Source organism: Glycine max, chromosome 13, assembly GCF_000004515.6.
Source record: "Glycine max cultivar Williams 82 chromosome 13, Glycine_max_v4.0, whole genome shotgun sequence".
Lineage (NCBI taxonomy): Eukaryota > Viridiplantae > Streptophyta > Magnoliopsida > Fabales > Fabaceae > Glycine > Glycine max.
This window is the reverse complement of record NC_038249.2, coordinates 15650874-15722517: the sequence shown is the minus strand read 5'-3', so window position 1 is coordinate 15722517 and position 71644 is coordinate 15650874. Positions and strand designations below refer to the sequence as shown.

Here is a 71644-nt window from a genome sequence, read left to right as displayed (position 1 = left end):
TAAACTAATATAATATGATCACAAAAAAAAACTAATATAATGTAAAAATATATATATCAAATATGTTCAGGAGATAATAAACTGATAAAGGAAAATAACAATGAAATTATGAAAGATTGAATGAATGATAAAAGAAAAAAGATTGAATGAAAAAAAAAAGTATCGAAGTTAACGGAGAAAAATAAAGTAACAACGAAATATCATTCGGAAGATTGACTTGTCCTTTTATTCCTAAAAACAGTACAATTCGTTTATGCTGTTTGGTGTAGGGAAGAAAATAAAGGGATAGGAAAGATTTTAAAATTTCATTTAAAGAAAAATAAAATCAAAGTAAATTTAGTTTCTGTTTTTAATTTTTTTAATTAAATAAAAATATAATTATTTATATATTTTTATTTTCTTTTCTCACGTGTATACATACCATTGAAAATGAAGAATACCACAGAACTTGCTAGGCATCATTTTCTTTTTTCTTTTTTCGGAATTGAGGCATCATTTATTTAATTTTATTGAAGAAAAAAAAGATAAAAGAAAAACATTGAAATTTAGTTGGAAAAAAATTGGAAATTATTTATTAAAATATTTTTTATATTCGGTTTTTAATAAAAATATTAGCTAAAATATACTAATAATATAAAACATTTATACACTACTATTTAATTATAAAATTCTGATAATAAGATTATTATCTTTTAAGATTAATTATTAACATTTGTATACTATAACTCAAAAAGTAATCATGATTTCTGACTGATAAATACCAGTAGTATAAAAATTTCCACACTTTATAACATCTAAACTTAATTTCTCATATAAACATAATTTCTAATTGATTGATTAATAATATAAAAATATATTTTTAATCTCTACATTTTTTGTCAATATGATCAAGGTTTTTATATTAATAAATTTACTTCTTCCATTCTTAATTATAATATATTTTTAATTAATTCATATTACTTAAGAAAAATAGATAATTATATCAAATTTATCAATTATTTATATATCATTCTAAAATTATCTTTTTTATTTACTTAATTGTTTCCCATTAATAGTTAAAGAAAGAATAATTAAATAAGGATAGATAAGAAAAAAAATAATTAATACATATAAAATTAAAATAAAAATAATCTTTTAAAAAATAACAAACAATTTTTTTAAAAGAATCTAATAATTAAAGAACGAGATAGTAATTTTCAAACTTCAGAAAATATTTGAAATTAATAATATCTATGTAAAATCCATGGTACATTTGAAAGTCAGAAAATATTAAATCCTAATATTTTTTAAGACTTTTAAGATCATTACGAAATTATAAAAACAAAAATAATTTTTCCCTGGAATAACTTATACAGATAATAAATAAAAAATGCATCCATGTGGTTTTTCTCCTCAGATACTAGTATTTAATTTATAAATGAAAATGGTGGAAGCGCCTGCAACGTTTACCAAATTCCAAGAAGAAGAACACGTGGCTACAGTGGCCCATGTCGGAAACTGTCTGCACGACACTTTTCAATTTTTGCACACGCTTTCATCTTTTCTTTATTTTTCATATTTTTTCCCAAACATTTTGACCACAATTTTGTTCTTGATATTGAACCACGTCTTGTACTTATTCAATAATTGAAGAAATTTAAGATAGTTGTGAAACTTAATCTAGATGATAAATATAAATGATTAATGATGGAAAAATAATAATAAGATTAATTTTGTAATATTGTTATTTTTTTATTGATTTTTCTTGATATATATAAAATAATTTAAAATGGAAAAATAATATTTATTAGGTAAAAAATATATAATTTAGGTTCACTTATTCGTATTTTTAATTATTATCAAGTTCTTAAATTGTAGAACAAACGCACGTCAATATATTTCTAAAATTTGTAATATATTTAAAAGACTATTTATTGTTTAAAAAATATTTAAATTTATACTAGAAAATTATCATATGGTATATGGAAATTTTTAAAATTAAATTAAATTTCTTTGGAGAGTGGAATTTTCAACCTTTTAATTCTCTTAATATAACTTTTTAATATTATTTTTATTTAAATATATATTTCACACGTTTTTTTATACAATTGGATACAAAATTAGTGTCTTAGTCATATTTAATTATCATCCATCTGTTATTATCTATGTATTTAATTTTTTATAATTATCTATTATTTTCATTTTATTCTCTTATTTTTTAAATAGAATTTTAATATTTTAAACAAAAATATTAATAATTGAAAAAAATCTCGCATTACAATTAAAATTATTCATTAGAATGATAAAGTGCAATTTATATATGTAAAACTATTTATCTATTATATATTTAAGTTAAAATAAAATGTATATATTAAAAATAATCATTACAAATTTTAATTATATAAAAACAAACGTATTTGGTATTACTAATTGAGTTGAATGATTATACACTTTAGATATATTCATGAAAGAGTAACATAATCATAGATTGATCCTTAAAAATGAAAATTTTAAATTTAATTTCTTAATAGATAAAAAGTGTGAAAGATTAATTTTATTATTAAATTTATAAAATTATTTTTTTATTAAGTTATAATAATTAAAATTAAATTAATAATAAATTATATTTTTAAGAATCAATTTAATATTAAATTATAAAATTTATATATTAATTTATTATTAAATTATGTATCAGATCAATTTATTACATCTTAAAACTAAATTTAAATTTTTTATTTTTCCTATATGAATTATCACTAGCAAGCAAAAATATAGAAAGAAAAGGAGAAAGGTAAGGTGTTATTATTTCCATCTTGGCTCTTCCACGTGTCAGTCTAGCCACCGTCAGATCGAATCCGGAGCGGGCCCCATGCTGTCGCATTTTTTTTTTGGTGAATCATGACGAAAACACGAAATGACCCTCCACCAGCTCAACGAACGAACGATGCTGCTGCTGCTTTGGTAATTGCATTTGCTGGTGAGGTGACTCATCTCTCTCTCTCTCTCATCTCTCCCTCTCTCTCATCTCTCCCTTCCAAAAAAAAGCACCAATTTTTTCGAACGCCAACGCGAATCACGAAGAGGGTCACCGAGAAAATGGGTGTTTGTGGGTCGAGGCCCAAAGTGAACGAGGACCTCTCAGCGAAGAAGAAGAACAACCACCACCGAAGAAGAAGAAGGAGAATCCTCAGAAGACGCGTCTCTTCTAGAAAGATCGAAGCTAACAACGTTTCTCACTGTAATTCAGCTCTTCAAGCTTCTAATCGCGCTTCTGGTGCTTGCTTCTGCTTCTTTTCGCTCTCTCTTTTTGTTTGTTTGTTTGTTCAAATTTAATAATTTGTTGTGGTTTATTTTATTTTATTTTTAAAAAAAGATGGACACCAGTCAGCATAGTTTAATGAATGCTTTTTTTTTTTTTAATTGTTTGCATGTACATGTACTTAGGCTGAGTTGAAATTTGTTAAATTTTTTATAAAATTATTTTGATGAATGTTTGATTGACATGGCAGTGAAGAACCTTATTTTGTTTCCTGGTTTCAGATGCTGCTTGGTTTGATTCTACTTCGGCATTGGATTCTGAGTGTGATGACGAATTTTACAGTGTCTATGATGGTATGTCAGTGTTTCCCCCATCACCCCCTAAATTTGGTGTATCCGAGGTTTTAATAGATAGTCCGCGACCACAATTTTGGCTGCAATGTCGAGGTTTTTGGGGGTGTCAGGGATCACATCGCTGCAAATTTGGCGGCAGTGTCAATTTTTTGAGGTGTCTGCCATCGCAGCACGACCACATCGGCTGCATTTGTTTGCGCTTTCCCACAGTATCAAGGAATGCAACAAAACCACGACCACAACTGCAATTTAAAACCTTCAGATTAAGTTGGGGGTGGCGGGTCATAATCCTTGAAATTAGGGGAAATTGCAGACAAATGTGGATGCAATTGCAGTTGTGTTGTGGTTGGAGACTCTGAAAACCTTAATGTTGCAGCTGAAATCGTGATCACGGGTGTGGTCGTCTTTAAATCCTTGATCGAATTGTCAGCTATTTATTTTATTTAGTTTTCTTGTCAGCATGGTTACATATTTTTTACATGAATGTTTGGTAGATGGGATGTCTTTGAATGAGTATGAAATTGGGTCAAGGCCAAACGATTCATCTCCTAAAGGAGTTGATTCTGTGTTTGTTGATCACCAACAACAGAAACAAAGAGTGCACCCTTATAATTATTTTCGTAGCAATTCTTCTTTGAAGGTTGCCAAGAATCAAGGCAAACCAAAAGATTCTACATTGAAATCAGATGGCTCTAGAGTTGAGTTAGACTCTGTTTCGACAGGAGAAGTGTCTACAGGTCAAGCAGATGAAATTGGAGAGTACAGAAAGCTGTCCCTGGACCATTGTGGGATTCTGCCAAATACCTGTTTGCCTTGCCTCACTTCCAATGCACTTGCTGTTGAAAAAAGAAGGCCAATGAGTCCTGATACACCTAGTTCGCGGAGAAAGTCGCTTTCTAAACTCTCCTTCAAATGGAGAGAAGGGTCTTCAGATATGACTTTACGTGAGTGTTCTACATATTTTTTCATCTGTGAGAATTGCTGTGTTTCGGTTCTTTGGTACTTTCCAGTTTTGTGCAATTGGATTAATTAGGGTCTGTTTGTTTGAGAAAATGTTTTCTTCTTTCATTTCGTTTGTTCACAAGTTATTACAAAAATGTCTTTTTATTTACACTTTGTTTTGTTTACGAACAAATCTTTGAAAACAGAAAACAAAGTGAAAATGAGGTGGCATTTTTGTAATTATTTATGAAAACAGAAATTGTTTTCTTTAAATCAGATAGACTCTTAAAACAACTGTGAAGCAGTGAAAGTGATGATACCATGTTTGCTTATGAGGTCGAGCTTCTTTTTTTCTCCTGCCATGCTTACAGCAAAGTAAACATGAAGGAATATATGAAAAACATTAGTTATTTCTTTTATTTGCTCTTCCTGTCGAGTTTTCTGTATCATGCACTTTCCTGTTTTTAGATGTTTGCTGCCAGTTCTTTTATTGCTTTTCTCGTTACTAATTAATGGATTCTCCTTTATTGCAGTTTCCCCTAAGGCATTTAAACAAAAACATTTGGCAGGTTCATCGATTCCATTTTGTCCAATAGAGAAGCAAACCCCTGGTTCTTGGTCACAAATTGAGCCAAGTTCCTTCAGAGTCAGAGGCAAAAACTACTTTAGGTAGGCACCAAGTTCGTATTTTGTACTAAACATTCTTTCGATGATTGAACCTGTTGTTAGGGATGTCCCTCATATAGAAGTCATTCATTATGTTAACAATCAAGCACTGTTCCATTTTTGATAATTCCATAATTCATTTGTTGCATGGTTGTCAGGGATAAGAAGAAAGATTTTGCTCCGGGCAGTGCTGCTTTTTATCCTCTTGGTGCTGACCTCTTTTTGTCTTCTCGAAAAATTGATCATATTGCTCGCTTTATACAAATTCCTTCAATAAACGTACCTGGGGACGTCCCTTCTATTCTTATTGTAAATATTCAGGTAGCTGCATATTTCCTTTTCAAGATTGAACTTGAACTGAGAGTTTTTCATCCTTATTGGTGCAAAATTTATGTTAGAAACCCAAAGTGCAGGGTTTCTTCCTATTGTGTAATTGTATAGGAATTTTACCATCATTTCATGTCATGCACTGAATAATGTCTGTGGGTACATCCATCACAATGTGGACTTTCCCCTCAAATATTGTATTATTGTAAGTTTGTAACATTTATGCTCTTTAAAATGCAGATACCATTGTATCCTGCCACTATCTTCCAAAGTGAAAATGATGGTGAAGGAATGAATGTGGTTTTGTACTTTAAATTATCTGAAAAATACTCTAAAGACCTTCCAGACCAATTCCGGGAAAGCATTAGTGTAAGGGGTTATACTCTTTATCCTTTTTTACTATCATTGTGCTTCTTGTTACAGAAGATGTTTCCTATGTAACAGTATGTCTATAGTTTTTACTCACTTTCTTAACTAGTGTGCCTGTTCTTTTATTCCTTGACAGAAATTGATCAATGACGAAGTGGAGAGAGTTAAAGGCTTCCCTCTAGATACAATTGCACCCTTTAGGGAGAGATTAAAAATTTTAGGCAGAGTGGCAAATTTGGAGAATTTATCTTTAAGCACAACTGAAAAGAAGCTTATGAATGCTTACAACGAAAAGCCAGTTCTCTCACGTCCTCAGCATGAATTTTTCTTGGTATATTGCGTATTCTAGTTACAGATTTAATATCCTTCAATAAATTCTCTGGGGACCATTTAATCTTGCATTGAAGCGGTCATCTAAAGTTTCTGTTTCAGTGGATCATTATTGGGAATCATATCAATAAATTTATTTGTCTTTTTAATTCATGCTGCTGTAGCATTTTAGAAGCTCATTTAGACATCTAGTTTTATTTTCATTATTTTGATCTTTCTCTCACCATTTGCCTTCACTTTCGCATGCAAATTTGTGAACTTATTAATGTACATATGTTACTCTATCTCTAGTGAGCTTGAGTTATTTTGAAAAATATTTTATGCTGTCAAAAGATTCCTAATCTGATGTTATTTCTTTCACAGGGAGAAAACTACCTTGAGATAGATTTGGATGTACACAGATTTAGCTATATTGCAAGAAAGGGATTTGAAGGCTTCATTGAAAGACTGAAGCTATGTAACCTGGATTTTGGTCTGACAATTCAGGTAATTTTCTTACCATTTTATTGGCAACATGAACTTCCTTCTGTATTAAACTAATGTTAAGCTTACTCCATGTGTATTTTGAGTTTAATTTCTATATACTACTAGTAAAAATTTTTTACAAATCATCGTTGGTATGACTTGTTGGTATGACTTTTAAGATGGATATTAAGTCAATAAACATCAATTACCCTTTCACTGCCTGTGCATATATATATATATATTTTTTTTACTCAAACAATGTAGTTTACTATGGAAGATTCACAAGTCTTGGTATATGATATACTTTCAATTGTCTTCATGATATAGGGAAACAAGGCCGAAGACTTGCCAGAGCATTTATTATGTGCAATACGGTTGAATAAACTTGACTACAGCAACTTCAACCAGTTTGGCTTTTAAGTCTAAGCTTCAACATAAAGAGTTTTAACCATAATATGTCTCATAATGATTACAAGTGTGACACTCATAGGTTGCTTTGAAATGACATTCGGTAGCTAACCGCAATGTATCTTTGAATTTCTTGATTCATTGATCTAAAATTTGTACAATGTACAGTAATGAGAATAATCAAATTGGAAATTATCAATGTCTAATTTATCTTTCTCAAAGATACATGCAGTCCCTGAAGCCTCGTTATCACTTATAAATTAAGGTCATTGCTTATTTTACTTCCAAAGTTGCATGACCACATGAATATCATGACAAAAAATCACTAATTTTGTACTTGATTTATTACTTTCTCTCCTGAGTGGCTCTTAAAAGTAAAAAAGAACAAAAGAATACTTACCTTAAATATTAAAAAATTCTTCAATTTGATCCTTGACTGAAATAAGAAGTTTACGGATATTCAATACTTGAATATACTTACATAATTTTATTATTTTAAGATTAGTTAAGAGAGTAATAATTCGAAAATGAACTTGTTTACTTCTTTAACATTGATAAATATTCCTCATAAAAGCTTAAAGGATGCGCTTAATTTCAACTTTGGAGGATGTAACAGTTTGTCAAGTAGATTATGAGTGCAATTATAGCATTTGAATTTCTCTCTTGTAATCAAACACGAGATGCCAAAGGTCAATTAGTGGTTTCAACTTTTCAGCAATACAAAGGGACACCTATCAATTTCCTAATCATAGAAATGTAAATCAAAATTATGTGATTGCATATAAGCATCCTAATCATGGAACGATTTTAAGAAATAAGGAAAGCACACTTATAAATCTAGTATGAGGTGTTTCTCTCAGATAGCTCAATTTAAGCAATGAGAAATGTAACAACAGTATTAGTGTATTACATTATAGCATGGTCTATTCTAGTCGGTTTCCCTTACCTTCTCTCCCATTTGGTGAGATTCCTGGCCTTTTATAACCAAATATCGGCAAAACAGGTTCGACCATTTAGGTCAATCAATTCAATTCAATTAAAAAAAAAAAACCTTTTTTATTTTTACATATTGAATTGTGTGTGAACTAACCAACTTACGTTAGGCCGAGAAATTGTTATAGGAATGAGATGAGATGATCCTTTTTATTTTATTTTAATGATCCTTTTTATTTTGTTTGAATTCCCTAACTTCAGCTTCCCAAAAAGTCAATTCTCATTATTCTCCGATCCTTATTCTCATTCACATTTTCACCTCTCTCATCCATTCACTTTTTATTTTTTATTTAGACAACATCATTTCCCAACCCATCATTAAATACTTAAAGAATGAATTGACTTTAGCAATCTAAAATGGCTAGAGTGTCTAGTCCATTCTGGTGGGTTGATGGCAAACCAGGTGGGTCAAGCTCCATTTGTTTTACTCTAGACTACATGTAATATGAGAGTCCCTTTTGAGCCAAAATCGTCCACAACACGGTGAGACCAATTCTTTCGGTGGCAATTTTTTTGTTTTTCCATACATAAGGGAAATCAAATATGTACTACTTTGGTATCATTGTTCAGACGCTACCTCTAATCTCAATAGTTAACCTTTCCTTGAGCCCAATTAAAAACTTGCGATAAATAATTTTTACATTATTCATAATACAAGAACTGAATAATTGGTTTTTGTCTTTATTCATTGTATTTATTTATCGTTTTATTCACTTCTCACGCTCCATTTTCTTTTTACTTTGGCATCATCCATATTTTATGATGAATATTGTTAATAACACATGTTTTTTTTTATTAGTTAATAAGATTTAACACAATTAATAGATAAATACTAGTAGTATACATGAAAAAGGCTTTGCTAAACAGGGTGTACCTACTTTAATGTTTTAACTTCTAAGGGAGATCCTTGCAGCATGGAGGAAGAAAAAAAATCTTTTATTTTTAGGTGAATTTCATGTCATGCTAAATGTTCGACTCTCTTTTGAATAGAGCCACCTAAAATTCATCAATTATAATAAATAGCAACAAAAATAACTTTTTTATTGTCTATATTTTTTATTCTCATTCCTTTACTCCTTTCATCTTTAATTATAAGAATCTTTTTACAAATTTGTTTATTCCTTTTTATAAGATTATTTTTTAATTTATAGATGCATTAATTATTATTTTTCCTCCATACTCTTACTTAATTATTCTTTTTCCAAACATTTATGAGAAACAATTAAGTGGATACAAAGATAAGAAAAAATAATTTTGTAATGATAATATAAATAATTGATAAATTTAGTGTGATTAATTAAACTAATTATTTTTCTTAAGGAATGTAAATTAGTTGAAAGATTCTTATAATTAGAGATGGAGGAAATATTATTATCTCATATATTGATGCTTGAATTTTATGAACGGCTTAAAACCATTTGCAAATTCCACATTATTTTTTTTCTTATTTTCTTTGTTGTTATTGAACATTCGTTATAGCTAAAAACATGAGCATATAACAACAATAAGATCATTGGAGAACATGAAATGTACTAAGAATAACAAAGAAATGTTCATTGAAAATAGAACGGAGACCATATTTGCATAACATGAAAACCCAATAATATGACACAAAAAAGACCCTAATTTGTTGTATAGGAAATAATAAGTCTAATCAATCTCGACTTGCTGGAGAACTCATACATCGCCCAAAAATGGAAGAGAAAAAACCTCTATGTACCTTGTTATGAATTTTAGATGAAGATGATGAACGTGTGGCACGTTTACTATTATCATGCAACCTTCTTCCCATTATGGTTTCTTCCAAGTGTGACACATTTTCCTCCTTAATGCTTTTGTTCTTCCCCAAAGATGTAGCAATACTAGCACTGCCATTGGCTTTTGGCTCCACAAATTGTATCTGATCTTGCCATATTCGACCAGAAGATCCTTGTCTTCGAAATGAAAATGATGATCTCGGCAATGTGTTCATGTGTTCTTTTTCTTTGTTTCTCTTGTGATCGGCTGATTAATTATGAAACACCCCTTCTCTCAATTAATTAAGGACTTTTAACTGATCACATAATTGATTTTTAGTTAGTTAGAGAGAGAACATTAGGCAAGTGGTGAATAATGCATTTATATATGTTTGGTTATAAGGATTATATAAGGATTCTATGTTTAGGTCTTATCCGTACAATTTTTGACTGATTCATTCGGGTCAGTTGCTATATTTGGAAGCTAATTAACAAGTGTTCTTATCTACTTTTGGTGATGCTACATTTTAGGGATTAGACGATAATTGAACGACTGATATCTCTTGCTCATTTTTAGATCTTGTTATATTCATTTTTGGGTCAAGGATTACTAGTATCCAAATAATACTGCATTGGGGATTCGACTAATCTAAGTTGATCTGGTTAGGATAATTAATTAATTACCGTTGGGGAAGTTTTTCCTTCAAAATTTTACCAGTATTGCATTCCTAACTCTCAAAGACAGACCCACGAGTTTTTCTTTTTACTCCTAAAAATCAAAAACATGTATCAAATATTTATAACAATTCACTTATTTTATTCAATCATTGAATTAAATCCTCTTAATAGACTTGAAACTTCTGATTAAGTTAAAATAATAAATAATATCTTGTCAACTAATTTACATGCTTAGTGGTATATCTCATCTATTTTTCATAATTAACTAAACAATCTAACATAAATAAAAAAATAAACTTGAACATACTTTATAACATTTTGATAAATAAATAAAAACTTTATTTTTTTATTGATCCACATAAGAAAAACATTTCACACAAATATTTATTCACATTAAGAATTTCCTATTATATAGGAGGTCCTAAAGCTACTAAGAGAGCCAAAAGAAGATAAGCTAAGTATGTCGTTTATGAAATGAAAGCGTTAGAAAGAACTAATCTTAATCATATAACTACATATTTACTCAAGATTTAGTATATGTTGAGCAACATATTATTTTAAAAAATAAACATTTTATTTTTCCAAAAATTCTCTCTCAAAAAACAAAAAAAAATGCATTAAAAAGGAGGAACAAGGAGGCTAAATCATTTAAAAAGGCATTGTAAAAAAAGCTAAATCATAATAAAATCAGAAACTAGAGAAACATAATGAATGGTCTAACTTTTTGCCACATCCTAGTGACTGAGTCTAATGTGAAAGTCTAGTACTTAATTATCCTACTAATCACCAATAAGCAGAAAACAAAACGATACAACTAAGCACTTAGTAGTCAAAAGAAGCATCCAAAAGCTGAGGGAATGCTGCTCTTATCTCACTATCCCTGTCCAAAATACCATCCACAAATGAATGAGCTTCACACTGCTTGTTAATTTGATATTCCATGCTAGCACCACAAGCAACAGCACCAGAACCAGAACCAGAACCCTCACTTGCAGCTCCTTGCATGTCATGGCCATTGCTTTTGGTATTGTCGGAAAGTTCAGCTTCACTTTGCATTAGACCTGAGGGGGGATTCAATGACCAATTAAATGAGTCACTGTGAAGAAACTCACTCCAATCAAAGGAGGAACAAGGAGGGGAAATTTGAGCCTGAGGAGTTTGGCAAGAGTAGGACTGTGGTGATCCTAATTGTGTGAGATTAGAGGAAGACGAGGATGAGGTTGAGGATGCAGCTTCACTTAACACTTGTGGTTGAACATTTTCTGAGTTGATGATGACTTGGTAAGGAATGTGGTGTTCCCAAGAGTGAACTTGACCCTCTTGTGTGTGCTCCACCATTGACTTGTTGGAATCTGATGGTTCAGTTTTTGTTGGTGGCATGTTGCTCATCATCAAGTCCTTGTTGATAAAAGCCATTTGGTTAGTGGTGTTTGGGAGGCCACTAATGCTTCCTAAGTCAGAGAGGACTTGTGAGACCGGCTTATGTGTCACTGGATCGATTCCCATCTTCATAAGCTTCTTCCTTAGCTTTGTGTTCCAATAGTTCTTGACATCATTGTCTGTTCTCCCAGGTAGTCTTTTTGCAATTAAGGACCATCTATGTTAAAAAAAAATGTTTGTCATAGATGTCACAAATAAGGTGATTAGCTTTTTATCTTTAAAAAAAATGTTAAAAGGAGGCTAAGAAAAAAAAGGCTGTTACATAGTTGGCACATTTTTTATGCATGTCAAAGTTTATGGTTAGTTCATTCTCTCAATAAACCAAGACAGCTCAGTTTGTATTTTCCTCATGCAACATAAACCAACAAATGCATAAGGTTCTGTCATGCTAATTTTGCTTACACTGTGAGACTAATGGCTATATCAGAAAACAGAATTTAGTTAATTGCACCCCTATACTGTGATGAGATATGGCTTGGAATTAATTGTATGCACTTTAGAAATTAGATCCCCTTTCCAAAATAAGACTTATAGGTGAATGGAATATGCACTTAAAATACAAAAAAAGATGCAAGATAAGCCCTTATAGAGAAGATAAATTACACTCAAAGATCTAAATTTTACTAAACTTTAAAAGCCAATCTGATTATGCAGTTTTAATGTGTCACCTTTCATATTGGTTTCATACGTTGCACTGAGGCTACACAAGAATCTTTCCAAATATAAAGAGTAGAACATACCTGCTTCCTATGGCTCCATGAAGGTTAATAATTAGATCTTCTTCTTGGGGAGTAAAACCATCATGCTTGAGGTCAGGCCTTAGGTAGTTGGTCCATCTTAGCCTGCAGCTTTTACCACACCTGTTAAGCCCTGCAAACAAGTTCAAGAAAAGAGATTAAAGTTGCACCATATGAAATTTTATGTCTCATAATTCCTATTTTTACATTTTTTGAAGGAAGAGGTTGAAAGAAACCTGCTTTCTTTGGAACCAATGTCCAATTTCCAGTTCCATGATTGGCTACATAGGCAAGTATTTTAGCATCTTCCTCAGGAGTCCAAAGACCCCTTTTCACATTGGATTTGTCACAACAAGGAGGCCTTCCCATTTTTGAAATGAGAGAAGAAATAAGACAAAGAAGAAGAAGAAATGCAAGAGAAGGACTGAGTGAATTATGTAATGGTGATGCAATATGCATGGAAGGGTTACTTTAAAGTGGTGAGAGGGGCTAATGTTTAAGATATGAAGAGGCAAGAAAAGCATGCAAATATTGGCTCCAATTAACAACAATTGCATGATTATATTCATCTTTCTGTAAACAAAATACAAAACCAAAACCATTTGTATGACATCAGAAACATAATGCAAGTGCCTCCCCATTCCTTCTCTCTCTCATATGCTTCCTCCACCCAAAAGCAATCTATTTCAGGTACAATTTGAATGACCTATTTGGTTAAAACTGAATAGGTTAACTGATTTTGATAATGCAATCGAAAATACTTTCATATTATGTAGCAGCCTCTCAATAAGAGTACAATATGCCTTTGCATAAAACAAAAATAATAAAGAAAATGTCCATCTAGACCCTTGTCACAACTCACAAGATAGATTCAAAATGATAGAGCCTATGTAAGCATTCTATCAGTAATTTATGAAAAATGAATTCTAGTACGTCACCATTTTCTTACTTTATTTCTCTTTATGGCAAAGAAAAGCTCAAGGAATCGAAGTTGTCCTGTGCAACTTAAGGTGGTGCTTGCATCAACCCATTTATTATAATACTATCAATTTGAATTATTTTTATGCAAATATCTAATAAGAATTTAATTTATCATTTAGACAAATGAATAGTCACTCTTTATTACATATTATATTTACATTTTCTTTTCTATTATTTACTAATTTATTATCTTATCTATTATTTATATTTTATAGTAGATGAAATGTAAATACAAATTAATGTTTTAAATCTATTCAATTATGAAAATATAATTGCAAACTTATAAAAAGTTTAGAAATCAGTCACAGATAGATCAAACACCAATACCCTTTATTATTACTAATAAGATCTAGCTCAATTAATTACATATGTATATAAACTATTGTAAACCTTCTAGTACTCATCTTTTATTAATACGGATAAGAAAATATTTATTATTTGATCATACATTTATTCATTTGCCTGCACGTAGCTGAGTAAAATTCTTTTACTTAGAATGGTACTTGTGAATTGTGATTTTCTTGATTCATAACTCTCAAAAGTCAATTCTTTTCATGTTTCGTCATTTCAGATTTAAAGAGAGAAAAAGTTAACTATTCAGACTTAATCTTTTTTTTAAAAAAAATATTCAGTCATAATTTTTTTATTTTTTTAAAAAGTTTTATCCCGTAGAGTCTTTGTCCGGTATGTATTAATTGGCAAGGTTACTAACACCATTTTGTCTATGCATTTTAATCCTACTAACAACTTTTGCTTACATCACTTAGTCAAATTTGATTCCTCTAAAATAATCATTGATTTTTTTGTTAAAAATTTATGATAAAATCATATTTAACAAAATCTAAATTAGTTATTATCTCAATTATTGATTTTCTAATTGCATTTTATCCTCAAAATTGCATTTCCACGGTGAGCTAAATCCCTCCACTTTCTCAAATAAGATGGGCAACAAATTTTGAACTTCATAAAAATCCCTTTAGGGGGATTAAAATTATGTACGCTTTAGAACGGCACAACTGGTCAATTGTTACTGTCCGCCACAATATTCTACGTATATTATTAAGTTGAGACTAAAATTAACGATCCTAACTTTTTTAAATTATATAATAAAACGTATCTATAGGTCTATAACTTCATTCAACCCAACAATATTTTTTGCAAGGTTCATTTGTTTTGTCCCTAATGATTCACCCATGGCAAGTGAAACAGCAAACCGAAAATCCTTTTAAAATCAACTGTTCTATAGCTTATAGGTACACCCCAAGAATCGGAAAAGAAAAGTCATGAATACCAGAAAGAGTAAAAGCAGAAGGGAGTGTAAGTGTGCCTTGAGGAGCTTATTTCCAATTTACTTATAAAAACACTTGTATAAATATTTGAAAAAACTAATTAAAAATAGTTTATAATCAATTCAAAACTTGTTTTTAATTTTTGCCTACAATAACTTACATAAAAATAACATAATTATATCTCTTCTTTGATTTTTAAGCACTTATTCATAAATGCTTACATGATAAACAGTTTTTTAATAAATTTTTGCAAGATAAACAGTAATTTTAATAACAGATGAATCAAGTTGTTGTTTACTCAAACACAACCCGTATCCAAAATACATGAAAAGTGATAGCAAGCAATCCAAACACCCTCTTGACAGAACACATCCGGTTCTTATCTTTGGCCATTGTAAAATCCTTGTGCTTTTTCAAAAAAACAGTATTTAAAAATAAATAAAAAACAGCTTTGCAATGTACTGGCAGAGTTCCATATTGAAGTTCAACAAAAATGAATGTTATATACAATATATTTGACGACGTATTATGACTCTACATGCATTTCAGAGCAAAGAAAGGGTAATAGACGCCCTAAGAAGAGCAAACATTGCAACTCTTCATACAGCTTCCTTTTACTCCTTCACCACCAACCATATAAAGTGGATTCTTCTCACATTCACCTACTTTAGCCCACCTAGGGCAATTCTCATTCTCATCAACACAGTCTCCACTATCCACTTGCTTGATTGGTTTTTGAAAGTCACTGACGTGAATCCACTTGGTTGCAGACCACTTCTCTCCCTCAATGACTGGACAGCTTCCATGCAAGCTCTTATTATCTGTACTTGCATCCAGATGGAGACTGAAGAACAACAAGGCATCACCCTTCCGAGGTTTTACTAAAATGGCAGAAACAGAAAGGGTTAGAATTTAGATCCTTGGTCATAAAACAAGAGAGGAATGCAGGTGGTTACATTGCATAAGTAGGCGAGAGACTAAAATAATAGTAAAGATACGTTTGGTTCATTTAGTACCAGAAGACCATTGAATTCTTAGTGTGTTATAACTTATTATAGGATCAATAATCACATAGCAAAATTTTTGGCAAGAGAAAGACGTCTCTAGTCTCAACAAAGCATAACCAATATGATTTTAACCAATTTAGTAAATACCAAATGAAGCAAATAAGAAAAAAAAACTAAGTTAAAATAATTGGTGAAATATTCATTTGCCCTGCCTATTTCAATTTTGACTGAGAAAGGACCCAATTGAGTTTTAATATATGTTGAAATTATAAGGCTTAGGTAGAGAAAATAAAATATACTAAAACTACTAATCCAACGAGTCATGAGGGTTTGGGGAGTATACTATGGGGGGGAGGGGGGGGAGGGAGGAAGGGGAGCTAGTTACTGGTCTGGAAGAGAGAGTCAACGGGTAGAGCCGGAGAGGAGTGGTGAAACTTTCGGGACAAATTTCTGCCTGGGAATAGAGAGCACCTTTCTACCATTTTTGTCCATTTTATTGCTTGTATTTTTCCTCTAAGAATAAAGAGGAACTCACTAGTAGTAGTGAGTGAGCCTTCCTCCATATATCCATACATAAAGAAGCATTACAGCAGTCATGGGTGTTCAACAAATGGCCTTGTGATCATCTTAGGGTTTCAAATGTTTTCAGAAGTAAACCAACCCAACTCACTTTTATTCATTTTAGTTTTGAGAAGTAATTTTAAGTTATGCTTGAGTTTTGAGAACAATTTTCAAAAACAGAAAAACACAAAATCCGACCAAACAGAGTTACAGACCCCTAGCTGTTAAAAAAAAGAATAAATTATAAAATTTGACTTAAATTAATACCTAATGCATAACATAATAATATTTTCGTATTGATATAATTTGTTGGAAACATATATTGTCAAACATCATTTAATCTTATCTATGCTCAATGTCGGAATTTTATACAATTTGTCCAAATTTAAGAAGTCATGGATTGGCTTACTCAAATATTTAGCCAAGTTAAACATTAGCATCTCCAGATGTTTTTGTAACATCATCTTACCAAGAAGGAGAAAGCGAAATTTTGCACACAAGATATTATGCACTAGAGACTTGAAGGGATGTTTCTTTGATATAGTTCAAAATAACAATAATCTAATGTCAATATATTAAAGACTGCTAATAGTTTGTAAGAGCATACTATATATACCTGCATATCCTTTGTGAGCACATTCAGACCAGCTCTCATCTTTTGGCTGCAACAACTTTGCCTGAAAAGGCAAAACAAATTAATCATGATTTTATTTTTCTTTTTTTCTTTTTGATTGAGGGGAGAGAGCTAGGGTTTACTTTAAGAGGAAGCATCAGAGAATCAAAGCCATGAGAAAATCTTTACCTTGGCATTGGGAAAAATTGTTTCCCCGCCCTTCTCAACATCAGACAAATACATCAATACAGTGGCAATCCGATGGCCACCCATAACTTGATTAGCTTTGTCATGGAAGTAATCAAAATGTGGTTCGTACTTCTGACCATTCTCATAGTGCAATATTTGCATCGACTCACCATTCTCTGATGCAATAGAGACACATTTAAATTGAAGCAAAGAAAACCAAATACTGAAATGGATCAAATAACGATATCATCTACTAACCTATAGGAAGGAATGTCCATGCAGCAATTCTGGCTTCAATACCAGCAACTATTTCATCCTTAAAGATTAAATATAGAAGAAAGAGGAAATCAATAACTAAAAGCAAGTGTCACAAAGCTTTCTTAGTAAAAAAAAAAATCAGCTCATGACAGTGTGGTTACTTTGTCATAAGAAATTCTAATGAAAGTTTGCCTAATTTTCCCAAAAGTCAGTAGTAGATGATTCTGAGAGAAGCAATCTAGATATAAATGCTACATTTAAAAATATATGAGCCATCTCAACCCCTGACCCAAATCACTGGCTAGTTTTTCTTTCAAGCAACTCTTGGGCTCTGCACACTTTGCTTTGTAGTCTTTTCTTTTTATCTCTCTGTTTGTTCCCTCTGAATCTCAATCTCATGATTTGTGCTCAATAACTTCAAAGGAAATATTTGGACAAGAGAAAGAATTATTTACTCTTTTCTATATAATGCCCTGACAAAGTAAACCATTAGCCTTTTGATAACAGTGCACTGTGGTACTGACAGTGTCTGCCCTCCATACATGCACACATTTGAATGCAAGATTCAATCCTTGCCACAACAACAATGAATCTCATTAACTATTGAGCAGATATAACCAGGTTTTCATTGCCTAATGGCGCCATTATGGTTTTATAATAAATTTTGGATAGTGAAGGTCCGGTAGAATAGCACCAATTGAGGCAGTGAACACCTAACAGCCATAGGTGTCAGATAAATAACTGAGTGTTTTGTTTTATTTTTGGATGAAGAAACATATTGGAGCAAGTGAAAGAATCCATAAATTGAGGAAAACATATATTCAGTAACTATAAAATTAAAGCGAGAATAAAGGAGAAATCTACGAAGTGGTCGATTTCATTTCTAGCATTGAAATGCAATTTACTCATCACTCTATTAGCAAGAGCAAGAGAGAGCAAAACAGGCCTTGGATCCAAGAACAAGCTGCTTCAGCTTAAATTGGCTGAAGGAAGGCCCCTTGAGACTAATGTAGTACCTTCCTAGATTCTAAAAGTTTCAGCAAAGAAAATTAAACAACAAGGCTGATGATACCTTATTCCTGAACATTTTTCCAAGTTTCTCTCCAAAAATTGCAAAGCAAAGACATGAAGAACTATCCTGAACTCAAGGATTCTTTGACAGCTTCAGAATGTGTAGGACAAAACAATATATGAACAGTCCTTATTTACCTATTAACTTTTGATTTGATGCATCTTCACTTTATTGCTAATTATAATTCAATCCACATTTTGCATACATTTCCATTCAACTTACTCAAGTCACTCGTCTATCTTTACTTATTTTCCCAAGGATCAATCAAACTCACAAAATTATTTATAAACTCCAAACTAATTTCTAGTACATTTCTCACCATCAAGCACCATCAAATAAACATGCCTATACAGGGAAGATGACAAGAGCCATGTGTTCCAATAAAAGCACAATCCAAAAAAATAAAAAATAAGAACATCCCCAACCATACTTCTCTATATGCTACATAATTAATCATAATCAAATGAAGAACTTAAAGGTTTTCACACAAGCATAAAGTAAATCATCTTTGATTCATCATACCTGTGCCTTGTTGAGAAACATCCCAGAACTCGTTCTGACTTCACTCATTATGCTTTTACCAGACTCGTTATCTGCCACCATAGACTTCTCCAGCTTGTCCTTGGCCTAATATCACAAACATTCAGACATAGAACATAATATAATATATAAAACCCCATAAAAGATCTCCCTTAAACCCAATGCTAAAGGTTTCAAAATGTAGTAGTGATTATCGCGATCCTTAATACAGGAAATTGTGACAAATACGACCTATGCAACCACAACATAATTGCAGTCGCAAAGACCCCAAAAACCTTGATCACGGTTTTAAAAACAGTCTGTGACCGCGATTTTGACTGCAACATTAAGGTTTTTGGGGTGTCTATGACTTCAGGGTAACAGCAATTGTGGCATCATTGACCACAATTTCCTACCATATCAAGGATCACCTTAAAACTGAGGCGACTGTGGCCGCAATTTTAAAACCTTGACCTTGTGTTGCAGCCAAAATCCCAGTTTTCAGAACCTTGATTGGCTAACATTAATCATAAACATCAAACATGAAGGAAAAAAAATCTAACCAGAGTTATCAAATGATCACATTCTTCATCGGATAAAAAGCCCTTGTAGAGAAAAGCCCTGCATAGCATAATTCACAAAACAAACAAAAAAATTAACAAAAAAAAAAAAACAAAGCGACCACCCATTTGTCTAAAGAGAAGAAAAGGTCAAACCTGGGACTCCACGAGAGCTGAGTGACCCGTGTGGGATCAAACTTCACTGAAGAGCCTCCTCTGTTCAACCTAAGCACCGATCCATGCCTGAAAAAACCAACACAAACAAATCAAAAACAAACAAAAGGTCAAATTTTGCATGCCTTCGCCAACAGAGAGAGAGAGAGAGAAAAAGGGGGCAAAAGGGTGTGCGGTATTATCGTCATTACGTGGCCTTGGCGTCTTGGTCCAAACCGGGCAATCGAATTGATGAAACAGAGATCTCGAAACAGAGGAAACAGAGGAAGAGCGAAACCAAATGGCGAGAAACCATGGTGAGAGGTTTTTCGGTGGCGAATCTCAGACTGATTGTGTTGTAATTGGAAGAGAAAAAGAGAGTGTGTGTGAGAAAATGGGGTTGGAGATTTATGTTTTAAAATTTTGGTTTGTCGTTTTTGGCAGTGATGAAGAAGATTCAATGAAACGCCCACTGGTTTTGAGAGATGTCTGTTTCTGATGTGCGCTTAAACCCACCTTCTCGAACATTCACTTACCGCGTCAACACGGAAAAACAGAGACAGTGGATGTCCTTGTTTTTTAGATTGCCCCATTTTCAAGGAAATTTTTAGTCCAAACATAAATGTGACACCTCTCTCAAATATGCTACGGGAGATCGGTATATACATATCTTTGAATATAAAAATTATATCTTAGATTTATAAGGAATAATTTAAATTATGATAAGATTATTTTTAATTATTTATAATTTATTTTAAAAATTATTAGAATCCAATTAAAAATAAAAATAATAACAATTTGAAAAGATAAATAATTAAAAATATAAATTTTTTTTTGATAAATTGTGTGAATAGTATGTAACATATATCTCTAAAGAAAGTTAATATTAAAATTGTCTAACGGGAAGAGTGAAAGTCTCACTTTTTTTACTTTTCAAATTGTGTATAGATTTATTTAGTTAAAGATTGAAATTAGAATGTATAAGTAAATTTTATTCTCATAAAATTAGATTTAAATATAATTTTTAACCTTTATTTTTTAAAATATATAATTTTAGTATTTCTATTTTAAAATAGAGATATATAATTCTCATTTTTTAAAATTCTTAATTTTCATCTTTTATTTTAAAATAAAGATATTTAGTTTTTCATTTTTGTAAGATTTGCAATTTTAATCTTTTTGTCAAACTAAAAATGTTGACCGTCAATAATTAACATTAATTATAGCATGAATTAAATAAATTATCTCATTCCACATCGTTAAATTTGTAGAACTTTTCAAATTACACAAGGTTAATTTGTTATTGATCAAACTTTTCAAATTTATAGAAGAATCAAAATAGCATATTTTACAAAATTGGAGAACTAAATATCTCTATTTTAAAATATAGAGACTAAAATTACATATTTTAAAAAATAGGAGAACTAAATGTCTCTATTGTAAAATAAGAAAATCAAAGTTATAAATTTAAAAAATAAAAAGATCAAAATTACATTTAACCCAATAGTTATTACTTTAAAGAGTCTATTTTTTCTCTAGTAAAGGCCCGATAGCATTAATAAAGGAATTCTCATTAAAAAATTGTATTATTCTTTTTCTGACTTCTCAATTTTGAATTAAAATGATAATTCATGGTTGTAAATACCAAGGAATAATGTTAGTGTCATTGCACTCTTATTAGCATTGGACTTCTCAATTATACTAGATAGATAATCCTACCCACCAAATATCAAAATAACAAAGTACCAAAATAAGATACAACTTATCATTAAGCTTAGAGCAAGTCTTAGAAAGGCTCAAACCCTCCTCCTCTCAGTAGGTAGAGTACAACCATTCATCAAGTTTGAACATGAGACTTTGCTTAAGAAGATTTCATAACTTTTTGATACATATTACAAACTTATTATAAAAAGAAGTACACTATAATAACATACTATAATGATTATAAATTTAAAATAATACTAGTTACATAATGTTAAACATCCATTAAATAAAATTAATATAGTTATAATATGTGGTTTGATTTGGTTTTTATAACAATATCTAGAAACCGAATCAAACCGCAAAAAGTATGAATTTCTTTTATATTTTTTTTGTGGTTTTTTTAGATTTTTTGGATTCATTTGACAATTTACAGTGGTATGATTTTGAACACCTCTAGGCTACATCAGTTCATACCAGTTCAATAACAAGCTCAAATCAATCCCAGTCAAACTGGTTGGGTTAGATTGATTTTAAAAACTATGATTGATGTTTATTAGAATATTACATTGTTTTAAAGATCTCAACAAAAATTATTAAATTACGCATTAAAGATAACTTGCAAGATTCAAATTCTTAAACACATAAATATCTTTAAAATGTTTCAATTACATAAACGGATAAACTCCTTTATTTAGAAAAAAATGTTAGAACTAAAAATATGAAATTTGTCATTTTTTTCTTAACACATTAAAAAAGGAAACAAAATCATCTACAATTGTTTTGTATTATTTATTATTTACTGTAACATGTTAAATACATGAACTCTTTTAAATTTTTTTCTCAACACTCTAAATTAGAAGATTTATTGTATTAATTTGTCTAAAACAAAATTCATATAATAAATAATACAAAAAATATCAACAAATTTGGTCTTTTCTAAATAATAATGGTTTTTTTCATTTTGGGACATGATTTTGAAAATTTTGTTAACTAATTTGAAAGGTAAAACTTATCTCATTAGATTCATCAACATAAAAATATGAATCCAATCGAACCAAAAAATGTCATAAACATGATAAAAATTGCATAAAAAAATGAATATCACAAGCAATTAAAAAAGAATATTAATTTTTTTTAATCTTTCGATTGCTCATTGATTTCTTTTTTAATGTGATTTTTACCATATTTACAACCCTTTTGATCTAAACATCCGTTGAATTCAATAATTTTTATGTACATAAATCTAATGAGACAAATCTCACATCTCAAATCAATAAAAAAGTTCAAAATTGTATTCCAAAATAAAAAATGCTCATTATTTTGGAAGAAACAAATTAAACTAAAATTAAAAAATAAACCACCAAATTAAAATTTTCAAAAGATAAAAAATTAAATTAAATATAAATAAAAAAGATAAAGGTCAAAAAATATCTTAGCCTATTGAATATTAAACAACTTTAAATTTAACACCTTCATAGGTACTATTGTAAATTTGTATGTAAATATCATGTATATTTTTAAATTAAAAATCTCAAAAAATTATCATAACGAAAAGGTAAACACCTCAAATGTTGGTACCCAGGGTACCTAATAAGCCTAAAACAATAATTCATTATAAAGAGACAATTCAATGTAAACAAAAAATTGTCTCACTTAAGAAGAGTTTAACCATAATGTACAAAATATTAAATATGAAAGTACAATTATTAAACCCTAATTTGAGTTGTTATATTTGAATAAAGTTCTCCAAATTTGCAGTCTTGAATCTTCTGCTTGGTGTTGCCGTAGCAGCTCGGCTAAAGGCCAATTTGTCCTTTGTGTAGCTTTGTGCTGATCAAATATAAATAATAAAGTTAACAAAAACTATATCACTCATTTATTTTTATGTAGGTAATATTAAGATTTTGCTTACATCTTAGCCTTTCACTTGATATATATGTAATATAATTGTTTCATATATATAATATTTATAGTCCTAATCATAAAAACTTAAAGATAACAATACAATAATTTCATCAAGGACTTCGATATTGCCTAATAGGCATTATCGTGATTCAACTTTTAAACTAGAAGAATGGTGCAATAGGCAGCAAACAAGGCCACTTAATCATACAAGTTTTTATGAATACATATGAAATTTTGAGTCAATAAAGAGAGTGTATTTAATATATTTGTCTTACTTTCCAGCAAGAAGCATGGATGAGAAAAAAGGATTGGTGTTAGGGCAAGTGACTATGTCTCGTAACATTTCCTCCATCATTTCTGTCATAACAACTCACTGATATCATGGCTATCAAACTCTCGAGTTAACTCTTTAATTCTTACAAGTTTACAAGTCTAATTGTCTTTTAAGAGTTGACTCTTGAGTAAATTTTTTTTTAGTAAACTTTAGGTAAACTTTGTAAACCCTAAGTAAATTTAATAGACTTTCTCGAGTTTATCATCAAATCAACGATTTAGTAAGTTAAAAAAAATTAGACCAAAATATTTATAGTCCTAATCTCATATTTATTACCTTTATTAATATTAAATCTTTATTCTCTAATAACATCAAACTACTCTCAATGAAAATGTTCTAACACTACTATAACTTCTACAAATTATTATCTAGTAGTAATATATTATTAATACATTTGGTTATTTAAATATTCTGAACTTTATGATTTATTATTTTATTTTATTATATTGTTGAAATATTTAATTAGTATGTTATTAATAGATATTTTATTATTATTTTTATATGAAATCGACTCTTACAAGACTACCAATGGAGTCTATAAAACTCTTACAAGTTTGATAACCTTGACTGATACTAGAAATAATAGTAGAGCCTCACATTCTCAGGTTGGGAACCTAATTGAAGATGGATGCAGTGATCTTGTGCTTGTTACGGAGGTAATCCTTGTGGTTTGGCAAAAATGGAGGAATATTGAGTGAGAGAGTGGTCATTTCGCTTGGGAAGAGATGAAGTATCCAAGTCCCCGCTTGAAATAGAGTGTGACACCTCATATTCCAAAGGTAATAATGTGACAGAATGCATGGACTCAACTATGCCAATAAACAAGTATCGACATAACTGCGCATAAAGGCTTGGGTAGAAAGTGTGGGTGATGAAACTATTAAAGTAATTGATTGATTATGGTATGAAAATTGAATAGAAGGAATCAAGAAATCTGAGAGGAAGGTGCCCAAAGTTTGTAGCCAATGAACCCTAAAGACGAGGTTTGCGCCATGAATAAGCAATATATAGCAGGGAATATGGAAAACTTTGTGAGTCATTACTATTGGAACATTGGAGCCATAACCAGCAAATTGAATAGATTCCCCGTTGACGACAATCACTGAAAATGGGTTAATAGCCACCACAGAAAGTGCCAAAAGCTCTCCAATTTTTTGCTCTAAAATGTTCTGGGAGCTGCCAAAATCAATGAGGATTGTGAATATTCTTCTCCTGAATACGATCACTGATGCGTAAAGTGTGAGGAGAGGGAGGTTCGCATAACACCACCGGTGATAGATGGAAATGCTCATCACTAGAATGTGTCTGCAAAATTAGTAATGGTTAAGGCTGGGGAAGGTTTTGTGTCAACAGGTCCAGGACCCAGTAATGGAAAGGGGAAATCATCACATGAATCATCTTCATGCAACAACTACAAAAATTGCTTACGTTTACAATGAGGTCCGGGGTAGAACTTTTCGTTGCAATTAAAACATAAACCCTTGGCACGACATTTTTCCATTACAGCAGAATTGACACGACAAATTGGAACAGACGAAGGTGCAGTAGGCGTGCCTAATATGGATGGTGATATTGTTGCCTGCTATTAAGGAGATGGGGGATAGGATTTGGAAAATTTAGATCGAGATTCATGAATTTTGTCTTTGACCAGACGAGCCAAACCATTGGCTTTAGCTAATGAAGTGGAATGATACATTGTTAATTCTGTTGGAATCTTAGTACATATACCTAACATAAAACAAATGAGCAAGGAGTCAGGGTTCATACCATCCACTCGTTTGAAAGATTTTCAAATTGTTGTTAATATTCAGTAATGATTCATGTTTGTTGATTGTTGAAGCTTGAAGAGAATCACTAATGAAGGTCCAAATCTTAGTACATAGACCTACCATAAAACAAATGAGCAAGGAGTCAGGGTTCAACCATCCACTCTGTTTGAAAGATTTTCAGATTGTAGTTGATATTCAGTAATGGTTCATGTTGTTTGAAAGATTTTCAAATTGTTGTTGATATTCAGTAATGGTTCATGTTTGTTGAAGCTTTAAGAGAATAGCATGATGATTCACAAATGAAGGTCCAAATCTTGAACCATTCCAATGTCTGACCTTACATGAAGAAAGACACTAAGGCTAGAGACATGGTGATAAAGAGGATCCCACTAATAAAAGAATTGATTTTAACAAATATTTATTTTATTCAGGAACTTCAAAACTCAGGCCTCCTATGCATGTAATCCTTCAATCATTCGCAATGTGTTTTTTTTCTTTGAGGCCTTTGGTTATTGAGCTCAATCTGGTTCTTTGGTCCACCAACAGAAGCTACAGTAACAGTGTTGGGCTCCTATGCACCAGGTTAGTAACTCTTGGGTCAATCATATTGTTGGTGCTAGGCCATGACTCTGCTTGTTCGGTCAAAGAGCTCGTGGTGGCTCATCATCAACTTTTGTTCACTTTATTTATACTAATGAGATTTTGATTTTTGGTTTAAATATGAACTTCTGTTTTGGACAAATTTGAAAATTAGAGTAGATAAAATTGCACTGATTTATATCAACTTGGTATGACTTGTAAATTGAAATGAGATTAAATACACAATGTTTAGCATTTGTATATTATTGTTTGCTGATTAAATTTATCCTTATGATGTGCGAGTAAATGTAAATTTCAAAGTTTTTTCCCAGACGTACAGTGTTCTAAGGTTAAAGAGGGTAATTAAAATTTATACATCAATTACGATTTCAATATTTTGCATACTTCCTTGATTATAACTGGCTTCCATTTGTATAGCATGATGGGATTTTAGTCTTTGTTAGTATGGAAAATTTGCCGTATTGATAGAGTGAACAAAGTTAACAACGATACTCACAATGATCAGAATATAAAAAAATCAATGAAATCATCCAAATTCAAATCACATTTCCTTTAAAATAGACAAAGAAATTAAACAGGATAAAAAAATGAAATCTATTAACAAGACCATAAAAAAATATCCCAAGATACATTGACCTCTAGACAGATACTATTATTTATAATCTATTTTGATCATGACAAATAAGGTGTATTAAAAATTATTTGGAGAGAAATAATAAAAATGTACATAACGTTTGAGAACGTGGCTCAGACAACTGTAAACAAATCTAATCCCAGACCTTGCAGTAGCGAAGGTCTCATAGAGCTGGGATTATATTTGTCATCACTTACCACACAAAAAAGGCATAAAACAAGCAATTTAAAGGTGGACTTTTACCAACTAATTTTGGCGCTTGTATGTTTAGTTTACTTCCTATTGTTGTGGTGAGTGGAAAGTGTCACTAGCGAACTCCATGCTAACACATAAAAATTTACGGATTATTCCAATTAGAATTTGATTTCCATACGCCTCAAATCATAACCTAAACGAAAAAAAAAATTGATAACAACTCCAGCAAAGTGATCAGAGAACTTTGACTCATTTGAAATAAGGAATCCATATCATGCCCTATTGTCTTTCACTCGTCTTTTTCTTACAGAAACATTAGCTAAAACAAAACAAAGCATGTTTTGCATGAGACCACAGTGAACATTTCGTGAAATGCAGGTCCTCTAAATTTCCAGTGATTACTTTGCCTCAAGAGGAAGAAGCTGTTGTTCTTGTTATTAAGAGCATGAAAACCTTAGCAAAATAATGAACTCATTCAAAATGATTATGAAAAATAAATGCCAAAATATTTTCTTAGCACGAACTCCCCTAGCCATTAATATTCATTACATTAACTAAAAAAACAAATAAGTAAAACAAATTTTCAAATAGGAGAACAAGTTCAAAACTTTGTTTCTAAAAGCTACAAAAAAAAAAGGAATGTAATGTTCGTCTCATGGCCAGTCCCAAATGGTAAAGGCGGCGACGCCGCTCCATAAGGCGATGGAATATGAGACTGCACCGGCGGAGATGCCACCCATGAGGGAGGCGCCGTCGACACCTTGAGCATTGATTTATGACGGTTACTTGAGAAATATGCAAACACAAATAATAAGTTTGCTCTCAATAAAAAGCATGAGACTCCTTCTAAGAGACCTCCCGTCAATACAAAATATAACTACTACATTTAAAAAATCACAAGCCCAATAATAAATAAGTTGTAAATTCTGCTCAGTAACAGAATTGATATTCTCATTGATTTGAAAATCTCTGAAGTCTGACATGTGAATTTGATTCTAATTCGTCACCGCAGAACCACAACACAAAAATCTAAACCTAACACAATCAAACAAATTCGAGCCTAATTTCCAATGGAAAATATCTAACTGAGTACAACCTTCGTGGCAGAGGCTCTCATCTATGATGATATCTCTACTCACATATTGAGTCGGAATAGCGTATACTGCAACAATGGCAGAAAATCACTGAGCCAAAGCCACGCAAAAATTAAGCTAAAATTAAGAAATTTAAAAATTAAATATTAAAAAAAATTATCTGCGATTGGAGATCAGAAATTGGTAAGGGTTGTCGGTCACGGTGATTCAGAAACACGGACCAATGTAATAATCATCATCTCTCTTCGCTATTTTTTCTAATCAAACTCTCTAACCCAAAAAATCGAAAACAAATTAAAAAAATGAAAACGGAAAGAAATTGTAAATTAATTTCAAACATCAAAAGAAGAGGGAGAGCAGAACTAATCATCAGAGACTTAAATACTAGGAATCATGGAACGAATCCAATCATATTGTTGCAGTTTTTTTCTCATCATATGATCGATATAACAAAGAAAAAACAACGAAGAAGAAAGCGAAGATTCAGAAAAAGAGAGAACCTAATCGAACCGAAGGGAAATAGAACAACAAAGTAGGCAAAATCCTTTGATGCAGATGGAAGAGGCGCAAGATAGACACAAAGGGAGAGTAACACTTGCTGCGCGTATTTATAAACAAGCGGAGTTGGAACGGTGAACTATCTAGAACTCAGAAACCCTAGAATTGAAAGGAGGGAGAAGAATGGGCCGGGTCCTTATCGATTTGGGCCTTTTCCTTAATCTGTTTCTTCATTATGTTGGATTTTATTTAATTAATAATCCATTTTCAAACATGGATAAGCTGTGTAGAGTTGTTTCAGCTTAAGATCTTCCACAACGGACTGCTTCGGAAGCAATGTGATCGGATAGCAACTCCTGATATTGCAACATTCAGATGAGTGTTTCGACGGCAACAGTGGTTTCGTGAAGCAACGTTACTTTGCCCGTAAAATTAAAACAAAACAAGTATTATTATAATGCTATTTCATTTCAACGGCTAAATTAATATTAATTAGTGCAAAAATATTGTTGGCAATGAATATATTTTTTTACAATATAAATAGACTGTAATTCAATATTTACACGATCAAAACCTCTCAAATTTATCTAGTTTTTATTCTCAAAAAATTCCCCACTTATATTTTTATTTGTTTTTATTTAATGGATCCAAACCAAAATTCATTTCATATGAGTCCGGGGTTAAATTTAAGGTCAAATAATCAACAAAATTTTTCAAATTTATCCAACCCACAAAATAATCCTAACATGACTAATTTTTAGTATCTCCCATTTAATTCATGTCAATTTTATATGTTTCAATCACCTTTCATGAACCAAAGGTCTTCAATGGATACTAGTGGCAACCAATGAATACTTTGCGTCCGAGTCTCAAATTCCAGCATTTTGCACCCAAGTTAAGTTGGATAATAATGTGATCAATGAAGGAGAAGGAGGATAGCCAAAAGAAGCTTTTGAAACAAAACAAAGATAATACTTCTTTGCAAAGGAAGATAACTTTTTCAGGAAGAAGCATTTCTCACCGACGCATGACTAAATGTTTCCAAGAATCCGATTGTGGGGGTAAACAAAAAAAAGATAACTTTTTCAGTAAAAATTATAATAATTTTTGTGAGTAACATTTGGAGCCGAAAGAAGTGTCACAACTAAAATATCGATGGCAAAGGATCAACAGAAGCTGTCGCAAATTTTTTGCGGGCTACAAACATGTCTGTCAAAGAAATAAGAGTGGTAACTCCGAGTCTAACATCATGAGAGATGCACATGCTATTTATATGCAAGATAAAAAGACAAGTTTCAAATTAGAATATGTATGGTATGTAATGAGGAAGCAACCTAAATGGTTGGTACAATTTGAAGAATCTAGTAAGAGAAAAAAAGATTTTTGCTCCTAAAGCATACTCATCCTCTCCTAATCTGAATAAGTTGTCAAGTTACAAGCCAACATCACCTACCATGGATCATCCAATAGGGACAAAAGCTACAAAGAGGGCCACAAAAGCAAAATCAAAGGCAAAATCTTCAAATTTTCTTGATCTCAAAGGTATGGAAGAGATAATCAAAACCAAAACAAAAACATTAGAAAATCTTGCATGTGCCAAGCATGAAATCAACAAGGTGAAAATAAAAGGATCACGGTGAGGAACAAAGAGATCGACATGCAAATTCTCCACAGAGATATTGTTGGTATGACTGGTGAATTATGTTGGTTATTGTAACTTTTATTAATTATTTAGGTTTCAATTATGTAATTTTTAATTATGTCATTTTTATTAATTATGAAGTTTTAATTATGTCATTTTTATTATGAAACTAGTTATTATTCAAAATTAGTCGTTATTTCATTCAAACACAAAAAAGACTAGTCATTATATGATACTAGTCATTATTTCATTTACAAAAAAATAGCATTATATGAAACTAGTTGTTATTTCATTAAAAAAAAAAAAACTAGTTGTTGTAACAAACTAATCGTTATAACTCTCTCTCTATTGTCTAATTGTAACAACATTTTCATAAAATCACAATTGTGCAAAAATCTATCAAGTTTTCAGAACTCTATAACTATGCAGTATTTGCTTAAGATGGATTCAAGCGATTCATCTGTTGAAGATAAACTAATTGAAGATTTGGTAAATGATGACTACGAAGAAATCTACATTGGGTTGATGATGGAAAGGCAAGCAAAGTGTGTAGATATTTAAGGATGCATGTCCTAATTATTTTAGCTATGCTTTTGACACACCTACCCCCCATTGGTGAGTTGTGCATCCTCAGATTTATAATAACATTTTGTCCTTATGGATGGGACTCATGGGAGGGGATGCTGGTGAGCACAAATCTGAGTAGAAATTAAAGTGTTTACACCTACACCTCTTTGTTCTTGTATGGATTTGTTGGTGGGAATGGAAGTTGGTGCTAGAATCAAATATAATTTGGTATTTGATTCTTAAGGCACTCACTGTTTGATATATGTTGCTATAAAAGTTGTGTATTGGTTATTGCGTGTTATTGATACCTTTAAAGATACCAAGTGATGCCTAAGCTTCTAATTTATTAGCACTAGCGAATTGTAGCTGCTTGAAAAGTACACATGTATATAAATCTAAAATATAATTTGTATTTAAAAATACTTATTTATTATGAGTTTTCGATATGATGTAAATATCTTCAAAAGTATTTATTTATTATAAATTTTATTTATATAAAATAATCTTTTACATTACACATATTTAAATATTTGTTTGAAGCATATATCTTACTACTCGTCCTGCCTCTCTCAAGTCGTATCCACACTTTTATAAGCATGCATGTAGATAAATAAATACACATAATATGTCAAAATAGTTTAGCTGTTAAGTGGTTTAGTTAACAGTCATTTTTAGAATTAATTGACATTCTGTTATTCAATAGTTAGCTGATATTTGAAGTTGTATATAAAGCATTGTAACTTACAGAGATTAATAATGACCAATCAACCTAACTACTAAATTACTGAACAAATCCATATAATAAACTCCCAAGAATTGGATGAACTGAGATTTAAGACTCATTGATATTGGCAAACTTTCGCTCGATTTCCCCTTTGGTGGTGATCAGGGCAAACGAAAAAAAAGCCCTTTTAATTTGTTTAACAAAGCTTCTCTGATGCATCTTTTCCAATTCATTTTATTTAATACAATTGTTCATCTTATTACGGTTAGCTTCAACCAAACCATGTTGTATGAATATGTGCATGCAAAAAAATGCAAGAACCAATATTCAAAGCCTAATGCCCAAATCCCATGGAAATAAGTTGTATCCCTCCCTCAGAAAAGCTTTGTAAATCCAAACATCTAAATAAGTTAGCTTCAACCAAACATGTATCAGCTTTCTAGCTAGTAAATCCAAATCCAAAATGGATGAAAAATAATAACGATAAAATGACTTTTTAATCTCTCACAAGTCATAATAACCGTAAATTCAATTTATTACTTTAGAAGCCAAGGAAAGCCACTAAGTCTAAAACTATATTTGAACAGCAGACAATACAAACATTATTTCACCAAGGAGATACTATTGAACTTAACTAATGGACGGTGCCATTCTCTTTCAGCCCTTCACCAGATTTTCCATTAGCATTAACCTCTTGCTCTTTAACTTTCTTCTTGGCCTCCTCAAGAGACTTAACCAGATTCTTCAAGCAAGTCTCAGAATCTTCTACAAATGACTTAGGCATCAGATTCTCAGCAACATCAGCAGGTGTCATATTGATCTTCCCCAACAACTTCTCAATAACAGAAAAAATGTGTGCTACTCAACATCCAAGTAGTTCTTGGCCAGCACCTTGAAAGCCTCATAGCCACAGTATGACATTTCTATGTGCTTGTCCATCCTCCCTCTCCTAATGAGAGCAGGGTCAAGTTTCCCCACAAAGTTTGTTGTGAAAATTGTGATCCTCTCTGAGAAGACAAGTTTGAAAGTGGATTTAAAAATGGATTTATAGGGTCTTAAAGCTTAGGGTTAGACTTAAGAATCAATGGATTCAGATGAGTGTAGCCTTAGGAATTGAGAAAACAAGTTTGAAAGTGTTATCAGTAAAAACAGAGGGAGTTATACATTTTCTTCAACTGCATGCTGACAAGTGAGAACGACTCACGCAGATGCGAAGCTGCCATGATGGAGTGGCCTATTTATCACGTCTTTAAGGAATAATCTCATATCTCATATATAATACAAATTCTGCTTATATTGGCCCTAACTTTTCTAAAATGCTAACAAACTGACTACAGTGTCTTTGGTTTCACTTTCAACTACGGTTATTTATTGCATCTCAGCCATTTACTTATTTTAATAATTAATAACTAACTTTTCTATAATAATTTTTATCCCTCAATTAACTTTTTTTTATGCATACATGTCACATTTTCCACATATTTTCCTTTTTAATCAGTAGTGGTGTGCCCGTGTGCAACAAGAATTACCAAAAACACTCTACTACTGCTGGTCCATTCGCTCTTTATAAATACCACAGTCCATCCATTCATTGATCACAACAAAAGCAGAATTACATAACAATTTTTATTTCTCAATTAACATTTTGGTTTTTTTTTTACACATACATCACACATTTTCCTTTTTAACCGGCAGTGCTATGCCGTGTGCAACAAGTATTACCAAAAACACTCCACTCTTTATAAATACCACAGTCCATGAATTCATTGATCACAACAAAAGAAAGAAAGAAATATGGTCTCACCCTGGCTCACTTAATGTTTGTGTATGCAATGTATGAGCAATTCTTCGCATACCATCTTCGTACCTATGTCAAAAAATACATACAAAAATTCATAGGCCTTATATACAAATTTCCTTCCGAGTTTTCAGGGGAACGCCTCAAGAGCAGTGAAGCATAATATACTAATATCCGAACCTACCTTATTGCAAACTCATCTCAAACAGCCAACAGGCTCAAAGCTGAGGTGTTGAAGGATAGTCAGATACCACTAGTCCTCAGCATGAACGACAACCAAGAGATCATAGATGAGTTCCAAGGAGTCAAAGTGTGGTGGAGTGCAAATTACAAACTTCCAAGAACACAATCAATTTCATGGCACAGCAACTCGGAAGAAGAGAGGCTCTTACATCCAACATGTGTTGAAAGAAGGCAGGGCTATTAGAGTTCAGAACAGGACACTCAAGCTGTACACCAACAATTCCATCAAAGGTTGGTATGATACAAATGCACCAAGTGGAGCCATGTGAATTTTGAGCACCCTTTGAAGTTTGAGACCCTCGCGATGGACCCTAAGAAGAAGGAGGAGATCCTAAACGACCTTGTTAAGTTCAAGACAGGTGGAGAGTACTATGCTGAAGTTGGGAAGGCTTGGAAGAGAGGGTACTTGCTATATGACCCTCCAGGGACTGGGAAGTCCAGCATGATAGCTGCAATGGCTAATTTCATGAACTATGATATGTATCATCTTGAACTCACTGCAGTGAAGAAAAACACTGAGCTGAGGAAGCTGTTAATCGAAACATGAAGCAAGTCTATTATAGTGATCGAAGACATTGATTGCTCTTTTGATCTTACTGGCCAGAGGAAGAAAAAAGAAAATGAGGATGAGGAGCAACCAGAGAATCCTATTATGAATGCTGAAGAAGAAGAGAAGGCAAGCAAGGTGACTCTATCAGGGTTGTTGAACTTTACTGATGGGAGTTGGTCAGTGTGCGGGGGAGAGAGGATCGTAATTTTCACAACAAATTTAGTGGAGAAGCTTGATCCTGCTCTCATCAGGAGAGGGAGGATGGACAAGCACATAGAGATGTCATACTGCGGCTATGAGGCTTTCAAGGTGCTAACCAAGAACTACTTGAGAAGTTGTTACTGCTGATGTTGCTGAGAATCTAATGCCTAAGTCAATTCTTGAAGATTCCGAGACTTGCTTGAAGAGTTTGTTTGAGTCTCTTTTGGAGAACAAGAAGAAGACCAAAGAAGAGGAAGCAAAGAAAAAGACCAGGGAGGAAGAGAAAGCGTGGCTGAAGAGAATGAAAAGGAACAGTTAGCTAAAGCGGGAGAGGCTAAAGCAAATGAAAAATCTGGTGAAGGGGTGAAAGGGAATGACACCATCCATTAGTTTAGATTATGATCAATAATATTAATGATATAATAGTTGAAGTATGCTGTTCAGATGTAGTTTTAATGGTTTTTCTTTAGTTTTCTAAGCAACAAATTGACTGGATGGTTATTATGCTTTTTGTTATTGGGTTATGTTGTGGCCAAGCTTATACTTGCACAGGTTGGTCATCTGAAGTTTTATTTTAAATTAAGAACGATAAACACTTGGATATGAATGTGTATGTGAAGTGAATATATATATATATATATATATATATATATATATATATTGGTTACAATGTGTATGTGAATGTGTTAGCCGAGAACATACCTAGCCTAATTGGTTTGTTTCTTTTTGAAAAAATTAATAGAAACATCATTTTATTTGTTACTGAATTTGGACAGAGTTATGAATAATTTTAGGCACTAGTACAATTTTAGGCACTACTTGTTATAAAATTTCTTGTTCTATTTCTCTTTAAAAAATAGATGGCCAAGCTGAAGCTATTTGGTGTCAACATAAACATAATAATCAACCAGAGGGCAAGCAGCAAAAAAGGAAATCAACACGCAAATTCTTCTTCACCTTGGAGCTAGAAACTTTCATGGTTATGTCATTCTCAAACGGGCTTCTGTTGCTGCCCTGAATCTTCAGGATCCAATTGACTTACAGTGATGACATGCTTTTGACGGATCAGAAGAAACACAGACGAAAAGGATCTATATCCAACAGAAAGCTGAAAAGCAGAACCAATTTTGCATGTCCAAAGTGTCCAAATTTGTTGGTAGCTGCCATCAAATGCCTTAAAACCTATCCTTTGGATTCATGAGATTTATAATTGCTTCAGCGTGTCTAAGCCTATCCTATGGGGAACGGGGAAAAAAGAGAAATGGGGATTTTTCTCTTTCCATTCCTACATGTACATCCTCATGTAGTTACAAAAAAAGAATCCTCATGATTGTGTACATGTGATTAAGAGTGGTAGAAAAGAATAATTGGTTAGTGTTTCAAAGAAAAGAAATACTTTATGGGCGCCATATGGAAAATTAACATGGCTCAATAACATTTTGCTAAACTTTCAAAGAATACCTTATCATGGAGAACAAGTCTTTGCTTTATAGGCCTGGAACTTATGTGCAAAATAGAGTTAAATAAAGAAAAAGACGCAAGCAATCGCTTTCCATTAGTAACATGTAAATCCCATGTACAAAATAATAGCATAATTAAGAAGTGATGCCCTACCACCAATTCAGATACATTAGTCATCAATGGAACGAAATATCTAGGCAACCAAATTTAATCAATTTGTAAACAATATACATACAAGGCATCAACAATACATTTTGCAATTTGCCTGCTACCAATATAATCAATCAACTTGCGGACTTTTTCTACAACTTCAACCCTATGTTAAAAGAGACATGGTTCATGGATTCGGTAATCCTCATCTGGAAATTATGGTAAGTCGTGAAGTTATTTCTGTTAAATCCACCGAAGTCTCCAGTACTGTCATTTCAACTCAGGACTACCTTGTGCTAAATTCCAATCCGGGTAGACTAAGGCATTTTCACATTTATTATGCAAGCCTTCAAGGATCAAAATTCAACATTCATTTACAGGAACTGCAAATTCCATGACCAGTCCAAATCAAGTGGAAACATCCATACCATGACAGCAATGCCTCATCATAGTTGCAAAGCTAGGTCTGGTTGCTGAGAGTCAACAAGGACACCAGAAGATTGTTTTACAGGGGACCCTGGTGATTCAAAATCAATATTCAAGTCAGGTGGAAGGGTTTCCTGTTTCTGCCTTGACTGGCTATGAGGACTAAGACCTCGCCAAGGGGACTGCATTTGAAATCTAGATTGGTCAGCAGATGCTAACTGAGGGAAAACCATAGGCCGGTTGGGAAACTGAGAAACAGCGCCTGTGTGAATAGGTTGAGGAGCAACTGCTTGAAATGGTTGGAAAGGCATTCCACCAGAGGGAACTCCCCCCGAATTCTTGAAATATGCTGATGCAACTCTCTTGTTGAGTTGTACAAAGAATCTGCAGATATCTGATTTTTGGGTGAACTAGAATTGTTGGGTCCTTGTTTAAACCCTCCTGCCCCAACAGACATCCATGCATGGGCAGCTGCTGCTGAAGCATTTCCCAATTCATTTCTCTGTCCAGATGGACCTGATAGTGTCACTGGTGGAGTATCAACAAGCAAATGATTGGAAGAAGTGTGTTGCTTTTGAGCCCTTTCTGCGAACATTCTCATCAACTGAACTGGGTCGCTAAGGCCCTGCTCCTGCCCATGGACAACAGCAGGAGCAGCTCTGCTTGATTGATGTGATGTACTTTCAGGTGATGAACCAGTCACCTGTATATTCAAGCTTGTATTTGTGACTTTTCCATTAGGCAACTCTCCACTAACAATTCCATTAGTATCTGGCTGTTTGAACATGTTCCTTGGCACCATCTCTCTGGGCTTGGACTCTACTGCAGGAGCATTACTTGTAAACTTTGCAACCAGACCATTATTATTTTGATTACTTGAGGTTAAAGAATTCAACTCCACTTGCTTCAAACCCTTTTTCTCAGACTTGCCTGATTTCCTGGATTGGGCATTCTGCTCCTGATTAAGGATGTTGACAGGAGCACTGAGTCTTACTCCAGCAGAACCAAAGAAAAGTTTTCCTTTGAAATCAGGCATTGAAGGATGTTTTCCCTCAAGCATCTGTCCATTTAAAGGATGCTCGATGCTGGATTTCACATTCTTACAATTTTGGTTACTGTTTGGTAATTCAGTAGAGGAAGGAAACTTCATAACCAAACTAGTTTCTTTTTGGGCACAATTATTAACCTTTAATATTGGGGTTGGAAGTGGTTCATACTCTCCAACCCAACCACGACCAAATTTACATCCAGCAGGCAGTGCCTGTTGAATCCTGTGCGAAGCAATTTTCCAAGCAATAGGTCCTAGAGATGCACCAAAACGAGCCAAACTACTAGCATAGGAATATTCTGCATGAAGTCCAACCTGTATCCAAAAATTACAAATTCTAATGTTTTATGTTTTGACAATGTGAGTAAAAGCAAGCCAACTATACAAGAAAAAGATTCAGTCATTTTGATACATACAGTAACCAGATGCTTCATTTTACTCTCAAAGGTCATAAATATTGAATCTGATCTAACAATTGGTTGATTGGACATATTATAAGATGCACGACGACTTTCGTCAAGCACAAAGGACTTCCTTCCCCACTTAGAGAGAAGACCTTTCCCTGAAACAATATAGAACCACAATCAAAAATGGAATAACTAGCTTTTGACATAAGTATCCTCCTTTAACAGAATGTATAGGAATAATTGGGGCAAATGTAATGGGAGAAAGATAATAGCATGATCTCATTACTGACATACCTGACAAAACATCTTCAGCTTTCTCTTGATTTGCATCAATCCAGAAAGCATTTGCCTCCAAAATACCATCAATATTGCCAGACCTCTCACATCTACCACCTTGCATCAGATGGGAAGTTGGCTGTACATCTGCAATAGTAGCGAGAGTTGCCCCTGAGGAGAAATCAGAGCCAACAGGTTCTTGTGAGGCATGTGCCAGTGGCTTCTTTGGTTGCTTCTTAACCAAATAATTGGATCCTGCTTTTTGTTCTGATTTAAGCTCAATCTGAGAGCGTTCAAAGCCAATCCTTAACTTCTCAAACTTCTTCTGTCCAAGTTCTTGTATTGATCGTGCCTGTGACAAATATAGGGGTCACACAGTAAGCACAATAAAACAATTATTGATGTCACATTTGTTGGGAGGGGAAGGGAACACAGGGAAGCATTGAACTTTATACCTGTTTGTGGTATATAGTCTCTGGTGCATTGTATTGCATTGCATTTGAGCAAATTAAAAAGACATCAATCTGCATTCAACAATTCACCAGTCAGTATAATTATAGCAAAATCTTGTCTTCCAATTTTTACTCAATTAAGAAGACAAATTAATGGACAGTCAAAGTGTTAGAAAAGAAATAAATATTCTGGAATTTTTGTAATAGAGGGATCTATTAGCAGTAAAGCAAGTTCATTCTCACATTTGTTGAATAGTAGTATCATTCATCATAATTGCAATTGTTTTAAAAGCATCTACAAGTTGTCAGTACAAAGAAAAACCACACTAGTCAGGGAGACAAACAAATTATAAAAAAAATAAAATAAAATCAATTTCTTCCCAGTACAAATTTTAGTACTTCGTGAACAAGAACTATCTTTAATAAAGGAAATCTTCCACTACACTTTTAACCAAAAATCAAGATTGCTATAGGTAGTACCAGAGACACTGCCTCTCTTTTCCTAGAAAATCAAGATTTCCAACCCAAGATCTAAGCTATCATATCCTCTCAGGCATAAGCACATGAGTAATATCCATGAAGAACAGGAAGAAACAGAAACCGTATGCAAAATATCATTAGCTTTTTAGACTTCTGACAAATGATATCTAAATGGGTGGCAATAGACAAATTAATCAATAATTATATGAAGATGGTGTCATCGATAATATTAAACAACATTTTTTGCAAGAAAAGGTCTAGGAAACTCATGCTCATAAGAGAGTTTAAGCATGATCAAATCAAATGATGAGGATAAAATGATTTAAAGCTCCACATTCCAAAGAGCTAAACTGTAATATTAACACCAAGTTAGAGTGATAGACTATCACAATTCAATGACAATCAAGTGGGTTACAATCAAACACAAAATCAAGTGCAGCATGTGCCATTTTCAGCACACATTAGCAAAATCCAAACAGAATTCATTTAACAATACCATAAACACAGGATGATGCATCAACCAATAAGAAATTAAATTATGCAGCTTATACTCAGTTGCCTAATGCAATGATCATCTCTAAGTAATACTACAGAAAGACCTGTTGAAACTTGACAACATGCTGAATAAATCAAGAAATTAGCCATTCACAATGGTTTTTTTTACATGCTCAGTACTAACTACATTTGGCTGAGTCTTGCTAACAACCCACATTTTGAGTCTCAGCTCTCAAGTCTGAGCATCGTAAGTATATCAAGTTTGCATACCTCAAATTGTTCTAAGGTAGTATAAGATCCATTTCCCAACTTCTTCCTCACAGTGGCAAAGTCCATGGGATGCTCGATCACATCATGATAATCAGGAAGCTGCATGTCAAAAACAGAATTTGAACTTCCAACTCGGGTGTCTTCCAAAAGCAAGATTTACCAACTCACAGGAATAAAAATCAACACACCTCTTCCGGGTCAACGGGGTCTGCAAACACACCATAAGTATCCTTCCTGCCATCATCCATACCCCCACAATAGTCCCAAGTCAGAAAACAAAATAGTTTCACAAAAACATGCACCCTATTGCAATCACTCATCACCATAAGCAGTTAAACACCAAACCCAACAAAACACTGAGAAATGGAAAAGGAAAACACATACTTCTGAAGCTTGTCAAGGATCAATTCCAGAGTCCTCCTATCAGGCAACGGAGTCCCAGATTGAAGAATCACCGGAGCTAAAAAAAACAAAAACAAAAAGAGCAAATTGATGAAAACACACAAAGGACGATGCAGAAACACAACCACCAGTACCCTTTCAGCAGTCATCACTTTTTTTCTTTTCAAATTATCCATATATAATATTAAAAAAATACACCCACAACCACAACACAAGCACCCCAATTAAAATCACACGAACCTGAAACAGAAACAGAGTGGAGCCCTTTCGATTCCACTTTTCTGCCCTTTACCTGTCATCATTAGAAATAAACACATGCACACACAATTAATAGCGTCCAAAGGCATAAAACTTCACTCATCATATATATTTATATAATAGAGTGTGATAGAGACACAAACAATACAGACAGAGACAATTATATATATAGAGAGAGAGAGAGATCAGATTCTGTGCATGTTAGTTTTTGACAGTTGACTTGTTAGTTAATCTCTCTCTAGATCCCGACACGGACAAAGAAATCTAGAGAGAGAAGATTTATTACACCAAAGAAGAATTTCAGTGACACTCATTGTAACTGTAATTGTAGCAGCAATTTCTAGTGGTATCAAAATCCCGACGAAACCGCAACCGCAATTTAAAACCTTACACACACGCTAATGCATTACCACAGCGTCTTCGTCTTCTTCGTTCTCTTCCTCTTGTTCGTTTTCGTTCTCTTCCTTTTCGTCGTCACCGTATTCTTCCACTGGCTCGGGGCGAGTGCGGCTCGGCGACGTCGGCTCGATTTCTTCTTCTTCTTCTCGCTCTTCTTCTTCTTCTTCTTCACCGTCCTGGTTCAGCTTCGCCATGAGCTTGAGCTTCTTCTTCTTGCGCCTCCTCTCGTCCTCCTCGTCGTCGTCGAGGTAATCGCCGTCGTAGTCGATGATGTTGTACCTCACGCTCCGACGCCGGAGGCTCCGCCGGGGATCGGACTGCGACGCGGCGGCCGGAGACTCGCCGGAGCGGCGCGCCAGATCCGCCTTCGACGGCCGTCCCTTCTTCCTCCTCGCGATCTGAACCATCGCGCTCGCGCCCTCCGCTCTCTCCCTAGAAATCCACCGCTTTTTCTCTCTCTAGAATCGGTTCCTTCTTTTCTCTCTCCAGAAATGCGCTGTGTTTTCTTTCTCTCTCTTTTGCCCCTTGCTTCGTCTCTCATTCAGTGGAGTTTTCGAGGGGCGCAGCTTTGGAATCTTACCGGAGGCTCGGTTCCGAGCCTGGGCGCCGAACTTGCAAAGCTGAGACTCGGGTGAGTGGCGGGTGTACCTAATAATTAATTTAATGATGGCTCTTTCTTTCGTATTAACTCTTACGATTGGTTTATCTAAAAGAAATATTTAAATTAAAATAAAAAAATGTGAGATTCATATTAAATTTTGAATTTTTTTCTCTTATAACCAAACATACCATTAAGGGTATGAAGTCTTAATATTGTGTGCCTGGTGCTACCTATTGCCCGGATGAGCAGCATGTTGCTTTGCTCCTCAAATGTTACATTTTTTTTTTCTTTTAAGCCATGTTATGAGATTCGAACTAATAATCGACTTGATAGAGATATTGAGGGGTTGATCCCATGAATCATCGAATCATATGGCATGACCCATTCTATATTGAGGGATTGTTTTACACTCCTTCACGATACTGCTTCTCCGGCTAAAAGAAATATATAGTCAAGAGTGTATTTTCTCGTATCCACACATCCAACAAAGTTTGTGTCTGAATATCTAATCACCTCGAGATGATCAAACCTCTTATATGTAAGTATGTGATCTTTCGTTCCCTGTAAGTATCTTAGAACTTTCTTTGCAGCTTTCCAATGTTTCATTCTCTGATTACTTTGATAGCTTCCTAACATTCTAACTACAAAGTTTATGTCTAGTCGAGTACAAATCTAAGCATACATAATACTTCCAACAACTGATGCATACGAAATTGCTTCCATTTTTTTCGTTTCAAATAATTTATAGGACATCGTGCGAGATTAAATTTGTCTCTTTTCTGAATTGGAACAAGTGATGATGAACACTTTTCCATCCTAAATCTCTCTAGTACTTCTTTATTGATATATGCTTTCTGAGACAAGCCTAACAATCCTTGTGATCTATTTTAGAATATTTCTATCCCTATCACATATTTTGTCTCACCCATATCTTTCATTTCAAAGTTGCTAGAGAGAAATTTCTTAGTTTCATGAAGAAGACCAAGATTATTAGTTGCAAGCAAGATATCATCAATATACAAAATTAGAAAAATAACCTTACTCTCACTGACCTTCAGATATATACACCAATCAACAGTATTTTCGTTAAATCCAAAGGAAACAACGATATCATTAAACTTCAAATACCATTGGTGGGAAGCTTGCTTAAGACCATATATTGATTTCTTTAATTTGCACACCATGTGTGCCTTTCCTTAAACTGAGAACCCTATTGATTGGTCCATATAAACATTCTCCTCTAAATCCCCATTAAGAAAGACAGTTTTCACATTCATTTGATGTAGCTCCAAGTCATAATGGGCTACTAATGTCATGATAATCTTGAAAGATTCCTTTCGTGATACCAGTGAAAACGTCTCTTTATAAACAACGTCATCTTTTTTAGTAAACCCCTTTGCAACAAGTCTAGCCTTGTACGTTTAAGGTTGTCATGAGAGTCATGTTTAATCTTGAAGACCCACATACAACCAACTCTCTTACAACCCTTTGACAATTTTACAAGGTCCCAAACACCATTATGTTCCATGAAATTTATCTATTCTTTCATGGCATTTAACCACTTCTCAGAATTATCACAACTTACAGTTTGTGAAAATGAAAATGGATCATTATCATTAATGCTTAAGTTTGTTTTTGTTTCATGTAGGTATACCACATAGTCATTCGAAATAACTGATCTCCTTTCTCTTTGAGATCTCCTTAATGTTACTTCTTGTGGTTCTTCCATAATAGGTTCATTATGTATCATGAGTTCATTATTTTGTTACTCTTCTTCATTTTTATTTGGAACAACAACTAAATGAGAAATCACCTTACTACTAGAGGCACATGCTAAAGGGACTTACACTCTAACTTTTTTAATTTCCACATCTCGTAGAACTATACTTCCAGTGATTTCACCATTTTCAATGAATCTTACATTTCTAGTTTCGACAATTGTCATAATATGATTAGGACAATAAAACATATACCCCTTTGACTTTTTTGGATAATCAATGAAATACCCACTGATTGTTCTTGCATCCAATTTTCTTTCTTGTGAATTATAAATCCCTATTTCTACTTGGCAACCCCAAACATGTAAGTGCCTTATATTAGGTGTCATATTCACCCACAGTTTAAAATGTATCTTTGGAATTGTCTTACTAGGAATCTTATTCAACAAATATATGGCAGTTTTCAAGGCATACATTCACAAAGTTACAGGTAAAGTTCAATTGCTTAACATGTTCCTAACAATATCCATTAAAGTTCTATTAAACCTTTATGATACGCCATTTTGTTCTGGTGTACCAGACATTATGTATTGCGCATAAATCCCACGTTTCTAAAGGAGTTCAACAAATGAACTTGGGTGTTGCTCAATTTCATTATATCTTTCATAATACTCACCACCTCTATCAGATCTAACAACTTCACCTTTCTATCTAATTGTCTTTCTAGTTCATTCAAGTAAATTTCTAAGGCATCCACCACCTGAGATTTCTCATGCAGTAAGTAGACATAACCGTAACATGAATAGTTATCAATAAAGGTGATTAAGTATCTTTCCTTTCCAAAAGAATTAATATCAAAAGGCCTACAAATATCAGTATGCACAGTATTAAGAAGCTGAGTGCTTCTTGTAGCTATTTTCTTTGTATGTTTTGTTTGTTTTCCTTTAATACAATCCACACAAATATTTAGATCCTTAAAATCTAGATTAGGAAGAATTTCGTTCTTTATTAATCTTTCCATCCTTTCTCTAAAAATGTGACCTAAACGTTTATGCCACAAGAAAGTAGATCGTTCATTCACTAAACTACGTTTAGTGTCAACATTATGATGCATAGTTAAAATGGTTTCAGCTTATAAACCATCTAATTTTAATTTATATAAACCATCACAAAGAACACCAGTACCAATGAGATGATTATACTTAAATAAACTGAAACATCCATTACCAAAATTAAATGAGTATCCAATAACATCAAGTGTAGATAATGAAACTAAATTCCTAGATAAACTAGATACATAAAGAGTTTTCAGTAAATCTAAATTATGTCCATTGTCGAGTTTTAAACGATAAGTCGTACATGCAGAATCAATCCCCCCATATATTATGGGGAACTTCAGTTAAGTTTGATTCAAAACATACAACAACATTAAGGTCACCTTTCTTTTCGAACCAAGACTTATGCTTTGGGTAATCCTTCTGGAAGTGTTCATATTTCTGATAGAAATGACAATTATTACCCTTTGATACGTTCTTCTGGATTTGCAAAGAGTCATCATTGATCTTTAGTGGCCCTTTGCCTTTATCATGTTTCTTCACTAATTTCTTTCCAACTCCTTGATTCCCTTGGTAGCTTACATGATGGACTGAAGGACTTCCTTAATTCTTAAGCCTCGTTTATATCTTTTCCAAGCTTTATAATGAACTTTCTCTTCATTGCTACTAGCATCAATAATAATATCAGGTTTTTCTTCCAATATAGCAAGATCAAGATCCAAAATAATGAGATGAAATTTGACTTGCTCATTCTAGTCAAAGAAGTTAAGCCCATTAAAAATTGACATAAATGATACATGAGAGTTTAATGAATTGGGAACAGGTGCTGCATAATAAAATTCACATAAACGTTTTGAGACATAAAACACATATCATACATATAATTCATTTAGATAACAATCAATGTATATTAATATTCTTCTTTGGGTGATACACCAACACATATCATACAAACATGATGATGCTATAAAACTCTTAACATTATTTGATAATTAAATATGCACAAATTAGTAGTACCTATTTCCTTTGGGTATATAAATAAACTAATGGTACACACTAATTACCTACAATTATATTCATTAATTACAAGAACAACTAATTAACCTTTGGGTGATCCATAAATGCCTTATAATAATGAATTTCAATTACCCATAAACCAATAATTATATGATTTAGCATCCATTATTCTATGAGTAATTGAAATAATCATTAATTTGGAATTAAATAACCTTATAAATTTGGTCACTATGACAACTAACAAATCCTTCATACATTTAATTCTAATAAAATATACAACCTACACATACTTATTACTGTTTACAATTCATAGTCATTTTATTAATTTCATTCCAGACAATAAAATAATAATCACATTTATTTGTTTTTTTGCATTCAAACATGCTCAAGTAAATATATAGCATATACATATTTGCTGCTATCAACAATTTCAAAACATTCACATTAATTTAATTTTGGGACATAAAATTTTAATCCTTTCATCATGTTCAACAATAATATTAAAAAAATGAACAGGTGGAATTGAGAATAGCAAAAGGTGGGTTGAGAATAGCAATTCCAAAAGCTTAATAATTTTTTGTTCGGGTACACGTTTAAACCTTTTGTGCAGGCCAATACCATTGAAGTTTCGTATAATAGTATAATATTCCTTTCTCCAATGCTTCGAATAGCAACTATCTTTCTTTGTACAATATCTTTCTCATTAATTCACATTGAAGTTTCGTGTAATATCCATTCAAATTAAAAAGTTATCTTTCTCCGTACAGTGCAAAAATTGTTTCGAAAAGGAACAATTTTAACAATCATAAAATTTTGACACAAGGGTCCATACTTGTAGCCAAAAACACAGTGAAAGACATGCCAATAAAACAATACATTCATACTTGTACTGGAAAATAAAATTTCAAAATTTTATAATTAAAATTCATAAAATTTGGAAAAACATTATTATTAGAGAATTATATAATTTCACAATCAAGCTTACCACATCTAAATCTTAAGGATTCCCTAGATTAATAATTATAAGAAATCAATAGGATCTTGAAATATATTATTCTCACAAATAATAGATAAATAATACATACCTTTTTTTATAGTAAAATTTCTCTTCGATGCACTTTAATTTCTTGGAAGATGAGAGAAATAAAATTTTGCTTCGTTGACTATTCTTTTTGTCTTTACATTTGTGATGACTAAAGGTTAAAGAGTACACTTTTCTTGTTTTACCCTAGTGGGTATTAATTTCTTTTATAACCACTACTTCCATTAAGTAATAGTTATCTCTAGAAACTTCTTCTATTTAATCTAATTATAATTTAATCTTTAATTATTAATTATTTATTTATTAGTTTTTACATAAGTCACAAGTCTCTCATATGAGATATTAATTATAGCACAAATTTGTAAGTCTAAATCAGAGGAGATAAAGGTGATCGCGGAGTAACAAGAAGATGATCAACTCTTTGTTGCAACATGCTTTGCTACATACAAAAATTCTAGTAATTCATGGTTAATAGAGTGCACAAACCATATGATCGACGACTAGAAATTCTTTAAGGAGCTTGACAATATCATTGTTTCCAAAATAAAAATTGAAAATGGTGATTTCATCTCATTCAAGTGAAAAGAAATTGTTGCTATTGAAAACTTGATGAGTTTAAAATATATCTCGATGACTGATGTGCTATATGGTTTGAGATTAATTAAAATTTGTTAAGTGTTGTTCAATAGCTAGAGAAAGACTATAATAAGGTGTCATTTGAACATAAAATTTGTGTGATTAAAGATGAAAATGAATTAAATTATGAATATGAATTAATAGTATTAAATCTTGAAATTGATTCAAAATTATGCCATTAAGGTACAACCTTCTTATCAATCTTCTGCAAAAACCATCTGCTGCAACAAAATTGTTGCCTTGGATATTGCACAACTACTACTTATATATATATATATATATATATATATATATATATATATATAAAGATTAAGAATTTTTCAAACAAAAACTGCACTGGAAACTTTTCAAATATTCAAACACTGCATTCGAAACTCCAGCACCATATAAGTTGCTTATTGTCCAAGATATGATCATCCAAAAGAACACAACCAATAATTTATCAGAACATATCTCATTCCATCTACTACTGATTCCTCCCTTTAAAATAGGTAGGTTAGAATCAGTAAACTTGTCAAATATGTTCAATAATGAACACTATTAGAAAATCAGAGAAAATAACTAACAAATAACTTCTTATGGAATGATAGATTGGTCGACATTGCTTTCAAGATTCTACAGTTCATAATATTAACTATCAATTTCATTTATCTCAACTTCGAAAAAAACTTCCATCTAATGTTATGAAAGGCAGAATGAATTCATACTAATGCAGCTAATCAAATTACGCAAAAAAAGAAGACATTAAAATGTGACATACTGACATCTATGAACAATATCAAATTAGGACCTTTGTAATAAAATCAAACAAATATAATAAGCTTCCTAAAGGTGGGGACAATTCCCAATTTGAGAAGAAAGTTACAAATGTTTATCCTTTTTTACAGTAATTATTTTTTTATTTAGCCAAGAATTCCAAATCCTAGTGGTAATGCAGTAACTATCAATTAGCAAATCTATAACTAGCTATCTCAATAATATAATTATTTTTCTTCTCCTATTTTTCCCTTCATCTTATCAAGTCTCTATCTTCTCTTATGATCTCTTCACAGCAATGGCCTGTGAACATGTTGGAATATAAAATGTGAGGTTAAATTCTTTAGTGTAAATTTCTCATTATTTATCCCTCAGAAGGCACAACACAAGAATTTTTTTTCCATATACACCTTCTCTCTCCTATAATTTCCCCATATATATCACTTTCAAATTTTTGAAATGCACCTCTTTGTGTTGTTGGTGAGAAGTTTGGGCTGGGGAATCCGACTTCTATGTGGTTTCATTTTTTTATAATTTAAAAAAATAGTCTTTTTTTTTTAATTTTATTTTTTAATTTAAAATTATAATATAAGGACACAAATTATGTTTTTTTTATTTCAACAACTTGTGAAATTTTTTTAATTTTAATTTGTTTTAAATTTATTTTAAAAAATGTTTTTTAAGGAAGTTAAGTCGGGAATTCACTACTCGACTTTCCAACTTTATTTTTTAAAAATATTATTTTTCAATTTTTTTATTTATTTAAAAAAATAATATTTTTTAATAAAATGATGTTATTAAATATTTTTTTTCTTATATTATTTAATTTTTAAAAATTGATAATATTTTTGGTTTAATAATAATTAATTTATACAAGATTTTTGAACTTTTGATTTTTTTAAATATTTTTTTTTATAAAAAGCACTATGAATATATAGTTATCGCATGTTAGTTATATTATATGAAGAAATTAAAATGCTCTAATAACAAAAAAATAATATCAACAACAATTGAAAATAATAAAATGAAATTGAAACATAATAAATAAAATATGATAAAACGAAAATAATGTACCAATAATAATAATTGAAACATAAAAATGATGAAACTAATTATAATTTGAAAGGTGTTGTGCAACGGACATGTTTTCTTCCAATAGTTTGATTATTGATTTGTTAAAAATAACTAAAATTTCTATTGGACAAAAATGCCTCCAGTAGTTGGATTCTGCTAATAGTTTTAACACATTTCCATTGTTTTCCAACTCTATTATTTGATATTTGATTAATTTTTTTAAATATTTTGAATGATCTGACTGTCAAAAGAATAATTGTCTGACCAGTTGTGATTTGTAAATTCCATAAAGGGGAACCCCTATAGGCACAACTTGCTTGATGTCATCCTTTAGTTTTTTGATGTTACATCCTAAAGGAATTTTCTTATTGGGTTTGTTTCGGTGAAGGAGAAACCCAAAAAATCGTCTTGTCGTGGTATCTTTCACTTGTCGTTGTAATACAATATTGTATCATGAGTAGAAGTGATGATGGATCGAAATAGGTTGAGTATACCATCGGGTGTTCTGTTGATGGTACATAATAATTCTATAGGGCTAACACATGAGTATTGCTCATTGCACATTAACATTGTGCAAACATCATCATTTTTTAATTGCAAAGAATGAAAAAAAGATTGGTGACCTGCGTCTATGGATGGTTGTCGGTAGTAGATTTCATCCACAAATTGATCATTGGCTAGCCTAAGGATGTTATGCATTCTATTCTTGAGTGTCTCAAAAGAACACTCATTAGGAACTCACATTGGTATTGAAGTAGGACATTGAAAACAAACACCAGTTTCATTGTGAATGATTGATCCATTTGGAAAAATGAATGTTAATCTCGAGTTAGAAATGGTTTGATTGATCCATTTGGTTTGCGAATGTATGTTGTGTGGAAGTGTGTGATTGTATTAAGGATGTTTGGTGTTATTTATAGTTGTTTGAATATTTGCCCTGTTGATGTGTATTAAGACATGCCATTATTCTAATTTTGCTTTTATCGATATAATGCATAGTATTGTGAATTTTGAAAGTGATTTTACCTTGCTACTTGGTACACCAAATGCCCATTATTACTTTTAGACTTAAATTTAAATTGTGAGTTATCAATTCAATGTCAGTTTTGCTGGTGAAACATCTATTATTTTTTTTCAGAGACGTGGCTAAATTGCAAAGTGTTGTCAATTTTGACTATAATTTTACCCTATTACTTGGTGCACTAGACTGTCCATTATTACTTTCATACTTGAATTTAAATTGTGAGTTGTCAAATCAATGTCAATTTTGTTGGTAAAGCAAATATTGTTTTTTCAGAGACTTGGATAAATTGCAAAGTGTTGTCAATTTTAACTGTGATTTTATCCTACTACCGGTTGCACCAGACGTCCATTATTACTTTCAAACATAAATTTAAATTGTGAGTTGTCAATTCAATGTCAGTTTTGTAGGTGAAACATTTATTGTTTTTTCTGAGACGTGGATAAATTACAAAGTGTTGTCAATTTCGACTTTAATTTTACTTTGCTACCTGGTGCACTAGATATCCATTGTTACTTTCAGTCTTAAATTTAAATTGTGAGTTGTCAATTCAATGTTGCTGGTGAAACATGTATTTTTTTAGAGACGTGAGTAAATTACAAAATGTTGTTAATTTTAATTGTGATTTTACCTTCCTACTTGGTGCACCAGACATCTATTATTACTTTTAGACTTAATTTAAATTGTGAGTTGTCAATTTAATGTCATTTTTTTTTGTAAATAATAGAGACTTTGATTAATTTGCACATGCTTATAAAAAAACAAGTGTCTGCGTTTTAGTGAGTTGTCATTTTTTGGATCAAATTGTTAACATAAACTGAAACAAATGATTTATTTCATTACCTAAATTAAGTACTACAAACAACCAACTACAAAACGAAGTAGACAATGCAAACTCACAATGACATAATGTTAAAGCACTGAACACCGACATAGCACATCATAGGAAACCCTTAAAGCAGAAAGAACTAACACACGAATCATCCCCAGATTACCAACTTTGTTTGAATATTGGTTTGTGGGAAGGAGACATGTTGCATGCTTCCGACCTGGAGGAGGAGTCACTATCACTACCATGGTCTTTGACCCAACAACTCTCGTATTCATATAATAGGTCATTCACATTGGAGGTTCAGTCATGTTGGTTGTTTGATGGGTTGTTATTATCAAATTGTGCCAAATAACTCCACGAATGGTAGTGTTGGTTGTTGTAAAAAATGTTGAACATTTGTCGAACGTCAGGATCATCTCCCATAATAAAACATGTGTACATATACGATTGTCCTGACTCAAATATGGGACATCGAAAGCAAAGATGTTGGATATGTTGGTATGGTTCAATGTTTATTTTTTGGTGAACATGTTCAAACAATTGTGTAAGGGTTATGACCTTGTTGACCATGAAATTTTTTGTGTTGTTACTAAAAAAGGTGGTGCCCTCATTAGTGTTGTAGATTTGACCATTGTAATAAACACAAACATACGTAGTTAGGTGACATATCGTGATAGGGGTTGAGATGAATATTTGAAAGTTCTACGAAAGTCTTCAGTTGGTAGTGATATTTATAGAATTTGTCGGTTGCAAGCAGGTGTTCACTGTTTAGTCACATACACCGATATATGACATGTGAGCATGTTAAACACATGGCCTCGATATGCAATAAAGGTTAGTGTGCTAAGTATTAATAATTAAAAAATAGGATTCTTTGATGTGAAAACTATAAAATAAATTTGTCACAAATATTTGTAATGTATTAGAGATAAATTTTATAAATTGCATAAGATGGTCACTTTAACATTGTTTTAAGGGTTGAAAACATAGTTTTATTTTTATTTTTTACTCTTAATTTGATGTCCTTCTTGATGAAACTGTTACACAATATTTTTTTTTGGATTCTTTGATGTGAAAACTATGAAATAAATTTGCCACAAATATTTGTAATGTATTAGAGACAAATTTTATAAATTGCATAAGATGACTACTTTAATATTCTTTTGAGGGTCGAAAACATAGGCTTTTTTTACTCTTAATTTGAGGTCCTTCTTGATAAAATTGTTACACGATATATATTTTTTTTGGATTCTTTGATATGAAAACTATGATATAAATTTGCCATGGGCATTTATAATGTATTGGAGATAAATTTTATAAATTGCATAAGATGGCCACTTCAACATTGTTTTGAGGGTCGAAAACATTGGTTTTTTTATTTTTTACTCTGAATTTGATGTCTTTCTTGATACTGTTACACGATATATACTTTTTTGGATTCTTTGACGTGAAAATTATGATATAAATTTGTTATGGATATTTGTAATGTATTGGGGACAAATTTTATAAATTGCATAAGATGACCACTAAAACATTGTTTTAAGGGTCGAAAACATGTTTTTTTTTTCACTTATAATTTGAGGTCCTTCTTGATGAAATTGTTGTACGACATATTTTTTTGGATTCTTTGACTTAAAAATTATGAAATAAAATTTTCACGAATATTTGTAATGTATTGGAGATAAATTTTTTAAATTGCATAAGATGACCTCTTAAATATTTTTTTAAGGATCAAAAACATAGTTTGTTTGATTTTTTACTTTTAATTTGAGGTCCTTCTTGATAAAACTGTTACACAATATATTTTTTTTTATTTTTTGACGTGAAAACTCTAGAATAAATTTTCCATGGATATTTGTAATGTATTTAGAGCTAAATTTTATAAATTACATAAGATGACCACTTAAACATTGTTTTAAGGATCGAAAACATATTTTATTTTTTACTCTTAGTTTAAAGTCCTTATTGATAAAACTGTTCCACAATATATTTTTTTATAAAATTTTTTATTTGAAAACTATGAAATAAATTTGTCACAAATATTTATAGTGTATTGGAAATAAATTTTATAAGATGATCACTTAAACATTATTTTAAAGGTAAAAAACATAATTGTTTTAATTTTTTACTCTTAATTTTAAGACTTTTTTTTAATAAAACTGTTATATAATATATATATTTTTAGATTCTTTAATGTAAAAATGATGAAACTTCTCATCAACAACACAAACATATGTATTTCACGAGCTAAATTTAAAAGTGGTATATATATATATATATTAGGAGAGAGAAGGTTTATAGGGGAAAAATTCCCACAAGACATTTGAATGGCTTTACCTTGTTCCAAGACATGTTGGATATAAGAGTCTATGATGTGACCGCGGTAACGTTTGTGGAAGGTTAGAGTTAAGAACCTGTTCCCTTCTCCTAATAGGGGCTGAGCATCTTCACCACTTCAGCTTTGAAGTTCTTGATTTTGGAATAAGTTTGCAGTAACGTAGGCTTGGATGATAGCGTATTAATATGTCATTAATTATATCAGTTGTTACTTGTTTTAACTGATTATGTTGTCATTTTAAATAATATTTGAAATCAATATTAATATGTCATTAATTATATCAATATCAATTTAGTTTGTACACTAGATTTGGAATGTTCATTTTTATATCAGTAATATTTATAATAATAAATGTTTTTTTTTTATTAAATTACACTTTCAGTCTCTTTTTAATTTGTAATCTACCATTTCAGTCCTCATATGAGAAAAAAAAAGTTTTACATTAACAAGTGTAAAATAAATTTGACTTGTTAATGTATATCCATTAAATTTTATTTTTAATCTTCGCATGTCTGAACAACCCGAATTCTAGAAGCAATTAAAAAAAAAAAAGGTGCACTGTGAATTCGGATCCTTGGTGACCGAATTCACGTGTGTACAGTCTGAAGCCCGTTGCAAAAGAAGGGAGAGGTTCAGTTGGGGAATTAAAAAAATGTATATTCATGGGAAAAAATCTTTTTTCTTTGATCAAGAGCCTATTATTATTATTATTATTATTATTATTATTATTATTATTATTATTATTATTATTATTTTCTCTTAATAGCCCACTTGTATTTTCAACGAATGAGAAGAATGCGTACGACTATTTTGACTAAATAGTTGACCCAGCTACTATGTTTTCTAAGGTCTAATCTTCTCCACCAAGTAACTGAACCCAAGCGAAATTTCATCGAAGCTTGCAAGGAAATGAGCACACGCATTCAATAACTCAAAATTATAAAAATAAGTCTTCATTCAATAAAAAAAAATACATTTTTTTTAACATAACTATTGAGAAATATTCAAATTCCATATTGGTAGTCTCAATTCTTGGAGTACAGCTTATACACCTTTTGGGTAATTTCTCATCAATTTTAAAATATTAGAATCTATAGTGCCTCTTAATTTCTCTGCCATGTGATGACTCTTGGGGTGCAGCTTGGGATAACAATATATTCGTGTACAAAAGAGAATCCTAATTTATACCAAAATAGAGGAGTTTCTATCCTACTTTCCCTTACAATCAATTAAAATTAAAATTAACCCATCGTTATAAACATTAATACTATGCACTCTGGCTTAGGAATTGACGCATCTAATAAATCATATTTCAGTTCTCATACTTGCTTTATTGGTAGGCGAAATACAAATTTGATTATAAGTCGTGTTGATTTTTCCAACCTTGCAAGGGGCTTGCCATCTCTTAATCTAAACTTTGATGTAACAAAACTATGCACTCTTCATAGCTCTACAAATACAATAGAAACTCTTGCTAACATCTCAAGCTCTTGCAGACACAAAATAATCACAAAGATTATTGAGTAACATGTATAAGATGTGGACACAGGCAGGGTCACTCATGGCCTCAACCATGTTCATATATACCATGTTCATGCGCTTTTTTCCCTCTCCTCTTCAAGCCCGTGTTCGAAGGTACACCAACAAATTCACCAGCTTTGTGTACCCTTACATCAGAATCAGGTTCCACGAATTCACCGGTGAACGCCTCATGAAAAGTGAGGCTTACAATGCCATCCAAACCTACCTTAGTGAACACTCTTCCCAAAGGGCATCAAAGCTCAAAGCTGAAGCGATCAAGGTGAAAGACACACGCACCCCGTTGATGCTTAGCATGGACGATAATGAAGAAATCATAGAAGAGTTCCAAGGAGTGAAGGTGTGGTGGGGTTCATACAAAACCACCTCTAAAACACAGTCCTTTCCTTGGAACTCTTCTTCGGATGAAAAAAGGTACTACAAACTTACCTTTCACAAGCACTATAGAAGCCTCATAACTGACTCTTACCTCAAACATGTGTTGGAAGAAGCCAAGGCCATTGAGATGAAGAATAGACAACTGAAGCTTTACACCAACAGCAAGACAAGGTGGAGCCATGTGGTCTTTGAGCACCCTGCGACTTTCGAAACACTCGCAATGAAGCCGAAGGAGAAGGAGTGTATCATCAATGACCTTGTGAAGTTCAAGAGTGGGAAAACTTATTATGCCAAAATTGGGAAGGCTTGGAAAAGAGGGTACTTGCTGTATGGCCCTCCAGGTACCGGGAAATCTACCATGGTCGCGGCTATGGCTAATTTCATGAACTATGATGTGTATGATCTTGAATTGACAGCGGTGAAGGACAATTCAGATTTGAGAAAGCTGTTGATTAACACTTCAAGTAAGTCGATTATGGTGATTGAAGACATTGATTGCTCCCTTGATCTCACTGGTCAAAGGAAGAAGAGAAAAGAAAAAGTTGAGGGTAGAGAAGGAAAAGATTCTAGAAAAAGGGGTGATGAGGATGATGATGATGATGATAGAGGTAGCAAAGTAACACTTTCTGGACTATTGAATGTTATAGATGGGATTTGGTCAGCTTGTGGGGGAGAGAGGATCATGGTTTTCACAACTAATTTTGTGGAGAAGCTTGATCCTGCTTTGATTAGGAGAGGGAGGATGGACAAGCACATAGAATTGTCCTATTGTTGCTATGAGGCATTCAAGGTGCTTGCTCAGAACTATTTGGGTCTTGAGTCTCACCAATTGTTTCCTAAAATTGAGAAGTTGTTGGAAGAGACTAAGATGACCCCTGCTGATGTTGCTGAGAATCTTATGCCAAAGTCACTGGATGAAGAAGTGGACACTTGCTTGCATAACTTGATTCAAGCTCTTGAGAGGTCCAAGGTAGACTTAGAGAAAAAGAAGGCAGAGACAGAAAGGAAGCAATCCAATGTGCAAAAGACTAGTGAAAACCATGGTGAAGGAATGGAAGAAAATGGTGTCATCAATTAGTAACTTTCTTCCTTATCATTGAGCTTTCTTACTTGGAATAATAAGTGACATCTTTGTATTCGAACTTTGACTTGTACATTCTATGCAGGACTTGAATATATATTTTAGTCCCTGTGTTTGAACATTTGCATTATTAGATTTTGCTTCTCGATTGCTAAGGATCAATTTCACATCATTTAATTTCCTTTTCACATGTTATTCATCAGAGTTTAATTTGTTCAATTAAAATGAAATGTTTGATTTTGACAACTTTATGATCATCAATATTATCAGGATGTAAATATAATGAGGTGAGTTTATTTGATGGCTATTAGATATTCCAGTTGAAAAGCTGTGTTTTCATCCAAGTTGTTGATTGCCTTTCTCTTTGATCTTCCATGACATGATCTGTTTGAATCAATTTCATTTTAAAAGTATTGTTATCATTGTGTTATATTAAAGACTATTGTTATATAGAACAAGCTGAACAAATAAACTACACCAGCATTGGGATATGATCAAGTGTTGATTAAAAAATAGAATGATTCTTCGTTAATACGCATATATGTTTTTTCTTTTAAAAAAAATATCTTCACACCTTTTCTCGCATTAGGTATTGTTGTCGTTATCAGAGAGCGACCAAGCCTTTATTTTATAATATCTTTTTTATTCAGTGACTCTTTTTTAGATTCATGACCAAGCCTTTTTTTGGTTACATTTTTTATAGCCTTGTGTGTGGTACGTGACCAAGACTTTAAAACACATACAACAAATTTATACACTCATTTTTCTTCTATCGTTTTATGAATTTAAAAACAATAAAATTTAACAAATACCACAACACTCCATTAGTCCATTTCACTCTTTGTATCCAAAAAGTCCATTTCACTGTCTACTATAAATATCACATCCTCTGAAATCATTCACACAAAAAGAATAATGGAATCTCTGGGAAAGATGGGGGATTGGTGAAATATGATCACAACTAGATCACTTAAGGCTAGCGATAAGTTTGCGTATGTCATGTTTGAGAAATTCTTTCCCTACAATCTTCGTAAAAAGTATTAGAAAATTAAAATAAAATAAAAAAATAAAAAAGATGAAAATACAAAACCTTAAATTAAATAACAAAATAACAGTAGCAAAATAACTTTAATCTGCATAACATAATTAACAATGTACTATATCATATAATAAACACAAAGAAAAAATAAATTAGGGAGAGAAATAATTAGTCTGATTGAAACGCGCAAATGTTATAGAGAGAAAACGCCCCTTTGCATTGATAGGAAAATCTGATTGCACTCATTTTTCAAGATATGACAGTCTGTTTCGATTGTGTGCAACAAAAGGATCTCCCTTCTGAACATCAATGCTCTTACTCTCAAAAATAAGTTTTTATAAGTAAGGAAAAAACAAAATCTAGAGAGAAAGAAAATAAATTGTCTATCTTGCTTGTGTATTTTCTAGAAAGAAGGAAAAAGATATATAGGTATAGACCCCTTATCCCTCATACAACAACAAAAATCTCACAGTTAAAAACTTACAGCTGGTATCAAAATAAATATAACAAATTGCATTAATCCATTAAAACAAAATTTTAAAAAGATAAAAAATCTAATTTCACGTAACAGATTCTAAAATAAATATTTTATTTTATAAAATATAATTAATAGAATTAATATAAATAATATATATTTATAAATTTTACATTATAAAACCAATATTTACTAATAAAAAGTACATAAACAAATTCACAAGTTGTACGTACCCTTACATCCAAATAATCTTCCCTGAATTATCAGGGGGAATTCTCAAAAGAAGTGAAGCTTACACTGCCATCCAAATCTATGTCATTGCAAACTCGTCATAAGAAGACAAAAGACTCAAAGCTGAAGTGGTGAAAGATAGCCAAACCCCGCTAACTAGTTCTTAGCATGGATGACAACGAAGAGGTCACAGATAAATTTCAAGGAGTCAACGTTTGGTGGAGTGCAAATTTTTACGCACTGCACCCCAATTCAAAAGAAGTTAAGACGTTCTAATTAACTCTAACATTTCATAAGCATTATCATGACCCCATCATAGGTTCTTACGTCCAACATGTGTTTAAAGAAGACAAGGCCATTGCAACACAGAATAGGACACTGAAGTTGTCTACCGCATGGTTTTGCATTAACTTTATGAGATAGATGTTGGTCACAACATGATCTATACATGATAGTTTATACATTGATTCCCTTATTTGATACAATTTTATTGTATAACATGCATACTCGATTCCCTAACAAATTAACATATACTAACAGTGCATTATTCAAGGGAAGATTATGAGTATCATTGAAAGAAACAAACTTAACAAGAGTGGCTAGCTAGGAAGGTTAGCGTTGAGTTTGAGCCTGCAATTCTGGGGTCCAATAGCCCTTCCTATTTCCAAGACACATGTGATGTAAGGATCGAGGATGAGATCACGGTGAAGGCTATGTAAAGTGAGGCTCAAGAATCATTTTTCCTTCCTCTGAAGCTCCACAACTTTACAACCATGTTGTCCACGTATACTTCCACATTTCGTCTGATCTGCTTCTTGAAGACCTTATCCATGAGCCTCTAATATGTTGCTTTTGTGTTCTTGAGGCCAAAAGGCATGACTTTGTAGCAGAAGTTGGTTGTGTCAATGATGAATGCCGTCTTTTCTTGATCCAGAGGATACATCTTGATCTAGTTGTAGCCTGAATAGGCATCAAGAAAATTGAGCAATCTAAAATCACACACTTCATCTGACAATCTATCAATGCTTTGTTGACATTGATGTAGTTTATGCACATTCTCCACTTCCTTATTGCTTTCTTTACCATAACCACATTGGCTAGCCAAGTGGTATAGTTCACTTCTCGGATCATTTTTCTACTTCTGCTTCCATGGCTTTTCTTCTTTCTTCTCCAAGCTTGTGTTTGCCTGACATGTCTGAGGCATTCTAAGCAAGTAGGTTGGCATTTGTAAGGAGCCCTTGTTCTATTTATTTTTGTACTATATCCTCCATCCATTTTCCAATCTGAGTGCACTGGTGTGCCTTTTTTGCCAATCTAAAAAGGCTCGACATCTTCAATTCGGGATGGTTGCCAATCTTCAGAATTTGCTCGGGGGTCTAGATCATCCAAATTTGTGATGACTACATTGATGTTGGAAGTTGATGCCCTGTTCTTGTCTTCCTTTATACTGTATGATTTAATCTTGCAACTCTTCATGTAGCATTCTCATGCGTCCTTTTGATCAGCTTTAACTGTGACAATCTCTCCTGTTGTCGACGAGAATTTCATGGCCAAATGAGATGTTGAAATGATGGCTCCCATGCTATTCAGCGTGGGCCTCCTAAGCAGAATGTTGAATGAGGTGTTTGCGTCTACCAACACAACACATACGAGACCACCAAGGATTGGGAGAGCTTGCCTGAGCCGAAAGTGGTTAGCAAATCCACTTTGTATTGTAGAACTTCTTCCATGGCAGCCGACTGTAATGTTGAACTTTTGGTCGCTACCATATATCTTGTGACTAGAAATTTCACTTTGATCCCACGAAGAGAACCAAATGTTTTCAATCTTTTATACTAGATAATCTACTATTTTTATGTATGGAGATAATTAATTAGATAGTTGTGGTCTTAACACTTTGACTTGCTACTAATCTTCCTTCTGTCCAAACTCCTTCTCCAATGGTTGGGAAAAGGTATTCTGCTGCTCAAGTCAATCTATACTTTTAGTGAGTTTAGTAAGAATATGAATGCTACTTACTTGTTTGTTACTCTACCTTATTAATAGATGAGGACCACTAAGTTGGTAACCATTCAAGTGATCCACTAAGGCTATATATAGAGAGAGAGAGAGAGAGACCTGGGTTGCTGTCTCTAAATTTTCACACCTGGGTTGCTCACATTAATTACTGTGACTTTGACAATTTGACCAATATCATCAAATTAAATTTGCCCCCGATAAAGAGAGAAATAGCTGCCATGCATGTACAAGTATATTAATTGTTTCACATGATCACGGGTGAATCATATAGCTACCATGCATGTACAAGTACGAGGCAACCAATCAGGATCAGGACTTGTGTAAGTGGTTCACAAGATGATTCATTTTTTATTAACTCAAAGTGCCCCACTAACCAAGAAGGTGATCATTTCATGTTTAATATACTTTCACTTTTCCTTTTTTATTTTTTGTGTGTGACATGATGTTTTCTACCTTCCGAATAATTTCTTATGGTTGTATCAAGATTATACTTTTTTTCTTATGTCTGTTTCAGTTTGGAGTTTTTAGAACTTTTACTTTTAGATGTTAATTTCTCTCTCCTCCATGAAGAAATTATTTCTTAAATATGCGTATTTTATAATGATGTACCCAGAAATAACCGATGTTATTTTGATTCAAGATACTTATATCTTTATGAAAATCCTCTTAATTAATTGAACGTCGCCAGCTAACAATTTCTTTATGAAATTCCTCTTAATTAATTGAACGTCTCCAGCTAACAATTTCATGCAATTTAAATTAAAACGCCTGTAATATGATTGGTCACTTGGCTATTTGTGATAAGAACATTTTTCATATTTTAATCATGGATTACGTTTCACTAGTGATGTACACGACGTCAATCTGTAAAACCCAATAATAATAAAACTAAAACTGGCATATTATATTGGAGAGTAGTTTTCTGCCTCATTTATAGCTGTTTTTAGCTCCTTTGGCAATTTCATAATCATATCATACAATCATTCAAAAATCCATAAATATATTCGTAATATCTTACACATGATTATTAATTAATGCCTTCACCAAATAGTATCTTACCCAAGTCAATTGATTAGTATTTTGAGATACAAAGGATAAACCTAGATAATATTTATTGTTAACAACGTTTTTTTTTAATGAAAATCAATATTTTATCTCAATAATTATTGTTTATATCTATGTACGTAAGGTATCAAAATAAAATATTGATTTTGATCAATTGGAGAAAAAATAAATAACTTATATACCAATTATATAAATATTTTTTACATTATCATTTCACTATAAATTATCGTGTATATATGTTGAGTTTAATAATTTTTAAAATAATTATTTTAAAAGTCATATTAATATATAAATTTTAATTATCTAGTTGTGTAAAATAAAATATTTTACACTGAAAATACATAGAAATTAAACTCATATTTAATAAAAATAAGAGTAATTATAAATTTAATTATAATCCTAAGTAATTTGTAAGATGAAAATTTGAAGAAATATTTAAATAAAGCCGGCCTTTTGGGCATCATCCACAAGAGACTAATAGAACCTTTTTTTCCTATAAATATGGGCTTTCTATTTAAGAAATAGAAGCATGCATGGGAGATAGAGAAAAGTGTTTATAGAAGAAAGTTTAGGGACTCCTGTCTGTTATAGGTATAGCTGCATAGCAAACTTGAATTAGCAGTAGTTGTCATCTTTCCTGGGCTTCTGTTCAATTATACGTAGCTTCCACTTCCCAACTTGTCTGAGTTATAGCCAAGGTATAAGAACCTCTTGCATTTTAATTCCTTGTGTTTTAATTTGTCTGCCAAAGGTTTCAGTCAATTCACACACAAAATAACAAGCAGGCCGGATGGCTTAATTTATGCAACCAAACAAGAATGCAAATACGGATAGGCGTGATCACATGCAAGTTAATTTATCATCAACTGCTTAGATTAACTGATATAAGGTATTGAGGTTCTTCAAGTCACTCCCAGTGCTTAATCATTATGAGTTGGAGTACTTGATATGTATAGTTGTTTTTAAGTAGATATGTATAATTGTGTTAAGTACTTAAAGAATTTTTTTTATAATTCATAATGATCTTACTCCAATCAAATTATCTCTCAGTAGAGGATATTGATAATAGTAATTGTTGATTGTTCAATTGTCTTAATTTATATATAGTGGATATATGGGTTTTAATTTCTTTTTCTTATAAGTTCATGAATTCAGACTATATATTTCCTCCTTAAATTTTACCACCATACCTTGACATTTATATATATATATATATATATATATATATATATATATATATGTGTGTGTGTGTGTGTGTGTGAAGCAAAATAGGGAAAGGGATTAATTAATTTAGAATGAACAACTAATTTAAAGAAGATTCTATTCAGATTAGAATAAAGGCTACAGATATCTATTTCCCAATTCATGTACGTTAATCTTTTCTTTTATCATGCTCTCTCGAGCAGTGAAGGTATGAATAAGATATGCAGTGTAATTGAGCAAGCTTTCTCCCCTGAGCACAAGCGCATAAATATTGTTATTAAATTTGTAGAGCCAATGGGAAGAGGAAATCTCTGATATATTGATTATTGAATTAAAAGTGGTTAATTTTATTTATTCCCTAAGTTTCATGCATTAATTAATTTTCTTAGAAAGTATACCCCTCCCCTCAAAGTTTAGATCTGCATAAGCATATACTATAAATTAAGAATTTTTCATGAGCTGAGCTGTATCCTGTGGAGCAATGATCATCTAGCTCTTTATTATATTTATATGGGTGAGTTTATATATCATGAAGATGATGATTAATTAATCTCTCCAAATATGAATGAAATGCCCTCGTGTCTCCCGTGAATCCAAAACTAATGGATAAAGATCAATTTGCAAAGATTCGTATCAAGATTGGTGTTTTTCTTTTCCTTTAATTAGCTAATTATCAATAGGTGTCATCATGAATAGTAATATAGTATATGAGGGTTTTGAAATTGACATATCAAAGAGTCGGGGTACGTGTTTGATCGGGTTTATCTAAATCTCTATTTTTATGATAATTTAGTCTATACTAATTTTTATTTCTTTAGTTATTTGAATTCGATCCAAACTCAATAATATTAATGACATTGAATTAATTCATGATGTATAATAACTTTTTAAAATAATTATCTTAAAGTAATTTATACAATAAATTACAATTAATGCATAAACATTAAACTTTCTTTTATAACATAAGTATATTTGTTATCTTTTTGAAACAGAAATCATTTAAGTGTTGCTTTTTAATTTAATCTTTTTACTGTGTATGATCACAGTAATTAATTAAATAAAGGATTTATAGTGAATACTGTGGCTCTTAGGTATATTGCATCTATGTCCGTTTGAACCCCTCCTGGCTCCATTATATAGGAGCTGCTAAACAATGGCACCTGGAAAGTCAGCTACATGCGATGTTCTATCCCTAGTCCGTAGCTAGAACAATATACGGGGATGACAGCCTACCTTTGGAATCACGCACGATATATAGATTCCTTAATAATAATTTTAAATTTTCCTCTTAATTTTAAGGATGTGTTTAGGATAATTCCAAAAATTATATTTATTTTTTTATTAAAAAAAAGGCTTGCAAAAGCATCATATTAAAGAGAAAGGATTCCAATTATGTTGGCACCACAATCCCTAGCTATCAGTTACAACAAACCCTAATTGATATTAAAAGGAACACAAACATGGGGGCCAAGACCAAATCAAAACCATGATGAGAAATAAAAAAGAAAACCTATAAGAAGGTAATCTTGATTTATTGCTATTAAAATCCTCCAAACAAAAAGGATGATAGTATCAGACCAAAAAAATAACTTAAATCATATTGCATGGTTAGCTAAAGAATCCGTACATGTATTTCCTTGTTTGTATATATGAGAAATCTTAAAATCAAAATCTTGAGTGAGCACCAACAATTCTCATCATCTATTTAACAGCTTCCAAGAGACCCCAATAGAACTAGAAAAGGCATCTATCACCAACTTAATTGGAGTCATGCACACTCCAACCAAAGATTTTTGCAGCTTCTAGAAACTACTATTTCAATTGACAAAATTGCTCTCATTAACTCGACATGCACATAATTAGATATGCCAAGGCAATCAACAAAATAGCCTCCAGAACAGTCACGAAAAATATCACTACAGCCACCAACTTTCAGTGGTATGGTGATGATGGTTAGGAATTAGAATGCATTTATTAAAATTAAAAATTAAATTCACAGAATTTTTTTATTTTGATAATGGATGTAAAAATTAAAAATCAATTGAATTTTATTTTTTCCAAACGTATTTTATTTTTAAAATTATATTTAAAAATCAAAAACCAAAAACTCACTTGTCATCCCAAACTGGACCTAAATCTTTGGTTTCTAGAATCTGTTCTTGAAAGTTCCTACTCACAAAATTTCTATAAATATTAACAAGTTGGTCCTTTCGCGAGTTAGATTTCAAAACAATCCAAACTACACACGTAAAATGATATAAGAAGATACATATATACTAGAAGTGGCAAAGTGAATTAACTAATCCTGTCCCACTCCGGCAAACTCGATCGCCTGATTTTTGTGATGGGTTGGAAGTTGTTATATAATCGAACTAAATAAAAAAAAATAAAAAAATGACAAAAAATAAATGCAACAAAAGTCATGGAAATAGTTTATCTTAGAGTTTAATGTCTATAGACTAATGAGTAAAATAGTTTTATACAAATTAATGGGATAATTATTTTAAAAGTCAATAAACTTATCACACATAATGAATTATGATTGAATAATCGTGTAAAATTTCTTTTTACTTTTAGTATAACCATTTTTCTTTTTTTGCATACATGTAGAGATCGAAGACACAAGTACCAAAAGATTTACACTCCACAAAACTCACAGTATCCCCTTTCGTTTCGGAAAGAATAATCCATAATGTACTTTTACCTTCAATTTTTTACTATAAGGATAATCAGAAAGGATAATCGTTTAAAGGTTGACATTGCATGATTTGTATTTGCCTTCAGTATTTTACTATAAGAGACTCTATTTTTAAGAGTCGGTACCCTCTGCAGTTGGGCCTTAAATCACTACAACGACCCCCACTATCTCAATGGGGGTAGGGTTTCTTCCTATCTCCACATGCTATACTTTCTAAAATAATGATTTAATTCGCACCTTATGGTATCAATTTTTTTCCCCAAACAGTGCAAATGCACTTCATATAGATTTGTCCTTCATTGCAATAGAAGGTAATGTGTGATTCAATCTAGCAGGTCCCCACCATGCATCCGATGATCCCATTGGCCAACGAATGAAGAAATATGCAACTTGTTCTAGATGCATTTGGGATGGGAATTTTCTCACTAATTTAGGCTAAATATTATAGTAGACTCAATTTGTGAGTTGACTAACCTATAGAGCAGGTCGAATGTAATGGAGGGCTAAATAAGACATTACACAGCATTACTAATGAACCAAGAATATCCAAGTCAAATAGTATCTGTAATCAAACTCATCCACACTGACATAGTCCAAACTCAAATTCCAACTGTGACATACGGGATTGTAGATTATTGGCAGCTAAATAGACCCGTCAAAGAATATTAATGTAACGTGTTTTGCAATCGTTGAAACCAAATTGAAAGCAAAATAAGAGTTGGGCAAATTTCAATTATAGAACTAGCTAACCATTTGAAAATGACATCAATGCGTGTGGTACCAAAGCAATGAAATCATACGTAGAGATGCATTCACTGAAAGATAAAGGAAAAGTTAGCCGTATAACAACATCAATTGGAAAACCAAATATGAGAAAGAGAGAAAGAAAAAAAAATACATAAAAAGTATTTCCATTTCATTTGGCACAGTTTCTGTTCTTTTGTCCGTCCCCCCGCCCATGTCATCCTCTTTATCCCTTTCGTGTTCCACAGAAAAGCTAGGGGGGAAGAGGTGACCAGGGACAACAGAGTCAACTGTCATATATACCATACTATTACAGTGTGTGATCCAACTCTCTAGTCATCACATTTCACCAGAATTTGTCTCACTTTTTTTTTTCTTCTCAATATCAAAGACTGTATGCTTTCACTATTTCTTCTCCTACTTGAAAGAAACACTAATTTACTGATCATCCTAACTAAATGAGCACGTGTAAACTAAAGCCAGTGAAAAATAATCTTTTCTAGAAGACTGCCTTAGCCCATTTGATTCTTCTTCTTCTTCACCTCATACGCACTGCCTTGGCCGGAACTTTTCATTCGACAACAATGAGCTGATTAATGTTTCAAGCCTCTTGGAACCTTGGCCAGGCCTCAGGACGTTAGGATCACCGACTTCAGAGCAGGGATCGGTGCCATTCTCCCTTTTTCCTATGCACCAACCTCCGGGAACAGCCATTCCAGGACCTCTGGATAATAGTTCAGCATCAATTTTGTCCAACACTGGATCTTCTCTGTGGAATTTCCTTGCAAAGGGAGCATTGCTGCCAACCATGCCTTTCATGTCATCAACTGTAAGGTAGTGAGGATGCTGCTTGGGAGGATTGTCCCAAGAAATGAAATGTAGATCACTGTTCACAGTTGTGTTCCTGAACTCTTGAGCATTGCAAATAACTGTGTGGAAGTATCCTTCAGGGGAAGATATGAAATTTGAATAGTACATGAGTACAGTCCGAGGTAGGTTGTCCCATCCCCATATGCAGTAATCAATGAAAGATTTTGACAGTGCCATCCAAGCTGAGCCTAACGAGAGAATTTTTAGGTAATCATTTAGAATAATCTTCACTTTTACTAGGTACACATAACCCAAACTTAAATATATTTTCATTCTATGAACTGTATTATTGACTAATTAGAAAAAAAAAATTAATAAATACAAATCAATTAAGCATAAACAATGCACATTTTGAAAACAAGTGCAGTTATTTCCAAATAAGAAGACTAATTAAACACATTTCGATAACAAAGGTATACAGTCAAGCAGCACACAGTTCACTTGTCAAGTTCAAGAAAGAAGGCTGAGTCATGATGCATAACAGAATTACCACACAAAATCAGTTAAAATACAATCCACCCATCAAGTTCATTATGGGAAAATGAGTCGCAATACATAACAACATTATCACACAAAAGCAGTTCAAAGATAATCAACAAAAGAATCTCAAAGCACCACAATTGGATCTATGATGCAATGGACGACCAAAATGGATCAGTTGGATTTGGTTCCCACTAGAGGATTTGAATCAACCTAGGACATTGGGAATGTTGTTGTACTACAACAGTTACATTTGTTACAGCAGAACAAAAAAGTGTCAATACCAGTTTAATATTTGATGCTAAGCAAAATATCATTAATCCTGCAGGTTATACTCTCCCATCTAACTCCCTTATTTGATAGAAGCATGATGAGCTCTACCAAAGGCAAGCATAAGTGGTATAATAGCATAAGTGCAAGAAGCCATAACTGATAAAGCCATTGAATATGTTGCTGCACTATACCCATCTAACTAACAGAAAACCTAATGTATCCTTCCAAAAAGCTGTTTTCTTTTATTAAAGTGGTAACAAAATCCTCTAAAGTGAGCTTGTCCCTGAAGTATGGGTGTATACACCATTAAATTTTAGTAAGTAAAGATCACGATGAACTTTAAAATAAATAAAGTGTGCATACACCCTTGCTCACTATATAGAACAAGCTCACCTTTGAGGAGCCTTGTCCAAGATGAAAATTCAAGTACCAGAAATATTCCCTCCTTCTAGATGTCCTATGCAAAGTCACCCAATGAAAAATCAGATGCCACATCACCAAATTTGCCTAGTTCCGAGAACAGATTCCAAACAGGGCAAAGCAGTTTTTTGCCTCGTTTCAGAAAACCAGTGTTATTATTTGGTTCACGTTTACAATTACCTCGCACAGGTTTTACCCCTAGTGTCCAGATAAAGTACATTTCCAGCTAAGAACGCCCAGAATCAGTCATGATACAAATATAACTATAAAAATGGCATTTACTAATAATGTATCCATTCTATATATTATTGCCACATCAAATCGAAACAAGCAAAACAATTATTTGATCTCGTCCAAATGATAGCACATGGAAAAAGTCAGCAAACATTACCAAGATATCTAAATAAGCAAATAAAATAATCTTAAATTTCAACAAGGTGCTTACGGAACAAAATTGTCAAGGAAAGATGTTCTATTTTGCAAGCCCGATGTCAATGTATGACATTCTAAGTGTTACAGTACTCTGACCCAGATGAGATGGATTAAAGAACTCGACCATTTGTTTTAAACTTTCAAGTTTCAATGCATGGAAATCCATCCGACAAATAACCTTCATTCACAAATCCAGAGAGACATTACACGATCGCCTCACAGAATCAGAATATATAATTACATATTCACAAGGGATGCTTTCTACCAAGCCATACATACAAACCCCAGACCTGAACTGATAATACTAAACAAAACGTTCCTTAATCTTCAAAACCTTAATTGCCTCACAATCTATTCACACCAAGCTTCCTTTAAATGCAGAAAGCCTGTGTGAGCTAGGATTCATACCTTACCAAAATTAACAAAAACCTCTATGCAAAAATAGGATACCTTCCCACTAAACCACATAAAACCAAAAGCAAACAACAGGAAATAAAATATTTCTTTCCCCAAAAAGAAACAAACAAAGAAACAAAAAAAGCAATATTAAAAGACAAGAAAAGGATTTTCACCTGTGAAAAGCTTGAAAGCCGTTGGCCTACTCCTCCTCTGCGTAACCCAAAACACATCTTGCTTCTTATTCATATACAACCCCGGATCAACGATGATCGGCCTGGCACGATGATGACTAACCAATACACACAAAACCCCAATCACATAAATCACCAAAACAAAACAAAACAAAAAAACCCCCCACAAACAAGCAAAATTAAAATCAAAACAACACCATAATCAAAAATTAAAAATAAATAAATAAAAAAACTCTCACTCTTTCCATCCAATGTCACTCGTATGATCAATGAAATTCAGATCCCGCGGCAAGTAGGAAAACGTGTGCAGCAGATCTAACCATCACAAAACAAGAGAGAGAAAACATAAGAAAAAAAATTATAGAGATCACAGCTCGAAACGAGTAAGACCACTGTGGGCAGGGTGTTAACCAGTTGCATACCAAGAACTCGAATTTGAGACAACTGATTAAGCTGAATAACCCATACCAGTTGATCCACACGCAAAAATAAAAAAAAAAACTAACTAACCAACTAATTAACTGACTAACCATCCTGTGTGACAAGTGGGTAATCGGAGGCGCTGAGATTGATGAACCAGTCCCAATCCCCGAGCTCCCTAAGCAGGATCGCGGCGGCGTGGAGCGTGTTGGCGACCATGGTGGGTCCCCTGTACGTGACGAGGTTCGCCTTCTTGATAACCCTCACATTCCCGAACCGCTTGAACAGCGCGTGGCCCTCCACGAACCTCACCAAATCGGAGCGCTCCTCCGCCGAGGACTCGAGGTCGAGGTGGACCACGTAGCGATTGTTGGGGTGGTAGAGAGCGAGGAGGACGCGGGTGACGGCGGCGCCGTCGCCCTTGGAGCCGGAGACGAGGTAGGCGAGGCGCGGCGGGGGAGGGAGGGCGGAGACGGGGAGGGGGCGGAGCTTGGATTCGACGAAGACGGAGTAGGAGGCGGCGGTGATGGAGCGGTAGAATGGGAGAATGGGGGTGCCCTCCGGGGAGGTTAGGGTAGCGAGGAAGAGGAGGAAGAGGGAGAGGAGGGAGCCGATGGCGAGTGGGAACACCCACTTGCGCTCCGCCGTGTGGTGGTGCCGGAGGTGCATGTAGTAATTCTTCAATTTCTTCATAATCTATAGCAATTATAATGTAGTAATATGTGTGATGGTTTTTTTTTTTTTTTGTTGGTGTGGGAATGGAAGGAATTGCGTGAAATTGAAAACCCCTTTTGGGTGTTTAACCGTTTTTAAGGATGTTTTATAGGGGAGTGATATTTGAAACCGTGTTGGGTGCAGGGAAATTGTTCAGGTGGGTGGTGGTGAGGTGAGAGACTCAGAGAGGGGTGTTTACTTCTTTAAAGAGTGTAAAACGAGGAAAGATGGAAGAATACAGATGCAAGAGTACAACACAAGAGCTCGTTCTTAAATTGCAATTTTTTTATTCCTTGTTAGCACACTTTTCTTATATAAAAATTATACAATACCATAAATAATATATCCACTATGTAGTATATAAAATTTCTGTCTTTCTTTATTTTTTTATTTATAAAAATTAAATTTAAAATAATATTTGATTTTTATTTTATAAAACTTTATTTATAAAATTTCTTATATTAATTATTTTTAAACTAAAAATATTTCTCATTAAAAGAAAAAATAATATATTGACAAATAATTATAAGAGAGGGGAGTATTAATGATAATGATAATTTTAATAAAAAATTTAAATTTAAGATAAATTTAATTTTATTGACTAAATTAATTGGTTTCTTTAATATTAATGATGATAATTAAATCTTATAAATAAGAATAGAGAGAAAATATAATATAAATTTTTTATTATCTTTAATTAGTTAAATGCAAAATTCTTAAAATAAATAGTTAATAGTAAAAACATCTACACTAACTATACATGTCTAAGTGGACTTTTTTACTAGTATTTCAGTGGATCAAAGTTTTATTTAGTTTATATATATATATATATATATAATTCTGGTAATATATCTCAATAGTACATGTCTAAGTGGTTTTTATACTAGTTTTTAACTAGATATGAAGTTTTATTCTGGTAATGTATCTTGATATTGGATGCAAATATTGATAAATGAATCATTTAAGTAAAATTTTAATTTTGATTAAATAATAGTAATAAAAACCCTTAATAAAATATTTTTTTTATTCGTAAATATCAAAGATATGAAGTATTAAGAAATTTATAATAATTCACACATCTTACTCAACCAACTAAATCAGATTATTTTGAATCTTCATTAATCAAATGCATCTAAAATGATTACTAAGTGTGTAGATTAATTAGCATAAAATTGACTTAATTAATGATCTCGAATTTAAATATTGAGTGTGAAACTATGTTAAATACTCGAAAAAAGAACTTCTTCCCCTAATAATCCTATAATGTTCAAATAGAATTGTCTTCTATGGTTAAGAAGCATACATGTAGTTTGTAAATAAAACTTCATCTAACTATTATTTCTTTTTAAACAATGTTTTTGACACATTTTTTTATTATTAGTTAATTTTTTTTTCAAAAATCACAAAGTTATATAAATATCACTTCTTAGTTATAGTTTTAAAATAATTTAATTAGGGTTTGTTAATTTACACCCACATATTTTTTGGAAGGAGTACATTAACAAATTATAATTATAAATTTTATTAAAATTACTATTTTTGAAACCAAGGCCGGTTGGTTAGACTGGGAACCAGGCACGTGTCGAGTCCAACGCTTCCTAAAAATTGATGCGTCCTTACACCAACTCAAAACCGTCGAATCGGTCGAAAACCAGTAAAAACCAACAAAACCCAATGGGTTAATTGCTTTAACTGGTTTCGCTTAAACTTTTTTTAAGAAAAAGAAACTTTCAAAAGAACGTCGTTTTGATTTAAAAAATTATAACTTATGACACTTTTAAGTGAAATTTACTTTTTATTATTATCAATTTATGCATATTATGTTATTTTTTGTTCAATATTACTAGGTTATTATATTAAAATATTAAAAATATATATTTTATTAAAACAGGTTCAACCCCGATTGAACCAGTGCCTTCACCGATTCAATGACCGGTCTAATTCTGAGAACATTACTTAAAATACACCCATGTGTAACTTAGTAACTTACTCCTTCTAAAATGTAGGTGGATGTATA

General features: G+C 32.4%; 5 protein-coding genes, 2 long non-coding RNA genes, 5 other non-coding genes and 2 pseudogenes across 17 annotated transcripts; 3 read left to right on the top strand and 11 right to left on the bottom strand.

The window, feature by feature from the left end:
• The first annotated feature begins 2862 nt into the window (after window positions 1-2862).
• LOC100797844 (uncharacterized) lies at window positions 2863-7293 on the top strand. Of its 4 annotated transcripts, none has more exons than XM_006593602.4 (9): window positions 2863-3217; window positions 3520-3591; window positions 4314-4535; window positions 5067-5202; window positions 5358-5520; window positions 5767-5895; window positions 6032-6226; window positions 6589-6711; window positions 7018-7293. In XM_006593602.4, exons 1-9 carry the CDS (start codon window positions 2878-2880, stop codon window positions 7108-7110), a joined length of 1473 nt encoding a protein of 490 aa, XP_006593665.2. In that variant the 5' UTR covers window positions 2863-2877; the 3' UTR covers window positions 7111-7293. The 4 variants fall into 4 exon arrangements, with proteins under 4 accessions (XP_006593665.2, XP_006593664.2, XP_003543619.2 ...); XM_006593601.4 differs by having other exon boundaries at window positions 4086-4535; XM_003543571.5 differs by having other exon boundaries at window positions 2863-3253.
• A 3618-nt stretch (window positions 7294-10911) lies between these two features.
• On the bottom strand, window positions 10912-13215 carry LOC100815077 (transcription factor MYB35). The gene is made up of 3 exons (XM_003543794.5): window positions 12919-13215; window positions 12686-12815; window positions 10912-12102 (listed from the first exon to the last, which is right to left on the bottom strand). The coding sequence occupies exons 1-3, from the start codon at window positions 13139-13141 to the stop codon at window positions 11328-11330; spliced, it is 1128 nt and encodes a 375-aa protein (XP_003543842.2). The 5' UTR covers window positions 13142-13215; the 3' UTR covers window positions 10912-11327.
• A 2187-nt stretch (window positions 13216-15402) lies between these two features.
• Window positions 15403-20518, bottom strand: LOC100805097 (probable prolyl 4-hydroxylase 7). The gene is made up of 8 exons (XM_003543584.5): window positions 20097-20518; window positions 19888-19974; window positions 19735-19792; window positions 19175-19279; window positions 17581-17638; window positions 17323-17498; window positions 17137-17197; window positions 15403-15833 (listed from the first exon to the last, which is right to left on the bottom strand). The coding sequence occupies exons 1-8, from the start codon at window positions 20198-20200 to the stop codon at window positions 15526-15528; spliced, it is 957 nt and encodes a 318-aa protein (XP_003543632.1). The 5' UTR covers window positions 20201-20518; the 3' UTR covers window positions 15403-15525.
• A 2562-nt stretch (window positions 20519-23080) lies between these two features.
• Window positions 23081-29018, bottom strand: LOC121173381 (uncharacterized). Its single transcript, XR_005888129.1, has 3 exons — window positions 28620-29018; window positions 25595-25712; window positions 23081-23418 (listed from the first exon to the last, which is right to left on the bottom strand). It is a non-coding gene; the product is annotated as an uncharacterized lncRNA (long non-coding RNA).
• On the bottom strand, window positions 23726-25588 carry LOC121173382 (uncharacterized). The gene is made up of 2 exons (XR_005888130.1): window positions 25256-25588; window positions 23726-25132 (listed from the first exon to the last, which is right to left on the bottom strand). It is a non-coding gene; the product is annotated as an uncharacterized lncRNA (long non-coding RNA).
• On the bottom strand, window positions 26937-27034 carry LOC112998959 (small nucleolar RNA snoR69Y). The gene has a single exon (XR_003264138.1). It is a non-coding gene; the product is annotated as a small nucleolar RNA snoR69Y (small nucleolar RNA).
• On the bottom strand, window positions 27949-28040 carry LOC112998949 (small nucleolar RNA R64/Z200 family). Its single transcript, XR_003264128.1, has one exon. It is a non-coding gene; the product is annotated as a small nucleolar RNA R64/Z200 family (small nucleolar RNA).
• LOC112998947 (small nucleolar RNA U54) lies at window positions 28134-28216 on the bottom strand. The gene has a single exon (XR_003264126.1). It is a non-coding gene; the product is annotated as a small nucleolar RNA U54 (small nucleolar RNA).
• On the bottom strand, window positions 28289-28363 carry LOC112998897 (small nucleolar RNA SNORD18). Its single transcript, XR_003264076.1, has one exon. It is a non-coding gene; the product is annotated as a small nucleolar RNA SNORD18 (small nucleolar RNA).
• On the bottom strand, window positions 28484-28562 carry LOC112998944 (small nucleolar RNA Z199). Its single transcript, XR_003264123.1, has one exon. It is a non-coding gene; the product is annotated as a small nucleolar RNA Z199 (small nucleolar RNA).
• Window positions 29019-32587: 3569 nt separating the features above from the next.
• On the top strand, window positions 32588-34873 carry LOC100815610 (AAA-ATPase ASD, mitochondrial-like; annotated as a pseudogene).
• A 993-nt stretch (window positions 34874-35866) lies between these two features.
• On the bottom strand, window positions 35867-41526 carry LOC100816665 (uncharacterized; annotated as a pseudogene). The gene is made up of 9 exons (XR_137182.5): window positions 40878-41526; window positions 40450-40501; window positions 40192-40267; window positions 39996-40041; window positions 39808-39906; window positions 38566-38634; window positions 38129-38462; window positions 37844-37989; window positions 35867-37742 (listed from the first exon to the last, which is right to left on the bottom strand). The product of XR_137182.5 is annotated as an uncharacterized protein (transcript).
• A 12412-nt stretch (window positions 41527-53938) lies between these two features.
• LOC100813126 (AAA-ATPase ASD, mitochondrial) lies at window positions 53939-56142 on the top strand. The gene has a single exon (XM_003543598.5). The coding sequence runs from the start codon at window positions 54485-54487 to the stop codon at window positions 55949-55951; it is 1467 nt and encodes a 488-aa protein (XP_003543646.1). The 5' UTR covers window positions 53939-54484; the 3' UTR covers window positions 55952-56142.
• A 9437-nt stretch (window positions 56143-65579) lies between these two features.
• Window positions 65580-69906, bottom strand: LOC100817382 (beta-glucuronosyltransferase GlcAT14A). 2 transcript variants are annotated; one of them, XM_003543606.4, is made up of 4 exons: window positions 69024-69906; window positions 68733-68808; window positions 68476-68591; window positions 65580-66486 (listed from the first exon to the last, which is right to left on the bottom strand). In XM_003543606.4, the coding sequence occupies exons 1-4, from the start codon at window positions 69604-69606 to the stop codon at window positions 65972-65974; spliced, it is 1290 nt and encodes a 429-aa protein (XP_003543654.1). In that variant the 5' UTR covers window positions 69607-69906; the 3' UTR covers window positions 65580-65971. The 2 variants fall into 2 exon arrangements, with proteins under 2 accessions (XP_003543654.1, XP_006593666.1); XM_006593603.3 differs by having other exon boundaries at window positions 65580-66480; window positions 69024-69887.
• Window positions 69907-71644: the final 1738 nt, after the last annotated feature.

Coding starts and splice junctions, on each gene's coding strand:
- LOC100797844 (XM_014765296.3), top strand. CDS start 2,878: ATGACGAAAACACGAAATGACCCTCCACCAGCTCAACGAACGAACGAT. Junction 5,203..5,357: donor AGAGGCAAAAACTACTTTAG/GTAGGCACCAAG, acceptor CATGGTTGTCAG/GGATAAGAAGAAAGATTTTG. Junction 6,227..6,588: donor CTCAGCATGAATTTTTCTTG/GTATATTGCGTA, acceptor TTTCTTTCACAG/GGAGAAAACTACCTTGAGAT.
- LOC100815077 (XM_003543794.5), bottom strand. CDS start 13,141: ATGCATATTGCATCACCATTACATAATTCACTCAGTCCTTCTCTTGCA. Junction 12,816..12,918: donor ATTGGTTCCAAAGAAAGCAG/GTTTCTTTCAAC, acceptor ACTTGTTTGCAG/GGCTTAACAGGTGTGGTAAA. Junction 12,103..12,685: donor CATGGAGCCATAGGAAGCAG/GTATGTTCTACT, acceptor TTTTTAACATAG/ATGGTCCTTAATTGCAAAAA.
- LOC100805097 (XM_003543584.5), bottom strand. CDS start 20,200: ATGGTTTCTCGCCATTTGGTTTCGCTCTTCCTCTGTTTCCTCTGTTTC. Junction 17,198..17,322: donor CAATTTTTCCCAATGCCAAG/GTAAAGATTTTC, acceptor TTGCCTTTTCAG/GCAAAGTTGTTGCAGCCAAA. Junction 15,834..17,136: donor TGCTCACAAAGGATATGCAG/GTATATATAGTA, acceptor CTGCCATTTTAG/TAAAACCTCGGAAGGGTGAT.
- LOC100813126 (XM_003543598.5), top strand. CDS start 54,485: ATGTATAAGATGTGGACACAGGCAGGGTCACTCATGGCCTCAACCATG.
- LOC100817382 (XM_003543606.4), bottom strand. CDS start 69,606: ATGAAGAAATTGAAGAATTACTACATGCACCTCCGGCACCACCACACG. Junction 68,809..69,023: donor CCCACTTGTCACACAGGATG/GTTAGTCAGTTA, acceptor TGTGATGGTTAG/ATCTGCTGCACACGTTTTCC. Junction 66,487..68,475: donor GGCTTTCAAGCTTTTCACAG/GTGAAAATCCTT, acceptor TTCTCTCGTTAG/GCTCAGCTTGGATGGCACTG.